The sequence below is a fragment of the Alnus glutinosa genome, chromosome 2, assembly GCF_958979055.1.
Source record: "Alnus glutinosa chromosome 2, dhAlnGlut1.1, whole genome shotgun sequence".
Classification (NCBI taxonomy): Eukaryota; Viridiplantae; Streptophyta; class Magnoliopsida; order Fagales; family Betulaceae; genus Alnus; species Alnus glutinosa.
This window is the reverse complement of record NC_084887.1, coordinates 21,882,489-21,954,577: the sequence shown is the minus strand read 5'-3', so window position 1 is coordinate 21,954,577 and position 72,089 is coordinate 21,882,489. Positions and strand designations below refer to the sequence as shown.

General features: G+C 37.4%; 3 protein-coding genes across 5 annotated transcripts; all 3 read left to right on the top strand.

The window, feature by feature from the left end:
* Window positions 1-176: 176 nt before the first annotated feature.
* LOC133861707 (signal peptide peptidase-like 1) lies at window positions 177-14,435 on the top strand. Of its 2 annotated transcripts, none has more exons than XM_062297502.1 (4): window positions 177-332; window positions 1,395-2,339; window positions 13,379-13,579; window positions 14,126-14,435. In XM_062297502.1, the coding sequence occupies exons 2-4, from the start codon at window positions 1,542-1,544 to the stop codon at window positions 14,240-14,242; spliced, it is 1,116 nt and encodes a 371-aa protein (XP_062153486.1). In that variant the 5' UTR covers window positions 177-332; window positions 1,395-1,541; the 3' UTR covers window positions 14,243-14,435. The 2 variants fall into 2 exon arrangements, with proteins under 2 accessions (XP_062153486.1, XP_062153487.1); XM_062297503.1 differs by having other exon boundaries at window positions 215-332; window positions 1,503-2,339.
* A 5,369-nt stretch (window positions 14,436-19,804) lies between these two features.
* On the top strand, window positions 19,805-34,667 carry LOC133861705 (cleavage and polyadenylation specificity factor subunit 2). Its single transcript, XM_062297500.1, has 18 exons — window positions 19,805-20,051; window positions 20,212-20,380; window positions 21,528-21,624; window positions 22,189-22,315; window positions 22,712-22,830; window positions 24,297-24,391; window positions 24,503-24,654; window positions 24,835-24,892; window positions 24,965-25,072; window positions 27,444-27,693; window positions 28,663-28,847; window positions 29,745-29,837; window positions 32,724-32,822; window positions 33,363-33,494; window positions 33,581-33,625; window positions 33,712-33,879; window positions 34,129-34,203; window positions 34,445-34,667. Exons 1-18 carry the CDS (start codon window positions 19,903-19,905, stop codon window positions 34,547-34,549), a joined length of 2,226 nt encoding a protein of 741 aa, XP_062153484.1. The 5' UTR covers window positions 19,805-19,902; the 3' UTR covers window positions 34,550-34,667.
* Window positions 34,668-52,026: 17,359 nt separating this feature from the next.
* On the top strand, window positions 52,027-70,316 carry LOC133861704 (uncharacterized). 2 transcript variants are annotated; one of them, XM_062297498.1, is made up of 10 exons: window positions 52,027-52,473; window positions 58,364-58,450; window positions 58,686-59,743; window positions 60,001-60,089; window positions 60,216-60,319; window positions 60,428-60,527; window positions 68,369-68,444; window positions 68,539-68,653; window positions 68,740-69,271; window positions 69,572-70,316. In XM_062297498.1, exons 1-10 carry the CDS (start codon window positions 52,218-52,220, stop codon window positions 70,062-70,064), a joined length of 2,910 nt encoding a protein of 969 aa, XP_062153482.1. In that variant the 5' UTR covers window positions 52,027-52,217; the 3' UTR covers window positions 70,065-70,316. The 2 variants fall into 2 exon arrangements, with proteins under 2 accessions (XP_062153482.1, XP_062153483.1); XM_062297499.1 differs by having other exon boundaries at window positions 52,331-52,473; window positions 58,353-58,450.
* The last annotated feature ends 1,773 nt before the right edge of the window (window positions 70,317-72,089 follow it).

Genomic DNA, 72,089 nt, shown 5'->3' with positions numbered 1-72,089 from the left:
TGTTTCTCATATGCTTTTTTAATAATATTAATAAAAAGAAATGTGATTCTCACTTATTTAGAAAACATATTTCACTCTTCTACGTAGATCGTATGAAATTTCTTACAAATTAATTTGTATGAAATTTTTATCATTTTTTTTAATAGCTCAAAGACGGACGTCGGTTTTATAAGTTAGTTTGTATTACTTTTTTACGGAAATTTGTGTCCAAAAATTATATACTGGCCCGAAAAAAGAAGAGAGGCCGAGTTGATCAGACAGGCAGAGAGAGAGAGAGAGAGCAAGCAGCGGCGGCAGCAGATTGGTTTTTCAAGCTCTTCAAAAAGTCCAAGGTTAGTCTTCCCATAATCCTTCCCAGTAATCAACTCCGAAACCCCTGATTTCTTAACTCCGACACCTTCCTTCTTCAGATCGTAAGCTATATATACGTATGTATGTATCTATTTATGTGTTCTTTCATCTGTATGCATGTACCCACACACATACTTCAATTTTGTTTGTCTATTTCGCAAGTCCTAGATGTTTTTATGTTTTGGGGGATTTACTCTGTTTGTTATGGGGAAAGGGAGTGAAATGAGAAGTTTATTTTGGGTCTTATTCCTTTGTTTAGTTGCTGGGAGAACAAAGGAAAAGGAAAAAAATGAGAAAATTTCACTCTTTTGTGTGTGTTTGGTTTAAGAATTATTGAAATTTCGTTGGGAAAGAATTCAGATTTGAAACTTTGTATAAAAATTTCTGTTATTTTTGAAAAAATGGAAGGTAGAAATTTTAGGCTTAATTTAGTTTTAGACTAGTAGGATTTCTTATTGCTTGAGGTTTTGAGTTGTTGGGCTGCTGAAATAAAAAAAGCATTAAAGATTTACTTATTCCATGCTTAACGTATGCATGTGATTTTGATTTTCTTTGGGATCCAAAAGATACATGTTTGGGTGCTTTTAGTGAATTGGCTTTCTGCTTCTGAAACGAAGAAAAGAAAGAACATGTAAAAGGAAATTCGGGAAATATGTTTGGGAAAACATGTTCACGTGAAATGCTCTGACGCACAACCCCCTCTGTGCAAGTGCCAAGTGTTGTGTTTCACATTTTTCGTATTCTCGTTTCATCTCAAAGATGAAATAATAGGAAATGCCCAAATGGAATTCTCACTGCATTTGCTTCTCCAATTCTTCTAAAGTTTGTCTGTTTTCCATAACTACTGGTTGTAATGTAACCCAGTAGACCCATGATGTTTGAAGTCTTATGTCTCTTTCATTTCCTGCAGTTTGTCAGCAACCATCAGAGTATTAATCTATGAGTTAGGGCCTGCTTACTTTTTAGTTGATATAGCATCTAATATATCCAGTTATACTATTTTCATGCACTCTTCATCTTCCGTTAAAATGATTGTTTTGCAGTTTGCATGGATTTCTTTGGTCAAGTGTTTATCAGAGAGTCAATGCTACTTTGGTTGCAGATGTTGTAATTGTTTATTTCCTCTATTGATGTTTATTTATGCAAGACAGAAAAGTTTAAGATAATAAATTGGAAGGAACTAGTAAGTTATGGAGCCCCTGTGGAAGCTTTCATATTTGCTGGAGCCAGCACCCATTACGCTCATTGTGACAGCAGTGGCTGTGACATTTGGATCTGCATTTCGGGCTCTAAATTATGGGAAGGAAATGGAGCGAAACCGTGACTTTTCTGAAGCATCCATTACATTAGATAGGTCACAAGCACTAATGATCCCAATTATGAGCTCTTGCAGTTTGCTTTTGATGTTCTACCTGTTCTCGTCTGTCTCACAACTCCTTACTGCATTTACAGCCATTGCCTCCGTTTCCTCCCTTTTCTTCTGTCTGTCTCCTTATGTTGCCTATATGAAGTCACAGTTTGGTTTGACTGACCCATTTGTGTCACGGTGCTGCTCAAAGTCGTTCACGCGAATTCAAGGGTTATTATTGTTGGCCTGCTCTGGTATTGTTGCAGCTTGGCTTGTTTCTGGCCATTGGATATTAAACAATTTGTTGGGCATCTCCATATGTATTGCATTTGTGAGCCATGTGCGTTTGCCAAACATCAAAATATGTGCAATGCTCCTTGTTTGTCTGTTCGTATATGACATATTCTGGGTTTTCTTCTCTGAGAGGTTTTTTGGGGCGAATGTCATGGTATCAGTGGCCACACAACAAGCCTCGAATCCTGTTCACACAGTTGCTAATAGTTTGAATCTTCCGGGGTTGCAATTGATAACGAAGAAGCTGGAGTTGCCCGTGAAGATTGTTTTCCCTAGGAATTTGTTGGGCGGAGTGGTTCCTGGAGAAAATGCTAGAGACTTCATGATGCTGGGTCTAGGCGACATGGTACGACATCCGTTTCTCTTTAGTGGAATACTGTAATTTTTACCAAATTTGGAAGTATTTGATCACTATCACATTTCAGTCAGTATCTTGATGCAATTGATTTTTGTTCTCCCAGTCATCACAGTATGTTCACCACCTGTTATTCTATTAGGGAAGTACACATTAGGGCATATCCTTAAGTTTTAATATTTTTAATTTCTTTATTTTTTTTTAATGCAATGATTTCATTAGATCCAACAATGTGTTTATCATGCTCTTTTGGTAGATTGAAAGTTTGTGTTCCAATGTTAAAAATTATTGAGTGACCTTGCCTGTTTATAAACTGCTTCAGGCATTGATATATTTTGCATGGCTTTATTTTTCCATGATTTCCTGGTTGTGTGTACCAAATTATTGTGCATTACACTTTCTACTCTATGATCAGGTTGGTTTTTTTTTTTTTTTGTTGGATAAGTAGGGTTTAGGCTCGTCTCTTTGGTCACTTATTTGTGTCTACTCATGGATATGCCACTATATTGAGTTATTGTTTAGAATTTCATCATTCGAGTTATTGTTTAGAATTTCCTTATTCTTTTCTTTTCTTTTTTAATAAATAATTCAATCTTATTATATAGTGCAGAGGGTGCATCCCAAGTTATACATAAGGGACACCCAACTAGGGAGAAGAACACAGATCCAATAACTCTATTAAATTAGAAAATATAAGACTTGTGAGTAGCCGCCCAAACATAGAGGGATTTGAACTTGAAAACGTTTAACTCTACCACTAAGCTCTCACAATCTCCAAAGTTCCGCGAATTGCGTTCCCACCAAATACACCACATTAAGCACAAGGCAACCTAAGTATACATGTAGTATACATGAGAGACACCCAACTAGGGAGAAGGACACAAATCCAAAAACTCAAGGAAATTAGAAATAGAAGACTATTGTGGGTAGACACCCAAACATAGAGGGATTTGAACATGAAAGCTTTTAACTCTACCACTAAGCTCTCACAATCTTCAAAGTTCTAGGCTTGCGGTCCTGTCAAATACACCACATTAAGCAGAAGGGAACCATCCTCCAGGCTTATATAACAATGGCTTCCAAACTAATTTCTCTAACTAGTCAACAACTTCACCATCTATCCCAAAAAGACGAAAGACCGAAAGCCACAAGACTTTGCCACCTCGCAATGGAGCAGAAGGCGATCATGGATTCTCTTTTCTTCTTGCACATCCAACACCAGTCCATCACAAAGATATGCCTCTTCCTCAGGTTATCCAAAGTCAATATCTTCCCTAATTTAATGGTCTAAACAAAGGACGTCACTCTCATAGGGGCCTTATTTCTCCAAATGCTCTCCCATGGAAAGGGAAAGCCAATGAGAGAGCTAAGCACCTTATAAAACGATATGACCTCGAACCTCCGTCTTTTGAAAGGGATTCAACACATTCTATCCTTGCCACCTCAACTCAACTTGAGAGAATACGAAAGATTAAAAAATGAAGTGACCAACTCTACCTCACAATTAGTCGTTGCTTTGATAAAGGGGACATCCCACTGTAGAGAGTCGTTAGAAAGCTGTACATGATCCGCCACCAAAGCATCCTTATGGTGAGCAATAGAAAACATCGGGAAAGCTTCCTTTAAAGTTTGATCTTCCCACCACACATCGTGCCAAAACCGCATCCTAGACCAATCTCCCACCTCAAACCTCACAAATTTGGTAAACTGCCCCCATCCCCTCCTAATGTTTTCCCACATCCCAACCCCATAAGACCTGACAGCCGCATTGGAGCTTTACCCGCCCCACAAGCTATCATATTTACCTTCCACCATTGATCTCCACAGAGCCTCCCTCTTTGTGGCATAGCGCCATGACCTTTTCCCCAAGAGAGCTCAATTTGGAACCCCCAAACCACATGAGAAAATCGGGGTACAAATCTTGGGCCAATTGACTTGATGAAATTTAAGCTCCTCTCCAATTCAGCCTTACAAGAAATCCCGCTAAAGTTTCTCAATACAGTTTGAAACTCCAATAGCGATGGGGAGGAGGGATAACAAATAAGTAGGCAAGTTAGAAAGAGAACTTTTAATCAAAGTAACCCTACCACCCTTAGACAAATACAACCTCTTTCAACTAGCTAGGCGACATTTCATCTTTTTAATAATATCGTCCCAAATCGATTTGGCCATAAATGGAGCCCCCAACGGAAGACCTAGGTACTTCATGGGAAGAGAAGACACCCTACAACCCAAGATACTAGCCAATTCCCTAACATCATCCACGATGCCAACGGGAACTAACTATGATTTAGCCAAGTTAATTTTCAGTCCCAAGACAGCTTCAAAGCATAAGAAAAGACAACGCAAATTACAGAGATTTTTTCAGGTTTGCCTCGCAAAGAGTTAATGTATCATCTGCAAATAATAAATGGGACACTGGGAGCTCGCCATTATTCCTGGATTCCACTGAAAAACTTGATAACAAACCCCTGTCCATATTGGCAGACAATATATGGAAGTTCATGGGTAGGGTGTTTTCTAGTGAGCCTGTGGGGGCGTATGGGGTGTGTTTATGGAAAAATATTCTGAGGGGTTGGGGAAAATTTTGTAGTCACACCAAATTTGAAGTGGGAGATGGCTCTAAGGTTAGATTTTGGCATGATCTTTGGTCTGGGGACAGGGCCCTTAAAGGATGCTATCCAGTTTTATTTGGTATTGCTCGTGCAAAGGATGCTCATGTTGAGGCTTACATAGATTTTTCTGGAGGTGCCATTTAGTGGAACGTGAGCTTTGCTAGAGCGGCTCAGGATTGGGAGGTGGATGCTTTTGTCTTGTTTTTTAGGATGTTGTATTTGGTAAGAGTGAGACAGGAATGGAAAGACAAGTTGTGGTGGGTCCCTTCTAAAAGAGGGTTGTTTGGTGTTAAATCTTTCTACAATGTCATGGGTTGTCATGATGGTTTTTGTTTTCCTTGGAAGAGTGTTTGGAGGACTAAGGTTCCGTTGAGGGTTGTCTTTTTTGTGTGGTTGGTGGCCCTAGGAAATATCTTTACCGTGGACAATCTTCGGAAGCATCACATCATTGTGGTTGATTGGTGTTATATGTGCAAAAGGAATGGAGAATCCGTTGACCATCTTCTTTTTCATTGTGAGGTTGCTTGTACCATTTTGAATGTATTCTTCAATCGATTCGGGTTGTCTTGGGTTATGCCTAGACAAGTAGTTGATTTGTTTGCTTGTTGGTGAACTGCAGGCAGCAATCTGAGTGTTGCTGCGTGGAAGATGGTGTCTTCGTGCCTTTTTGTGGTATCTATGGAGGGAAATGAATGATAGGTGTTTTGAAGACCGCGAGAGTACTTTGGAAGAGATGAAGTCTTTATTTTTCAACACTTTGTATATTTGGATAGCTGCTTATATTTCTCCTTTAATGGTTAGTTATCATAATTTTCTTGTTCTTTTTGCCTCTACTATCTAGGTGGCTGTATACTTCTTGTGTACACAGAGGCGTCTTACGCTTTTAATGATATCTAGATTAATTGTGACTAAAATTATAGGGATGGAGGGTTAATAAAACTTGATTGTGAAGAGATATGGTATCTTGGATCAGTAATTAATAAGAATGAGGGAATTGAGGGGGTGTCGATGATGGATAAGGCTTTTTTGGTGGAGTCGAAGGCTTTCTCCTTTTCGGTTTTGGATGGGGCGTCGACGCTGAGGGTGGAGGAGAAGAGGAAAAATTTTCTGGGTGTGATCTTGTTGAATGTCCAGAGCGCCGATTGGCTTGCGTCGACTTTGGAAATGCTGTTGGGTATCCAGGCAGAGCAAGTTTTTGTGAAGTCATTTAGAGAAGGTTCGAAGGTTTTAATTGCTAGGAGAGATGGGAATAAAGCTGGGCGCTATTTAGAGGCGACTATGTTCGGGTTGGGCGGTCGGAAAGGATCCATTGTCATCCCCGAGGGCCGTGGAGGGTGGGGATGGATTAAATTTTCAGAGGAGTTGAGAAAGGTTGTCGCTTCTGTCTCAGGTTCGGTGAGTGGCAGACTCGACTCTTCTACTACACCGGAGAAGAAGGCTTTGGAGGAAGATCAACCGACTATGGGCTTGGCTCCAAAGTGGACGGGGCATTCTTTTGTGGAGGTTGTGAGGGCAGATTCATCCTCCGTTGCAAAGAAGATGCCTTTAGTGGGTGATGGTCAGTCCGGGTTAAGGGATTCGTGGGCGTCTCCTTGCGAATTCGATTTTTCTCCGGCGGTGCGGCATGCAGAGGAGATTCCGAGATTGGCGGTGGATTGCTTCTCTTTGGAGGCCCACCGATTTGTTTTGTCGGGTAAAGACCAAACAGCAGCTCCGCAGGGTAAGGGTTCTCATTTGAAATTTGAATCTTCGAAATTGCGGACGTGGCGAAAGTGGGGGTCCGGTTTTTATTTGGCTTTGGGCCGGGCTGTGGGGAGAGTTCTGAGCCGTTTTACCGGGTCAGGGAATTTTCGAAAACCTGTGGGTTTTCGAGTGACCCGAATCAAGCGGAAACCTAATGTCTCCTGCTCGCCGACAACCTCGCCGGAGACGTTAACTGAGAAGTCCTCTGGGTTGGATCTGTATCGGAATCTTCCTGGGGGTGTGGAGGTGTCAACGGTGGGAGAGAAAGTGGGCGTGAGTCCAGCGTCTTCGGCTGATCCTAGGCCGGAGTCCTTATCGGCGACTGTTACAGGGACAGATTCTAGATCGGTGATTCTTTTCGGGGGTGAGACGAGCAGATCCCAGGTGTATTCGGAGGTTTCTAGTTCGAGGGTGTTTCCAGCCACTATTTGGTTCGGTTTCCCTCCTGCTCCGGCGCCGGAGTTGGGTTTTCCGGTGGGTTCTACTTCTAATTCATTCAAGTCTAGGCCTTTGGGGAAGATTCAGTTTCCTAATCACTCTTTTGCCGCTCCGTCTCTCGCTGGTGCAACTCTTTTAGGAGAGAAGCTGCGTTCTCCCCTCCCTGTGATGGCCTCTAAGCCATTCCAGTGCTACTACAGAAGGGCGAAAATATTGAGGGAAAGGCATTCTGTAAAGTGGGATGAGGGGCTTCTTTCTGACTCTTTGCAAGCTATGAAGATGTCAGTCGGTTTCGTTGATAAGAGGGCCTCAGGTCAAGTGCCGCCAGCGGAGAAGGCGGTTAAAAATCCTGCTATAAAGAAGGCAACGACGTCAGTGAGTCAGGGCCTTTTTAGGAAGGGGTTTCTTAATCTTCCCCCGATTTCAGTCTCAACGGTGGTGCCTCAGGAGGTTAACTATGACGGGGTGGTAGTTCCTTATTCTCCTGCGAGTGGTTGCTCCCAAACTCGGAATTGGCCAGTTGGAGTGGATCATAATGGGGAGATTGTAGTATGGGAGGGAGATGAAGATGATTATTCGGAAGTTTTGCCTTTAGATTGGGCGTTGGATGGGGATTTTGGGGAGGGGGCTTTGGCTGTTCGGGACGCCTTGGAAGAGGAGTTCCAGGTTTTTGCGCGCTAGAAGTCTAAAGGAAAAAGGGAACTTCTTAATTTGCAGAGTTCCATCAACTACGGTGACGCGAAATATCCCTCTAGGCGTAGGAATGCCGGTCGGAGGATTTGTCAGGGTTCGAACATGGGGTCGGACTTGGTTTCGGTGCCGGATCCCGTTCTTGTCACCGATTCTTCTCATTTCCCTCTCCCGGGTTCTTCTTTGGCTTCCTCAGAGGCTGGTCGGAAACATTCTGTTCTTGAGGACTTAGGGAGTGGGTCAGAGAATTCTGCCGTGGGTCCACAAGTTTCCATTGAGATGGGCTCGCCGGTAGGGAGGATTCTTCCTCCCTCCTCCCTGGATGATCCCACCTCCAAGCCGTTATTTCAGGACAAGTGTCAAGGAAGGAAGACAAAGCCGGTGATGGGTCAAGGAAAACAACTCCAGCCTTTAACTCCTATGGAGTTGTCTATGGCATGCTCTATGTATTTCGGGGATAAGGGGGATAGATCTTTGGCTTTCCTCTCTGCCCTTGATGAGGAACATAGGCGATGGGATATGATTGAAGATTGTGAGATTTAGGGGCTTAGGGGATTAGGGTTGGGTGGTTTTTGTGGTTTGTTCCTTGTCGGGTCGGTTGTGAGGCTGTTGCTTCTTGTATACTCCGTGTGTACTAGGGGCGCCTTACGCTGTTTTTAATAAAATTACAATTACTTATCAAAAAATAATAATAATAATAATAATGATAATAATAATAATAAATAAATAAATAACAAAAGCAAAAGGGATAAAGGATCCACTTCCTTAAGCTACAAGAGCTACTAAAGAAGTTGGAGGGAGTTCCATTAATCAAAACAGTGAAACGTACCTTAGAAATACAATGAGCAATCCAATCGCATTTCTCCCCAAAACCACATATGGATATAGCAAAGTGCCCCAGTTAACATGATTATACGCCTTCTCAAGGTCTAATTTGTTGAACACTTGGATCCTCTGATCTAATTTTGTTGTCCAAGCATTCATTTGCAATTATGATTGAATCTAGAATCTATCTCTCACCTAATATAAGCATTCTGAGATCTAGAGATTACGGGCTCGTTTGGCAACACTTTTTAGGACAACTTTTTGATTTTTAGCAAAAAAGCAAAAGCATTAACAAACAACTCAACACACTAAACACACAAAACACTCAAAATTACTTTCACCTTTATATCACATCACAACCGAAAAGCAAGAATCACCCTTTAAAAAGTTATACCAAATGAACCCTACCTTATCCAACACCACTTTCAGCCTATTAGCTAGGATTTTAGAAAGAATTTTATCGACACCCCCTACTAGATTGATGGGGCAAAATTATTTGATATGCACCACCCTAGCCTTCTTGTGTATAAGGGAGATAAAAGTAACATTGAGACTCCTCTCAAACTTCCCTCTAGCATGAAACTCATGAAAAACATTCGTGATATGTTCTTTAAGGATCTCCCAACAAGATTGAAAGAAGGCCAAAGAAAAACCATCAGGGCTCGGGGCCTTATCTCTATTCGTGATATGTTCCATCCACATAGCCTCCTCCGTACTGATAGCATCAAAAGAAAGACCGTCCAATTTAGGCCGCTAACTAAATTGTTTTGAATACAACCAGGTGTAACACTGCGAAATGTGCTCACTAATTTCTAAGAAATAGAACCATTAACAACTAGCATTCCATAGTGTTATTCTATTTGAATTAGCCACAAGGTGTAAAGATTTTGTATACTTGGTCCTCTCCCACAACCAAAGAGTCCTCAATTTCTGTCTCCAGCTTACTTCTTTCAAAAGAGTAAACCTCTCTAGCTTCCTAGTAATCGCATCCTTTCTCATCTTTTCTGCATCAGATAACAGTCTTTCCTCAAGAATCTATAGTTCGTCCAGAAGAACATTTTTTTGCTTCTCAACATTGTCAAACACCTGTTCATTCCATTTTTACACATTGATTTTCAAGGCTCTCAGTTTACGCACCAAGACGAAACGTAGGGAGCCATGAAAACTATATGGCACCCACCATTGTTTTACCCGTTTCACAAAAACCTTCGAATTTAACCACATATTCTCTTCTTCTACATTATGATGTGGCTTTTGCTTTGTTGAGTGTTCTCTTTAACCATTTTGGGATGTCTTGAGTTATGCCTAGACGGGTTATTGACTTATTTGCTTGTTGGTGGTTCTCTAGAAGGCTGAGGAGTGCTGCGGTGTAGAAAATGGTGCTCACTTGCCTATTTTGGACTCTTTGGAGGGAGAGAAACAATAGGATCTTTGAGGATTTGGAGAGGTCCTTGGAGGCTATTCTATCCTCTTTATTCCATAATTTTTTGTACCTTTGGACTGCGGTCTTTGTGTCCCCTCTTTCGATTAGTCATGATGATTTTCTTGTTCGTTTTTCTCTTTCTAATGAGGTGTTTCCTTTTGTATACTCCCGGTGTACTTAGGGGCGCCTTACACTTTTAATAAGATTGGTTTATTACTTATAAAAAAAAAAAAAAATTAACCACATATTCTCATATCCTTATCCTTTCACTCTCCAATTCTGACCCTAGTTAATGCAATCAGCTTTGTTGGCATTGGATTTGGATACATAGACAAACTCATAAAATTTGTTAAGTTTTGAGACCCAATTAGATATTAATTATCTTGTATGTGGATTTGTGATTTTCTTTACAGGTGGACAACTGTTTTTCCATAATGTCATGGTTTGAATTGTTTAACCCACTCACCTGGCAATTTTTCATCCTATAATGTGTAACATGCAATTAACCTCTTCACCAGTAGAGCATGATATGTGCATCCCTTTTGTGCTAGCCTCGAGCTCGTCTATGGTCAGAGTCATGGATTGAGTTCACTTGACTGGCAAACAGCTTGTGCTTAGCTCATGGAAGTTGTTCTAAATCTCAAAAGCTTAACCTTTTCGGGACAAATGCCAAGCTGTCTTGTGCTAGTCAAATGAAAATGAGAAAGAAGTTGGATGTAATACAACAATCAATGACGTCCGTGAGTCATGCTTACTACTTATGAGGAAATAACTTCTTTTTTATTGTGTTCTTTATACTTTTGCATGTGAAAAATGTGGTCAAGACTTGCAACGTCTAGTGAGGAGGGAGGTTCCCATCCAGTCTAGGTCCTCTAGTGGTTTTTCTTCTTCTTTTGGGTCTTTTAGTGTTGGGTTTCTCTGCATCTTGGGAGTAGATCTACTCTGGTTCAGCCATCTTCTGTGCACATGTGCCCGCTCGAGGTTTTGCCGGCTTGTTCCGGTCTTAACCGACGACGTCGATTCTGTGGATGGCCGCCGCGTTGGTGTGCGTGGCTGATTGGTTTTTTTTGCATCTTGGGATGTAGATCTACAGTGTTTGGGACCTCTTCCTCGTGCACGTGCCTCACCGGGGGACTCTCCGTCGTGTTCTGGCTCTACCCCTCTGTTGGCACAGCTGCGGGTGGCCACCACGCGCCGTTTCGGCATCCGTGGCCGAGGGAGCTTCTGAAGCTTGAGAGTTAGATCTACCTCACGTGGGGGTTTGGGGTTTGTGGGTGTTTTTTTGGGAGGGTTGTTTGGGTTTCTTGTGGGTTTTGGGGGGTTTCTTGGGTTGGGGTGCTTTCGGGGGAGGTTTGGGTGTTTGACGGGAACTTTAACTGTTTTTTGGGATTTGGGTTTCACGTGACTGTTGGGTGTTGTGGGTGCTTTCTGGCCAGAGGGTTTGACAGATCGTTTTGCTGTTTTTGAGTTAATAAGAGCTCTATTGTATACTGCCTGTATACGTAGGAGCGCCTTACGCTTTTTCAATAAAGTTGCATTATTCTCAAAAAAAAAAAAAAAAGCTCTGGCAAAGTCACATATTATAGCTGGGAGAATCATCAAATGACTTCAATGTCACTTGATGGTGATTGAGAATCCTCAAATGAGTTGATGGTTAATTTTATCCTTTCATGGGAAGAGGCTGCAACGAACAATTAGCATATTTTGCTGATTCCAAGGAGGGACAAAGCAAAACGAAAAATGGTTTTCCATTGGCAGTTTAAGGATCCTTTTTGCAGAGCACAGCCCATAGATAGTTGTGGATTTCCTAACTAGTACTGGGCACTCTTTTAAATATGATATTCACTAGGCTATTTTACTTAATATGCACCCTTATCTGGCTGGGTTTTGTTACCCGACTCCTCTACTCCAAAATAGAGGATGGCAACAGTTTGGATTTGGTATGGCGAACCCATTCCCCATCCCTGCCTCACCTAAACCTACCCTCACCCCATCCCCACTTCTTGCCTGTCCCCACCCTATTTATGTATATGGAAACTCATCCTGTCCTACCCCACCATCCCTCCCCTTCTACTTCCCACTCAGCCACTGATCCAATTATGCACAAGCATCCATCTAAATGTTCATGTTAATGTTTTTTTTTTTTTATCCAAAATAACTTATCAAAATCTCTCTATAATCTTCAACCCCAAGATCAAAGGCTACAATTACTCATAAATGCAGAAACCAAACAGAACCCCAAGATAAAAAACTGGAACCTCTCTTCACGCCCTCTGCAGTGACTTGACTTCAGGGCACTCGTGGGCTAAGGCTGCCTTAACCTCCACAACCATGTCCAGTCCCTCATTAGAGTCAACGACCTTGATGCCACCTCTGCCATTGGATTGCCACCTGGTCTTCTCCAATGCTCACCCCCCATCTTGACCTGCAATGCCATCATCACTACCATGTGCGTCAAGAGGTCTCCCATTGCCACCATTGCGAGGACTAGGGTTGGGATTTTGAATATGGTGATTTGTGCATTGAGAAGGGTGAACTTGTGGAGGAGGCGCTGAAAAAGAGAGGCATGGTAGAGAACACTAAAAAAGTAAACACATGCATGCACATGTATATGTATTTATGTATATATTATACTTGGGTCAGGTTTTAATAAAAAGCCCCATGCCTACCCCCATACCTTTAACAGTGTGTGGGAAACCTTCCCCATTAGGGCAGGGCAGGGCAGGGCCCTGGCGAGGCTAGCAAAATTGTCATCCCTATTCCCAAAATGATCCTGCACCTGCTTGGGTTTTATCAATCTTTTCTTGAATGCTATCAAGCGCCATAAAACCTGTCTGTTCTGGTTGTGATGGGTGGTCATATTGCCAACAAAAGCTGACCAATTGCTACCCCTAAGGTAGAGCTATCCTCAAGAGTGACATTAAGGCCCGACTGAGAATATGTTTTCTAAATTTTCCTTGAGTACTGAAGTTATCATATGGAATGAATATAATGAACATTTTGACAAAAGTTTTACTTTCAATGGAGTTATTGTCTTTCAGAGAGCACGGGATTGCTCAATATATAACATCTTTTAGATGTTTCAGTTTTTGTCTCTCAGATGCGTCACTATCTAGTATCTCTGAGATATACTGTATCAAAATGCTTATGCCAAGAAAGAAATGCTCTTTTACATATTTTGCTTCACTTTTCTTTTGAGAATTTCAGAATGTTATTGCCTTTTTTGAGCTAATTGCGTCTTCTGCTATATCTAAGAAAATCTTAAAAGAAAACTTTTGTTCATGTTGTTATTGCAGGCTATTCCTTCCATGCTTTTGGCTTTAGTCCTCTGCTTTGATCATCGAAAGAGCAGGGATTCAGTGAATCTCTTAGACATACATTCTGCTAAGGGGCACAAATACATATGGTATGCCCTTGCTGGGTATGCCATTGGACTGGTAACTGCTTTATCTGCCGGTATTTTGACGCACTCACCTCAACCTGCACTTCTTTATCTGGTACTTTCTCTCTTTTAAATTTTTATGTTGCTATCTTTGTCAAGTTTGATGGTATCTTCTGCTAATATTTGTGCACTGATGAAATTTGAATGCAAATTCATTTTTCTCTGTTCTTGGTAGCTGTTTATTGCATACATGACTCCATATAAGATTAATAAATTATAAGTACAAAGCTCAGTCACCATTCACAAGCTTCTTTTGCGGTGTGAGCTTTGATTGTTCAAGTTGTCCAAGTCAATGTAATTTATTATCTCCGATTGGATGGCACTAAGGATTGGTTTTTTGGTGTTAAAACTCTGTAAAATCCACCCACCGCCTACTCCCCCCAAGAGTGGAGAAAAAAATGCTTTGGATTGGATTAATTTCAGGGAGAAAGCTGGTTATACTCGCTTTATGCATCTTTTTCATGAAAATATCTTGAAGCAGCATGGCTGCATCACAATTAAACGGGCCCTGCCCTGTGCAATAGGTGCAGTAGTTTTATGTCAAGGAAGAATCATTGCACCTCTCTACCTCTTAACCTTTATGCTATTTTGGTGAATGTAGGTGCCTTCCACACTGGGACCAATTGTTGTGGTCTCTTACATTAGGAAGGAGCTAATGGAGTTATGGGAAGGGAACATACCGAACCTAAACGATAAAGCTCACCAAACAGAAGTTTGAGATGTTTTATGATCCAACACATCGTCACTACTTGAAGTGCCAAATTGAAAGTTGTAGATTCATTTGAAATCTCTATCCTTGTTAAACTTCAATAGAAAATCAACAATTATATGTTTATTTAGGGCATTTAACATTTGGCACAAAATGTTTCCCTTTAATCGCCCAGAAATGAAAATAGGGAAATTTATGTGAACCCTGCCTATAACCCTATTACGAGTTATCTTTTGAGACGAGATAAATATCCATTTCCCCTACTAAAATCGTGACATATGGCCTTGAGGCTTTTTTGAGAAAAAGGTTATACAGGGCTTTTGGCAGTAATTAACTTTCTTGGTATAAGAACATTTTGTGTATTGCATGGGGAGGAGGGGAGACCTAATTTATATATATATATATATATATATGTAACTGAATAGAGTTTATCCAACCGTAATATGGTTATGGTGAATAAATCCCAATAACTCAAGGATCTCTTAACAATATTTGGGCCTATTATTCTAGGTTATAAATATTTGGGTATGTTTGATAACCTATACAACAATTATTCTCTTATTTTCACTTCTTCTTAAAAAAGTAACTTCAACGCGTTATAACTTTTTTTAACTTTTTATATTACATCAATAATTTTTTTATTATTATTCAAATAAAAAAAAAATCTACTACAAAACAATTTTTTTTTTTTCATATAATTTTTTTTTTTTAGTTTATATCACATCAATCATTTTTTATTACTATTCAAAAAAAAAATTTACCACAACACTTTTATCAAACACACTCATGTGGAGTATGTAGTATGAAACTAGCATGCAAATGAGTGATTAATAATTGTGCTAATTTCTTTATAAAAAAAAAAAAAAAAAACAAAAACAAAAATTGTGCTAATTAATCTCAGCCCTCTTTCTATTTTTCAACAGAAACAATGCATTCTCAATGTTTTGAAAGAGACAAATTTTACGTCTTTGAGTGATATTACATGTCACACAAAAACTTTACAAAGTCGACAGCTGATATGGCAATGTCTAGCGGTCATTATTGTCACGTTTGTATTGTGAAATATTTGTGGAATCTTTGTGTGATATATGCCATTATCTATGTATTTTATTCTTTATATCTTGATGTATTTATTAGTCATACAAAAATGAGTATCCAATATGCTGAGAATACATTATATATAAATGCACATTTTTTTTCTTTTTTGAAGAAATAAATGCACATCTAATATACTATAAAAATACATAAAATCAAAATGTATATCCAATGTCACGCCCGACGATTGTTGTAGCTTCAAGGTGTTCTTTTCACCCGTATGTATCTGATTCCACTGTGGCAGAGGCCATGGGCGCTCGACAGGGAGCTGAGTTCGGAAGATTTTTGTGTCTTCAATCAGTGTTATTGGAAGGGGATTCTCTGGAGGTGGTTCTTGCTCTTCAACATGAAAGTGTGGTTGATGGATATTATAGCAATCTGGTTCTGGAGACCAAAGCTATTCTTCAAGATTTTATGTCGGCTACTGTTCATCATGTGGGTCGTATGGGAAATCAAGCTGCCCATTCTCTTGCACAGCATGCTGTCTCTAATGCTTTCAACCATGTTTGGTTCTCATCTGTTCCTTTATGTCTTTCTACTATTGTATCTGATGATTTATTGTTATCTGATCATATATGAAATGAAATTTCTTATCAAAAAAAAAAATGTCACGCCCGACTCCTCCCACCTCTGTCCTTGTTGCTAGAAAGCCTAGAAAGCCTAGAATTCTTTCACATTAGCATCTTACGCACAGCATCACCGGTATAAAAACCAATTCCTTGGATTTCTTAAAGAGTATCCATTGCCTCCCCTGGAAGCTACAATTTGTAATTTTTTTACATGTAGATTAATACATAAATATTTTTACATGGCCTAGTTCGACATTCTTCATATTATGATGGTCAATACAAAATCAATGATGTGTGTACTTTTCATGTTCTTTTCTAGTTTTTCAAGTATGAACCATAAACTAAAGCTCTACTACTGTAGCACTATAATCACTTATCTGAACCGAGAAGAAATGTCGGCCTGATAGAGAAAAGTGGAATTTAAATAGAATAGTGATAGTGAATAAAGAAATCTACAAAAAAATTATTTAAATAGAATAATGATAGTGAATGGTTAAAATAGTGAGGTTGCTGAAAGTGCTTTAAAAAAGTGGCTCACAAAAATAGAAAAAATTAATTTTTAGCTATTTTGGCTAGTAAAATTTGGTGAGGTTACTAAGAATGCTCTAAGTAGCTAATAACAACTAAAACTTTGATATGCCTAATTAGTAATCAGAGAGAATGGGGGCTTGGGCCATTCAGCCTTTTGTGCTTAATTAGAGAGATTAAAAATTTAAATATAATTAAGTACATTTTAGCTTAGTTATTTTATTTTAAGTATATAATAATCAAGGGTATTTTGGTAATGTTTTAGGTTGAAAATTCAAGATGAAATTTCTTAGGAATACGATTTATAATCAAATAATTCTAAGGTGTTAGAAAGTAACAATTTTGGATATTTGATGTTATTGAATTATTTAAATTGGTTTTAATCATTATGGTTTAAATGAAAAATTTAATAAAGTCACTTAGTGCATTAACTGAGCAAGTAAAGGGGGTTAATTTTTTAAGGGATTGGAGGATTATAGTTTGATGAAGTGAGGCAATAAGTAATTGAGAGCAAGGAAAACAAAATCAAGAAGATTATGGTAAATCATTGAGCCTAACCCTAATTTTTGAAATAAGTGAGAAATTTTACATAAGGATAAAAATGAGAATGATGAGTTAACAGAGTTGGTTTAGTTGCTAACCGTTCAATCATTAGGTTGATGTTGGGTAGGGTCTTGACAAATGTGAGAAATTTAGCTAAAAAGGGTAAGGAATTAGGGTTTCTTATCTAGGAAAGGAAATTAGGGTTTTGATTAAACATTCTTGCTAATTAAAGAATTATGTGATATAATTGTAGATTTTGAGAAGAGTAGTGATTCACTACCACCTAAATATACAACTTTTCACCACCTTGTCTATGTGGCAAAGTGGTCCCCCACTTTAATTTATTTTTAAAAAATAAAAAAACTCAAAAAGTAGTGGGGGACCACCTTGCCACATAGGCAAGGTGGTGAAAAGTTGTATATTTAGATGGTATTAAATCATTATTCTTTTGAGAAATGGCTTCTAGAAAGCATCCAAGGGAACTAATTCGCAAACGGTAGGACAAAACGCTATAGTGAAGTATAAAAAATGAATGAAAGCACGTGAGGTAAGTAAAATCCCTTGGGTATAGTAAAAATGTAACGGCCCGTTTGGCAACCCACTATTTTTTTTCTTTTTTCTTGACTCATTTTTATCTAAAAAAAAGTCAAATTCATTTCTTCACATTAATAAACAAATTTCTTTACTTTTCACCCACAAAAAATTCAAAACTTATTTTACCCTTATGTCACGTCAACCAATTTCTTTCTCTTTTATCATCTCACAAACATTTTCTAAACACACCCTCCTTTTCACACGTTTTAAAATTTCCACCTTTAATGTTTTTTTTTATTATTATTAAAAAAAAAATACTTTCTAAGTTTTTATCGTTTTTAAAAGAAAAAGAAAAAAACACGAAATCAGTCTATGTGATTAGTTTAATTTACAAATCGTTCACTATGATATAAAAACTAATTTAGAAATCTTTTTGTGGTAAGTGAAAATAACAACTTACTTTTTAAATTCAATTTTTGTCTACTAACTTAATAGAATTCATTTGGTTGCCACATCAGGTCCAATAAAAGCAGGACATGTGTCACTATTTAATAAAATATATATATATATATATATATATATATAAAACTAAAAAATAACCTTTTTTTTAAAGAAAAAAAAAAGAAAAAAAAATGTGTGGTTCACAGGCTACCTAGAGGTGGTGGTGGCCTCCTCAAATTTGGCTGAAGGTGACCCAAACAACCACCCCCAGATCTGGCTGGGGGTGGCCAACAGCCACCCTTTTTTTTTTTTTTTTTTTTTAATTATGATTTTCGTTTTATATATTTATATTCTTTTTATTAAAGAGTGACACATGTCACGTTTTTATTTGACCTAATGTGTCAACCAAACGGGTTGTCTTCAGTTAGTGGACAGAAATTGACTTCAGGGAGTAAGTTGTTATTTTCGCGAATCATAGGAACCTCTGAATTAATTTTTATACCACATAGAGCAATTTGTAAATTAAGCCAATCACATGGACTGATTTAACATTTTTCGATTTTAAAAATTATTTTCTTTCTCAGCTTTTCTATCTAAATTGCTGATAAAACTTCTACTATGTTAACCAATTACACGTTAATTTATTCTATTTTCCGTTTAATGCTCTATTTGTTTCGACGTGAAATGTTTTTCGTTGTAAAATATTTTCAATGAAATGATTTTCCTGAAAATAATTTTCAGTGTTTGACTCATACGAAAAAATCACAAACAGCAAAAAACCACCGGCAATGAGATTCCAGCCAAGGTGGCTAGAATCCGGCAGCATTGGCCAGATTTCGTCACATGCCGGCTAGATTCCAACTAGTTTCGCGCGGAATCTAGGTCTCCGAAATCCTGCCAGTGGTGCAGGATTCTAGTGACCAAATCTCAAAATTCAAGGACTTTTGGTGGCAGATTTGGGCTACCAACAAACTCCAATGTCTGCTGGTGGTGAATTCTCATAACCGTATGTGCAAAAATAGAGAGTTTAAATTCAGAAAATGATTTACGATTTTTAAAACCGTAAATTATTTTTCAAAAATTAAAGAGCTTTTTTCGGTCAAATTGAAATTAATTTCTGTTAACCATTAGTTTTACCAAACACCAAAAAAATATAAAAAATATTTTCCAAAAAATAATTTACGCTTAAAAAATGAAGGGCAAATTATTTGCTCTCTCTTTTGGGTTAAATACCTTATTAGTACTTGAGTTTTGACAACTTTATTTTTTGGTACATGAGTTTCAATTTGCACCACAGATGGTACCTCATTTTTAGGAAAAGATTGAATTGATACCTCAGTTAAGTTTTCCGTCTAAAAACTAACGACCCGCCACGTCACTGCCACTTAGCACCACTAGAAACAAGACACATGTTCCTTGCGACATGTCAGTACCCACATAATTGCCAAATCACTCAAAAAAAAGTTAAAAAAAAAAATTATAGAATTACAAATTGTTTGGTTGATTTTACAATTATGTGGATACTGACATGTCACAAGAGACGTGTGTCGTGTTCCTAGTGATGTTAATTGACAATGACATAATGGGTTGCTAGTTTTTGGACAGAAAATTTGACTGAGGTACCAATTCAATATTTTTTCAAAACTGAAGTACCATCTGTGATGCAAATTAAAATTCGGATATCTAACATAAAATTGCCAAAATTTAAGTACAATAAGGTATTTAAGCCCCCTCTTTTTGGGTTTTCTTTGTCGGCAAAGTGTTTATTGTGACTTTGCGAGGCCCAACCGTGGTTCCTACTTCCTAAGCACGAATGAACTCAAAACGACACCGTACAAAAAGGAACATGGTCTTACACTCTTACGAGTATAACACAATACTGCTTTCAAATTACACTTGAAACGAGGCCGCCTAATTGCTTGCCCGCCGACCGCCTTTGCCGGAGAGAGAGAGAGAGACATGGGGACGTCGGTGCAGGTGACCCCGCTGTGCGGAGTGTACAACGAGAACCCGCTGTCGTACTTAGTCTCCATCGACGGCTTCAACTTCCTCATCGACTGTGGCTGGAGCGACCACTTCGACCCTACCATCCTGCAACCCCTCTCCAAGTACTCTCTTGCTTCCTGCTATTTCTTTTCCTTTAACCTAATTTCAAAATGTCTAATGGCAATTGCTCACCAAATAAACGCTTAGGTTTCTCTCTACACTCTCAATACCATTTCTTTCAAATTTGTCCTCCGATATATGAACTTTGGAATGGGTGTGCAGGGTAGCATCAACAATAGATGCTGTGTTGCTGTCCTATCCAGATACGCTTCACCTTGGTGCCTTGCCATATGCCGTGAAACAGCTTGGCCTCTCCGCTCCGGTTTATGCCACGGAGCCTGCCTACAGATTAGGTCTCCTCACAATGTACGATCAGTTTCTCTCACGGAAGGTGAAGCTTTCATCCTGGTCTTCTTTAGCTAAAATTTAGCTAAAAACGCATTTTTTCTATTTCAGTTGTTCACTTTTTCAAATCATCTACGTTCGGCTCAAATTTCATCTATCCACTCTCACTATTTCATTTAAAATATTCTTTCTTTATCTATTTTTAGCTATAGTCAAATCTTTAGCCAAAATGGCTAGCTAATGCAGAGCTTTTCTTGGAATTTTTTTTACTATAAGACTAGCCCAATTTGAGCACTTGCTTTTAATCGTTTTATCTATTTCTTTCACTCGATATTCTCGGTCGTTGGAGTGCATATTCCAAAGAATTCATTAAATTGATCGCACAGTGTTTCTTTGATTTCAAATCTTTTGGAAGTTAATACCCTATCTATGATTGTTTAAGCTGAGTTGTAGTTTTTACTTTCTGTGTTTGTTGATGGTGCTTGATTCATCTCAGACTTATAATTACATCATGAACCTGATTATAAATATCTTAATAAGCATCTTATCTGGAATTTTGTGATTACAGTACTAACTTGATGAGGAAACAACTTTTATTTAGACCTTTTCTGCATATGTTTTGTATGATTGGTGAGTATATCAAGAAACAAAGGAAAATATGTGGTCCATTACTAAGTCTAGGTTGTAGAGAAGTATAATTTAAAACCTAGAATCTGTGCTATTAATCAGGAAAAAGGAGAAAGATAATCTACACCCGACTATGTAATTCATGTTATAATATCATTGGAGCAGAGTAACTTACCTGATTATATTATGTAAATATTGTTCTTATATTGTTGTCCTTTTGAGTTTTGGCCTTTTAATCAACAATCCCTTCAACTGCTTCTTTCTTTCTTTCTTCTTATTATTTTTTTCTTTTTTTTTTTCTTTCTTCTTCTTCTTCTTCTTCTTTTTTTTTTTTTTTTTTTTTTTTGTTTTTTGTTTTTTTTGTTTTTTGTTTTTTTTGTTTTTTTTTTTTTTTGTTTTGTGAAGATCAAACCTTTTCCTTTAGTTCCTGTATTTTGATTGGGATTATTGAGAGGTTCCATTTATTCCTTTTGTCAGTTTGTATTATCTCACTCGTCAATGCAAGTGTTTGTGTTATGTATGCTGATAAGTTAAATTGACGTGTAATTCTATCTCTTCTTTTGCAGCAAGTATCAGATTTTGATCTGTTTACTTTAGATGACATTGACTCTGCTTTCCAAAAGGTGACCAGACTAACCTACTCTCAGAACCATCATCTGTCTGGTATGTGTTCTCAATGTTGCTAATAACTCTTTGGGTAACATGGCTATGTGTGTATTTAGACTTTTCTTTTTCTCTTTAGTTGAGGTTTTCTGCTGTCTGTTCTACAAGGCTTTTGATCTACATGTGGTAGACAATGAGAATTGATGGTCTTTATGCTCCTGTACCTAGTGAGGACAGTGATGGGTTTAAAGTGATTTTTTATTAAGTTAAAAAGAAGAAGATATATTATCTCTCACATAAGGCATGACCTGTTTTTAGCACATACACTTTTGGCATGTTTCCACATTTGGAAGAGCCTCTACCCCACTCATCATTTTTGTCTTTTTGATACCGGTCAAAAGGATCAGATGCTAAATCATATTGACAATATTTACAGTTTTGGTGGAATGTGGTTAAGACATGTAATTTGGTTGCATTGAAATCTTACTGTGTGCTCCCCATCTTTCTTTCTTTCTTCTTCTTCTTCTGTCTTTCTTTTTTTTTTTTTTCGTTTGTTTGTTTGTTTTGTTTTGTATTTGGTTTTTGTTTTTGTTTTGCTTTCGGTAACCTTATGACTAATGTTAGGCAAAGGGGAGGGAATCGTAATTGCTCCTCATGTGGCTGGGCATCTGTTGGGAGGTACTGTATGGAAGATAACAAAGGATGGTGAGGATGTTATATATGCTGTTGACTTAAATCATCGCAAAGAAAGGTAAATCTTCCTTCCAACTACCTTGTTGTAATAGAGTATTACCCTAGAGAACTATGTTTCACACAACTCCATCCAAAACTTGGCACACTTCATTCAAATTTATGGCGATTGAACTTATCAAAAAAAAAATAAAAATTATGGCGATTGAAAATTCCGTCTTTTTCTTTCCTTATTTATATACATTTGAAAGCCGATATTTCAAATAGCACTAAACTATATGTTATAAAGTTTTTAAACCTAATGCAATTAATCCCTGTTTTCGGGAGGAGTGGTTTGCCACATTCCCATATCCCTTCCAAATACGTACTGCAAAATTCGCTTCATAGGATTGATTTTACTTTTATACACTACTATAAAAATAGGAAAAAGACTACTTATTGGTGTGGTTTTTATCAGGCATTTAAATGGTACTGTTCTAGCATCTTTTGTGCGGCCGGCTGTTCTAATAACAGATGCTTATAATGCTCTGAACAATCAGCCTTATAGGCGTGGTGACAAGGAGAATGAATTTGGAGGTACTAAGCTCTTATGATCTTGAAATTTGTTGTCCCCACTTAAATTCATACTTTTGTCTGGTTGTATGTTCAATTTTGATATTTCCTATGGCAAAGACATATGCATGTGTTACTTAGCACATAGTTATAGATAACATACAGGTTTTTTATTTTTTATTTTTATTTATATATATCAACTGAAGTGGTTTTATAATTGTCATGCTACCTTTCATGAATGGAAGGGGTTTAGCATCTTTCTATGCCCGCTGTTATAATACTTTAAACATCAGCCTTATAGATTCAAAAAGAACAACGAATTAGGATAATTTTTTTTTTTTTTATAAGTAATAAAAATATATTAAAATAAAGCGTAAGACATCCTTAAGTACACAGGTAGTATACATAGGAACAACCAAATCAGCCAAAAAAAAGGAGAAACTCAACAAGCCCGCTAGACCCTAAAACCCTAAAACCCAAGACCCACATGAGGCATTCAATATTACATCATGTGAGCCTTCCCTTTCCAACGCCGAGAGGGTGCGCTTGCATCGTCGTAGTTAATGGAGCTTTTCAAGTTCAACAACTTCCTCATACCTTTGGTCTTTTGGCTCGCAATCATAGTTTTCCGATGAAACTCCTCTTTAATGGCATTCAGGATTGCCAAGGACGGATCCTCTCCCTCGTCACCATCTATTGCTCAATTCAAGGGCATGCCAGGATGTAAAACACCCAAAGAGAAGGCTAATATATTCGTGTAAGAAAGTGACAAGTCATTGTGATTGATAGATGTTGTATGTGTAAAAGAATGGGAAATCTGTGGATCATCTACTTCTTCATTGTGATGTCGCTTGTGTTCTATGGAATGCCATTTTTAGTTGCTTCAGTTTGTCTTGGGTTATGCCTTGTCGGGTGGTAGGTCTATTCGCTTATTAGTGGACGGGTGGTCGCTCTCGAAGTGCGGTTGTGTGGAAGATGGTTCCTTGCTGTTTCTTATGGTGCTTGAAGAGGGAACACAATGATAGACAGTTCGAGGATAAAGAAAGAACCATTGAGGAGCTCATTTCTTTTTTCTTTTATTCTTTTACTCTTGGACGGTTGCATTCCTTACCCCTTTAGTGATTAGTTATAACGATTTTCTTGTATTGTTTTCCTCTTCTTCTTAGTTTTCGTTCTTGTATACTCCCTGTATACTTGATTGCTCTTTGTGCTTTTATTGAAATTTTTCTTACTCATCAAAAAAAATATATTCGTGTAAGATAATTCATGTTGTTGCTCCCTAATTTTGTAATATCATTTTTCCCTTTTCAAAATTATACACACATGCATGAAGGCATAGCATACAGGTAGATGACAACCATATTGAATATTTCAAGTTGCCAATGAACCTTTTCTTCTTCTTCTTTTTTCTTTTTCTTTATTTATTTATTTAGTTATTTTTTATTTTTTTAAATCTGAAATTCTTATGCTATCTTTCTTTGTTAATTTAGAAACTATAAAGAAAACGCTAGGTGCTGGTGGAAATGTACTCCTACCTGTAGACACGGCTGGGCGAGTATTTGAACTTATTTTGATATTGGAACAGGTTAGCAGGGAGAACGCTGCTTTTCTCAGTTGAGTTAATTGTGCAAGCATTATGCTTAAGTACAAAAACCATGAAACAACTTTTAACATTGGATCTTTGTGATGGTTGCAGTATTGGACGGATAAAAGTTTGAACTATCCCATCTTCTTTCTCACATATGTTGCATCTAGTACCATAGATTATGTCAAGAGTTTCCTTGAGTGGATGAGTGATTCCATTGCAAAGTCTTTTGAACAAAATCGTGAAAATCCCTTTCTTCTGAAGTAAGTGGCTCTTTCTCAGTGAAAATTTCTCTTCACTTTTTGTGCTACCTTAAGAGTGTTTTTCATCTTCTAGTTTGCTGTGTTATTAAAAAAGATCTAAATATCTGAATCACTGATATCATGCATTATGCAAGTTCATGGTCTTGGGTGATATTACTTACTGGGCATTGTCACTTGCAGGAATGTCACGTTTATAATTAACAAGAGCGAACTTGATAATGCTCCAGATGGTCCAAAGGTTAGATTAATTACGTATACTTAACATCACTTTTGCCACTGTCAATGGAATTGACTTACACATCGTATATAGGTTGTTATAGCATCCATGGCCAGTTTGGAAGTTGGTTTTTCTCATGATATTTTCGTTGAATGGGTGTCCGATGCCAAGAATCTTGTGCTCTTTACGGAAAGAGGCCAGGTATTTTGTAGGACCTTGGTTGACTTTTCCACGATAAGCATTTTAAGCTGCGTTGCACTTGTGAAAAAACTTTTAGCATTGTCTTCTGTTTTCTGTAGTTCAGATATTGTAACTAATCTGATTGATGGCTGATTGTTCCTTGAAGCTAATGTTGTGATTAACTTAGTGTACTTCAATTTGCTATTTAGAGCTGGAATATGAGATGTCACCGTCTGCTGTCATGATAGCTGTGAAAGTTTTGTTTTTGAAAATAATGAAGATTGTGTTTGATTTTATTTCCATTTCATTGTTGCTGTATCCTTTTCAAGGAAATTGATAGGTTCGTGATGGTTCTTCCTTCTTACGGAAATCAACCGTTTTGCTCATGTAGAATTTAACATGCACCCTTGGTCTAAATTGATGCTGCTGCTCATTCTTAAAATGTTAAGGAGAACAGATGCTTTCATAGGAATCTGCTAGGGTGTTATCAGCTTTTTCAACTTTTTGGGTTGGCTGCAGGGGTCCTTGTTAGTCAAATGCCTCTATTAAGGTTGATATCCTTTATAGTGTATTTTGAGTCACTGCCAAAACCACTTATTCTCTTCTTGCTTTGGTGCACCTTTTACACTTTCTTCAAAGGATGGCTGCTTCCAAGCCCACCTTCTGGTTGTCATTGCTCGATCACTTCCTTTTCCACTAATGATTGCTTAGGGACCTTAGCGCACGATCTGGGCTGTTTCCCTTTTGACTTTGGATCTTAGCACCCTAAAGGTCTTTCTGTACAAATGATCTAGGCCCGTATTCAGAGTTTCCCTGGGTTGGTAAGGTGAAATGAGGCCACCCTAGCCCATTGAGTGCTCTACCTCGGGCCATCGACATCATATGCTCTACTGAAATAGATTTCGCGGAAAACCAGCTATATCCGATCTTGGTTGACCTTTCACCCCTAGGCACAAGTCATCCCCGTATTTTGCCACATACGTGGGCTCGGTCCTCCAAGGCCTGTTAGAGCTCTCTTCAACCTGCTCATGGCTAGATCGATCAGTTTTGGGTCAAATAGGAAGAACTAGAAGATTCCATCTCTGGAAAGCGCTTACACCAATGGCTTAAGCCGCTGTTCCCATTTTCTCGCTGACCCATCATGCAAAAGGTACGCCGTTAGAGTGAGTGCGCTTTACTAATATAATAAAGAATAAAGGCTCTAAGCTCCGCTCCTTTGACTGATTGGGTTCTTTTTTCCCTAAATAGGGTTCTTTTTTCCTTTCCCTCACGGTACTTCTGTTTACTACTTGGATGCTGCGGATCGTTAAAACTAGTTCCACATATGGAGCGCATTGATTTCTTGTGACATCTTTATTCGAATTCTTGTTGATAAATCTCTACATCCCATTTCAGCTACACTCTGTAGCATGTTTCTGATTGCCCAGTATCTATACTGTTTACCTTAGAGGTTATAGCTTTTTATGAAAGTTTTAAGATTATTAGCATTGCTAATAATAATGCAACCCACAAACATTTCTCCACTCCATTCATCTTGCCCTAGCATATTGTTTCATCCTTTCCAACTGTCTCTGTTAACTCGTTGTTGATTTGTCCCAGATCCTGAATGCAGTTATTTCTTAGTTTCCCAGCCCTGTGGCCATTAGTTTCAACTGTTGTCTCACTACCAAGTCTAGCTTTTGTTTAGTTACAACCTCCTTTGAAGCATCCTTTCATCGCTCTATCTTATAGCATCCCTGTTCTAGTCTTTCAACTAAAACTATATGTTTAGATAGGCATCATTGGGCATATTCTTAAACAAGTTGTTAAGTTTGTACATGGGCAATGTCCAATTGACCATAAGCTCGGATTTCTTTATATTTAAGTGTTCAGATGTATTATGGACCCTTTCCAGTCAACATGTCACATTTGTTGAGAGCATTCCTCTCCTAAGGATTTGTTTATTGATGGAATTAGATATATATTTTTTCTCTTTATGGCATATAGCTGTAAAATTCCTTCTGTTTGAGGTTTAATGAACTGTTGTGGTTACTGATACTATAAACATGGAAATCAAGGAATCCATGTTATTAAGCTCTATTTGGACTCATCTTTGAATTTCCAGTAAGCATCGTGATAACCATTTAATTTTCCCGTCTTTCTCTATATTTTGTTTTTCTTTTGACTTGATTGCATACGTATATTTTTTTTCCTTTCTTTATCCAAGTGACGTTGCTACGTAGTGCCATTATTTACTTTCAGCCTTATATGATAACATTCAGTACTCAGTACATAACTTTAAAGTATGATGTCACCATTGTTTATTAGCCAATTTTGTTTTAAATTTATGGGGATAATGTCTTTTTCTGTTATAAGATAGGAACGGTGCTGACACCTTACAGTGAATATGTAGTTTGCTACATTAGCTCGTTTACTCCAGGCAGATCCACCTCCAAAAGCTGTTAAAGTCGCCATGTCCAAGAGGGTTCCTTTGGTTGGAGAGGAGCTAATTGCTTATGAAGAAGAGCAAAACCGAATAAAAAAGGAGGAAACTTTAAAAGCTACTCTCATCAAAGAGGAGGCAAAAGCATCTCATGGGGCTGATATTGATGCAAGTGATCCAATGGTTGTTGACGTTAGCAACACTCATGCTTTGCCAGATGGTATGATTGCAAGAATTGCAATTTCCTTCCTGGAACTAATGGCTTGAGGGATTATCCTGAGCATCTTAGATAATCCCCTTGGAAGGGCATGCTCTAGTTGAAAATGAACATCAATGTCCTGTTATTGTTGTTTCTGCTGCTGCTGGTTCTTGTGTGTTTATATAATATGTATATACATGTTTACATACATATATAAATGCATACATACATACACACATATATGTTACTTCTGTAACTTGAATAAATTATGCAAAGTTCAGTTCCATTCTTCTCCTTTAATTTTTTTCATGTATTTGTTAGACTACATTTGCTCTAAATCCCCCTGAAATATCAGCTTTCAGTTTTGACTAATTCTGTTTGTGTAAAACTGAATGATATCTTGTTAATACAAAAATGTGTTTTGCATGGCATTGGAGGATCTACTTTTCTTTAATTTGTGAAATAAAACGCATATGACTTGATCTCCACTAACCTTCTTTGAATCATACTATGAATTCTGCATTTAGCATTGAGTCTTGTTCCACAGCTTGGTAACCAAAATATATTGTCTTTATGTACTCATAAATCACAGTAATAATGGTATTAGTATGACATGTTGACTTCTTGAATTTGTCCATATGTAATTGTGATTTTTGTGTTTTTCATCTTATCAAAAGTTTATCCGTTAATTACCATTGCTGTCATCCAACAACCCTTGTGATTTTTCCATAAAATTTCTTGCATATTTTTTTTTTCCTTGAATGGGATGTGATTTGTTTCTGCTATTTTTTCCTCTTCTGTATGGTGAAGACTGAGGTTTATGTTTTCACAATTGCCCCCCTTTAGTCTTTGTATGCTGAAGCTTGGGGTACTATGGGTCTTGAGGTTAAGGGATAATCCTGTATTCTGTTAACATTTGAGATTCATTGTTCACTAAACTTAAACCATTTTCTGGTGCATATACTGAATTGTTCTCACCGTACCTTGCAGTGGCTGGTCCACATGGTGTTGGATACCGGGACATATTAATCGATGGGTTTCTTCCTTCATCCACCAGTGTTGCCCCGATGTTTCCCTTTTATGAAAATACTTTTGAGTGGGATGATTTTGGTGAAGTCATAAATCCTGATGATTATGTAATCAAGGACGAAGACATGGACCAAACAGGAATGCATGTGAGTTCTATTTGTGAGATATGTTCCCCTTTTGTTGCTGTGAATTTCAATACTTGAGTAGCTTCCTTTGCTTTTAAATGTGCTTTTCCTTTATATGCTGATTTGGTTTATGGTGATACTGTTTCTATTATAGAATTGCCTTATCCTTATATGAAACACTGGAAGTTATCTCTTCTACTTGAGGGAAGAACATTCTTGACTACTTGTGCCCTCTTATATTGGAGTATGTATACAACAATGACTTAACTTTCGTTGAGAAGTGCAAATTTCATTAAATTTGATTTTTGAGGAACAGCTGCTTGATAGTAATGACTGTGTTCAACATTGATTATTATATCTGTTCCCTGGATAAAAATGCTAATGCATAAACCCTGCACCTTTAGCAAGTCAAATGAGATCAAAATTAGCTGCCCAAAAAAAAAAGTGACATTAAAATGTGGAGTTCTGGAATAGTCACAACACAAGATTGACGAGGTGGTGTACCAGTTCTAAATGTGTGGAGAGCTCAGAAAGAAATGAGATGGAACATGGTGAGGTTTGCAAAGTGTAGAGACAAAAAAAAATGGACAGTCGTATTAAAAATAGATAAAGCATTTGAAAACTGTTGGTTCCTAAAGATTTTGGGAGGTTAGGTGAAGGAATCCATAGTTTGACCTGAAAATTGATGCTTTTTGATAATTTTCACAGAAATAGACGGTGGCTTAAACTAACAGTATTTGCTAGGGTTGCGTGCATAATTTTGTGATTTAATTGGAAGATGTTATCACTCATTCTCTCTCTTATGAAAATGCTTGCACTACCATCTCTCTGCTATTACATATTTTAATATAATGGATGGAAAGTTGTGTATTTTATGCTTCAGCTTATGGAGGTCACTGTGTTTCTCATCTATCTCAGGTTGGTGGCTATTTAGATGGAAAATTTGATGAAGGATCTGCCAGTATGATACTTGATACAAAACCTTCAAAAGTCGTGTCTAATGAGTTAACAGTAAGTTGAACTCTGGCTTGGGGTTGTATAAAAGGATTTTTCTTCATTGATCATACTAAGGTTGCTTGGGTTGTAGATTTTACGAATAATTGTCACTGTGTTTCACATTTGACTGGGTGCATATGGCATTATAGTATACTTTGAGTCATTTCTATTTGTGTTGCATTGCAGTATGGTTTCATAGTTAGGAAATGGATATATTATTATGATCAGAAATGTGATTGTCTATTTCACATCCTTTTGCTACTTGCAATAATTATACCTTGGAAAAATGTGTTTCCCTCTAATGTTGTCATTTTTATTTCTAGTAATTCTTGTTTTCTAGATTATCATTATTGGTATTCCATGATGGGTTTTTTGAGTTGGTTTTATGTCGAAGCTAAAGCCTTCGAGCTTTCAGTCGAAGAGGGGCATTTAGTGTTGTGTGTTGTTGAAAGAAGCAGAGGGGTCTCTTGAGGTGTGTACATGGGCAAGGTGAGTGTGTCGTAGCTGTTGGTTATTGTGGAGGCACTTGTCCAAGGGGACGGGTAGAAGGAGTTTATAAAATCTTCTAGGGTCGGTAGCAAAGCTTTCCTCACACAGAAGTGTTCGAATAGTCATGGCCGGTTCTTAGCGATGGCGGAGTATGGGGATGGTGGTTGGAGAGGCTTCATTGCCATCCTGAAGGGTTGTGAAGGAAGGGGATGGAGAAGCTGTGCCACTGAGTTGCGAAAGGTGGCAACTTTTCTCGATGAGTATTTCGGCAATGGAAGGTTGCAGCCTCGTAAGTCCCTTGGTGGCCCTCAATCGCTCGTTTCAGGTGGCTCTTCATTAGTGCTAGCAAGGCTTTGGTGGAGGGTGGTGGTAGGTCTTACGCGGAGGCATTGGTAAGGGTGGGGCAACCTCCAGATTTTGCCAACATTAGAGGGAAACACATAAATCAAGATGTGTGAGCTAAGGGCTGAGAAGGGCAGGGTTGGAGGTGAGTTGCAGGTGAGCCTAGCAAGATGGTGGCATTTCTAGAATCAGCTTTTGGGTAGATGGTGGTTGCAGAGGGCTCTTTGAAGGGGAAGGATTTGCAGAATTCCTCCGGTGGGCATTCTTTTGGAGTTAGCCCAGAGAAGGGTGGGGGTGACTTCGTCTTACACGGAGGTGGTGCGTGGGGCGGCTGGTTCTCTTGTTAAGATCTCAGCTATGTCGGTGCTGAAGGCGGAGATGCGCGAGTTGGGTTTGCTGTCGGTGATGATGTTTAGAGACGAAGAGGATATGAGAGTGGCAGTGAACTGCTTTGACTTGGAGGAGAAGTTATCGGGGTTTATGGAGAAGAAACAGCAGGTTAAAATTCATGGCAGCAGCAAGGTTAGGAAGATGAAGCTGGTGTATCCTAGACTTTGGAAGAAGCTTCTCGGGCTCCTCAGGTCAAACTTGGACCGGGTTTCAGTGATCGTGGCCGAGTTCTTTGTGCTAGGCCTGAAACCCAAACTCTCTGTAGGTGTCAGGAGTGCTTGGGTTGGGTTTAAGCCCATTCTGAAGAAGGCTAGAGGGTTTGTAGCTGCGGGGTGTGAGGCCACGTCTGTAGATTCGGAGTCCGGTTTGGTTCGGGTACGGTTTTAGATCCGAGTATTGTTTTGAATTCGGGTTGAGGTCTGTGGTTTCGGACCCGGGTTTGGGTCTGGGCACCGATTCTCTTCATCATTTTCCGGTTACTTCGTGGCTTCCTCAGTGGCTGTTCAGAAGGAGATTCTCGCTAATTAGACGGTGATTAACCCCCAGGGACACTGTCTTGTGGATTTGGGGCGTGGGCCGGTGACGTCTAAGCCTCTGAAATTCTACTTCTGCAAGTCCAAGGCTAAGAGGTCCGAAGATGGTTGTCAGTGCCGCTGTTGAAGAGTGGTTGTCAGATACTCTTGGCCTTACAAGTTTTCCCCCCCCCCCCCCCCCAAGGCTGTGGCGTTGGAAAATGTTGATGCTGGGTGGAAGAGGAAGGAAGCAGGGGGCTGGTTCTGCTCTGGGTTCTGAGGTGGGCTTGCTAGAAGGTAGGGTTCCTCCAATATTATCTCTGGAAGATTCTGTGCCCAAGACCCTGATTCAGTATAAGCGCAAATGCAAGGACATGAGGAAGCCGAAGTTGGTTGTGGGTCAAGGCGAGCACAGTGATGTCGGCTTTCTCAGGCGGGGGTTTCTCAAGTTGAGCTCGTCCTTTTTTGGCAGATCGCGGTGAATCTAAGTCGTCCCACTTCTCTACTTCGTTGTTTGATGTTCCTTCGGTGCTGGATGGTAGTTTCAGGGAAAGATTGGATGAGTCTGCGGGTGATGTCTAGCCTTTCTCTCCTTTGGAGTGGTCTCTGTTATGTTCCACGTGGTGGGGTTCGGGTCCAAGGGGCAAGAGAATAAGACTGTGGCTTTCCTCTATGCCCTTGATGAGGAGCATGTTTGGGAGGATAAGTTTGTGGGTTGAGAGCTTTAGGGACTTGGGGGTTTGGTTTGTTTTGTGAGATGTTGTTTGGGGCAGGTCGGTGTTGAGGTGTTTCTTTCTCGTATACTTCGTATGTACTAGGGGCGCCTTGCACTGTTATTTATAGAATTTGCATTTACTTATCAAAAAAAAAAATCTTGTGTTTTTGTTTTATGAGCAATAATTGGTTTCGATGAAATTATACTTTATATGGATACATCTTTCTTAAATAGTAGACCCGTTTAAGACTTTATTGATGTGAAACATTGCTATGTATTTTGCCTGTGCTTCTTTTTAATGTGCCTCTAAAAGTTGAACTGATGGACAGGTTTACTTGTAGACATAGAGCCTCTTTTTAAGTTTTTGATGCGATATTGTTTTGTTGTGATTTCCTGAATTGGCTATTCATTGAAGTTATGTCGTACATTGGTCATGCTATTCTCTATTTTCAGGTGCAAGTGAAGTGTTTATTGATTTATATGGACTTTGAGGGCCGTTCTGATGGGCGTTCTATTAAATCCATTCTCTCCCATGTGGCTCCCCTGAAGCTTGTAAGAATGCTTTTTATACTCGTTAATTTACTAATTCTCTAATTGTTATTGAACTTTTGTTAGTTAAGGTCAAGATTTTATAGTCTATTGGCTTGACATCCTGTGTTCCTCCCTATGATGATATCTCTTGCCACTGTTATGCAACCATATAATCATGTGCATACATCTTGTGTCTGCTAATTTTCACATGATTATGTAACAATTCAGACATAAGTACTACTGTCTGCAAGTTGCCATGCTTGCATGAGAGTACAATGCGTCTAGTACTTTTTCCTGAGCAATAAGAAGTTCTAAATGTGGTTAACAGTGTTCCAAAAGGGGACTGGCTAAAGACGTGAAGCTCTAGAATGGTAGGAAACGGAGAGTGTCTTTTTGAAGTGTTATAAGCCGATCCGCTCTTCAGACTCTCACAGTCAGCGGGCTTGAACCTGTTTTATTACTTTTTGAGTTAATAATGTTTTTCCTTTCATGCATGTGGAAGCTTGATCAGTTTTTACTTTTTGCCATATATACATAAACATACTTTCTTTCCCCTTGGAGGTTCTGGTGCATGGATCAGCCGAAGCCACAGAACATTTGAAGCAACACTGCTTGAAACACGTTTGCCCTCACGTGTATGCTCCCCATATCGAGGAAACAATTGATGTTACCTCTGATTTGTCTGCTTATAAGGTATAATTAGAGAATTGTCTGTTGTTTTTATGGACTAGTGATTTTAGAAACTAAAATTCATTTTATTCTTCTTACATGAAATATAGGTACAACTTTCTGAAAAGCTGATGAGTAATGTGCTCTTTAAGAAGGTAAGCATGTAGTATTGTCTCTAAAAAATATCACATCATTTATATGTGATCACCCTCAGCATTTCTAATGTAAGTGCAATTAACAGCTTGGAGACCATGAAATAGCTTGGGTAGATGCTGAAGTAGCGCAGACAGAGAGTGGCATGCTCTCTTTAAATCCCTGTTCAGCTGCAGCTCCAACGCATAAATCTATTCTTGTTGGTGATCTAAAAATGGCGGATTTCAAGCAGTTTCTCGCCAGTAAGGGCATCCAGGTACAGTTGATCGAATCTGCTTAAAAATCTCCATTGGGGTGTCATTTCACCCTGTGTTTTCCATCTGACACGTGGCATAAATTTGAGCGACTTGATGATCAAGACCCGTCAGTCGTTTGGCCGTGTTTGGTCCTGCAATATGGAAATTTGGAAACGAACTTATGTTGTAGAGCTAGACTTGGGAAAAGGTTTAGGCCAGTATTGGATGTGCTTGATAAAGGAAAGATGATAGCTTGTTAACCTCTACAGGTTGAATTTGCTGGTGGAGCCTTGCGATGTGGTGAGTATGTGACGCTACGTAAGGTTGGGGATGCGAGCCAGAAAGTGAGTGATTTTGCTTTACATTTTTGTTTCTAGTTAGAAAAATGATAGAAATCATTCCGTTGTACATCTTCGCACAGCGGATTTCCAAAAAGGATGTGGACCAGAGATGTACACCGGAATGATGCCGAACATCTCTCTTCTAGTTATGCAAGTTAAAAAGGAAATTACTAGTCTGATCCTCTTTTTTGAGTTTGTGGAGGAAAAGCCTCACTAGTAACTCTTCTTTTTTTTTTTCGTCCAGGGTGGTGGTGCTTCTGGCCCTCAGCAAGTTCTCATTGAAGGCCCCTTATGTGAGGATTATTATAAGATCCGTGATTATCTGTATTCACAGTTTTTTTTGCTTTAAGTCTTCATTTAACACCTGTTATCCCATTTGGTTAAAGCCTTTATCGGAAATGGGAGGTACTTCTTGTAAGTGGAGAAACTTAATAATTTCCAAGTATTTAGAAGCCTTTAGTCGCTCATTTCTAGGTGCAATTATTTAGTGAAACTAGCGTTTTTATCCTACTAATTTTCAGATGTTAAAATCTTCCGTCAAGTGATTCCTAATTTTCAATCAAACTTGTCAGTTAGGGTGGTAGATAAATTGAGTTGTTAATGAGAACAGTACAAGTACAAGCCCGGTTTGTTTAATAAATGAATCGACTTTAAACATTAATTTTGGCGTAGCTTGGCTTGGCTTGGCTTGTGAACCAAGCTTATATATAACCTCAACTCGCGTCAAGTTCATTTCAAGCTCGTTTACATGCAAACACTAATACATACATACATATATATATATATATATATATATTCTTAACTCATTTTGACTAAACTTGCATTCTATATATTAGGTTTTAGTTCTACTTAACCCAAAACTTTTAGATTTTAAAGTAACCCTCCAAACTTTGAAGTTGGAGTATACTTCTACACCATACTCATCAATTAACACGAAATCATACACAAAAAGTACATATCAAGGATCACATCTTGAATTGATATAAACGAACAAACAAAGAAATCATTCGCGGAACATATTTATGAAAGACGGAGAACAAGTTGAAAAGGACAAAAGCAATGATGAAGATGATTTTCACGTAACAGTGACAACAAATAATATTGCATCTACAACTTGATATTCAAATACCTAAAATTACGGGTGGGCATGGGGCAGGGTAGATATTGGCCATATTTGCCCCCGACCCGCAACCCTGAGCGTTTAGAAAATCCCACCTACAACTCCCTAAAAATTAGCTGTATTCGTGCGGGGTGGGTTTGTGAGGGGTGGGTTGGTGTGGGGCGGATTGTGCGGGTTGGACAGGGCGGGGCAGGGTTTTTAGAGAGAGAAAGAACAGATCGGCTAGAAATTACTAGAATTTTCAATCGTACTCTCCAACAAAATCGAGAAAGTAAGAGACATATATAAGGGTTCCTAACAAACCAAAAAGAAAAAGAAGAAAAATAGGCTTACCGGCACTTACGCTTTCCCATTGATGACGGCCGCTCCTTTGCTCGGCGTGAGAGGTGAACAAAGTTGACCCGTGAAGCTCTGAACAAAGTGGGCATGAACTGTAACCAAACAAACAAAAGTAAGCCAACCACGAATTCCTGAACCAAAAAGGGAACCGACCACCCAGTAAAGAAAAGAGCTTCACCTAAAGGATTAGATCCGGAGCTGGGAACAAGATCGAAACTCGAAAGCACAACTTCACATTCGATCACTTAGATCTGGATTAGGGAAAGAAGAGAGACGAAGGAGAGACTCGGTAATTGGAAGTTGTGGGATAAGAATTTAAGCGCGGGGGGGGGGGGGGGGGGGGGGGGTTTCTTTAGTTTGTTCTTTTTTAGTGTGAGGCGGTGCGGGGCAGGTATTCGGATTTTAAAAATCCTAAACCCGCAACCTGCCCCGCCCCGCAAAATTTTAACAAAATCTGACCCGTGCTCGCTAATTTTAAGCCAAAAACTGTGATTTTCGAGGAGGAGCGGTGTGGTTGGGCAAGTTTTCGCTCACCCCTACCTAAAATAAAGAGGAATCAGCATAAATTATTACTTTCTTATTTGCTTGCACAATATTCCTTGGAGGATAAGGTATCAATAATTGGGAAAAAAAGAAAAAAGAAAAAGAAAAAGAAGCTCAACCTTCTAGAATATATTTATGTAACCTGATTTTTACATAAAAATAAATAAATAAAAGAAAAAGGAAGTTGTCATAGTAAAATTTAATCAAATAACATATAAGAGAGTCAAATATAGAATATATTGAAATTAGAGCTGTAAATGAATAAAGCTACTCGTAAACTTAATCGGGATCGGCTCGACTAAGCTCGGCTTGAGCTCGGTCCAATTATTAAATGGGCTATTCATGAACACTAAACTAAGCTTGAATATTAAACAATACATACTCGTTTAAAATTCGGCTCAACTTAGTTAATGTTTGTGAGCAAACTCGTATAGGATTCGACTCGCTTGTTAGGCTTGACTCATATATATTTATTAATATTTACATATATATTAATAAAAATAGCTTATATAACATATTACTTATCAAGTAACAATAATGTCAATAATCAATTATATATTAATTACATATATTATAAATATCTAAGCATAAATTAAATAACAATAGTCAATATATATTAAGTAACAATAAATAATTTGTTTTATACACACACACACACACACTATAATCATAGAAGTAAATGATATAAGTATATTCAATAATTTATGTTATATGTTTTAAATATAATATAAGTATACTTATAACATATTATTTATATATAATGATAATGTCATTTATATAATATCAAATTAAATGATTAGCATTGGAATCAACAATATTTTTCTTACAATCACAAATTAATAATTATCATTATAATTTAGATCATATGATTATATGATCATATGTATTATCATTATAATTTAGATCATATGATTATATGTTCATATGTATTATCATTATAATTTTAATCACAAGATCATATGACCATATAATATAACATTGTGCCATATAATCAATAGACTATATTATCTAAGTATTATCATTAGATAAATAAAACCATATGATCATGTAATCACTATATCATATGAATATGATCATACGATCTAAGAATTATCATTAGATCATACTATTCATAAATAATATCACAAGTCATATATATATATATATATATATATATATATATATATATATAAATTAAGATATAAGTATTAATTATAGCAACATAATACTATACAAATTCATATTAATACAATGATAAAGTATCTAGATACTTAGATAATGATTAAGTATAGTTTAAGATTCTAAGTATTTAACAATTCTTAATCGTATTTGGATACAATGATTAGGTATGTAGGTTACATATGCAAGTACGAATTCACATTCATCATAAGATATAATGACAATTTTGAAACTTAATCATATTATTCATATAAAATGACAATGTGATTTATATAATTCCAAATTAAGGATTAGGATTGAAATCAACAACTTGTTTCTTATAATCACAAATTAAGTGACATAATAATGTTATATCATATGATCATAAGATCTAAGTATTATCATTAGATGCTTATAATCATATTACCATATGATTTAAATATTATTATTAGATTTTAGATATATACTAAGGATTATTATTATATTATCATATAATCTAAGTGTTATCATTAGAATTTAGATCATATGATTTATGTATACTTAGGAATCTTTAGATAATTTTTTTTAAAAAAAAAAAAGAAAAAGAAATGAAATCTGGACGCTCCAAGTATTATGATTAAAAACTTAGGATACATATTATTCATAATTATTACACTTATCATAGATAGTATTATCATATTTATATTAAGTATCTAAATATTTAGATACAATTATTTAGTATGCTTTATGTATTTAACAATTTATAATCATACTTAGATACCTACAAAATATGCAGGGGGTGGCCACAACCACCGCCGCCGAATGGCGTCGGGGGTGGTGCGACCACCCTTGGCGCCATTGTGGCTTGCCGACCACCCCAATGGGTGGTCGGCCAACCACTGTTAAGGGGGAGTTGGGGTTTCCTTTTTTTTGTTTTTTTTTTTAAAAAAAAAAAATTGAAAGAAAATAAAAAAAATAAGTGGCTTTTTTTTTTTTGGAAAATCTAGTCAATTCACATTGGAATAGCTATTAAATTAGAGGAATAAGTATTCATCTTCGTAATAGAATAGATATTCCAATGTGAATAACTATTCCAAGAAATAGACCCCTACTAAACATAGGAATGACTATTCAATAGGAATAGTCATTCCATTCTAGAGATCTATTCCACGAATCAAACGAGGTCTAAGTATCTTGTTAGCATAAATACTAATATCTTATAGTTAAGATTGTAATCATGTAGTGTTACTAGTGTATGAGTAATAATAGTTAACTAATATATATTAATCATAGTTAATTGAATAGCTAATTAGTTAATATATACTATTTATTTTTTCATAATGAAGATTGAGTTATTATTTCTTATGGGCCTGTGGTATTCCAATAAATTAGTTTGTATCTTATTATCTTACAGCATCTACCATGAGTTTCAATGTTTCATGTAAACATATCAGAGAGTGGCAATTCATATCATAGAATTTTTAGCAAATTTTAGGGAAAAAAAAAATCAATGAATCTAATGTGATTTATCTAGATACTTAGATACAATGATTAAGTGTAGTTTAAGATTCTAAGTATTCAATAATTCTTAATCGTATTTGGATACAATAATTAGGTATGTAAGTTACATATGCAAGTATGAATTCACGTTCATTCATCATATGATATAATGACAATTTTGAAACTTAATCATATTATTCATATATAATGACAATGTGATTTATATATTTCCAAATTAAGTGATTGGAATTGGAATCAACAACTTGTTTCTTATAATCACAAATCAAGTGACATAACAATGTTATATCACATGATCATAAGATCTAAGTATTAGCATTAGATGCTTATAATCATATTACCATATGATCTAAGTATTATTATTAGATTTTAGATATATATTAAGGATTATATTATTATATTATCATCTAATCTAAGTGCTATCATTAGAATTTAGATCATATGATTTAAGTATACTTAGGAATCTTTAGATAATTTAAAAAAAAAAAGAAAAAAAAGAAAAGAAAATGAATTTCTAAATGATCTAAGTATTATGATTAGAAACCTAGGATAAATATTATTCATAATTATTACACTGATAATAAATAGTATTATCATAATTATATTAAGTATCTAAATACTTAGATACAATGATTAAGTATGCTCTGTGTATCTAACAATTTATAATCATACTTAGATATAATGATTAAGTATCTAGTTAGCATAAATACTAATATCTTATAGTTAAGATTGTAATCATATAGTGTTACTAGTGTATGAGTATTAATAGTTAACTAATGTATATTAATTATAGTTAACTAAATAGCTAATTAGTTAATACATACTATTTATTTTTTCATTATGAGATGGAGTTATTATTTCTTGTGGGCATGTGGTATTCCAATAAATTAGTTTGTATCTTATTATCTTTATAGTATCTATTATGAGTTTCAATATTTCATGTAAACACATTAAAGGGTGGCAATTCATATCATAAATTTTTTATCAAATTTTAGAAAAAAAAAAAAAAAAATCAACAAATCTAATGACTCATCACTCATGCAATGATGCAAATTGAGTGACTCATCACTTATAATCACTTTGAATGATTTTTGAATTGGACAGTTTGGATCGCACAAGTCCATGACTAGTTAAGTAAATAATTAAAAATATTAGTATTTATCAAATTTGTTGACTAAGTAAGGTTCTTTAACGGTTTAACCAATACAATACGAACCGTCCAATAACCTGAAACGCACATAACATTGCGTTTTAGTTAAATCTCAACGTTCTGATTCGAAACACAAATTACTGAGGAGAAAACTTTTCAGTTCTCAATGCCATTTACAATGCATGATGCACATGAACCAAGGTTGCAGGCTGTAGTGCTGAAAAAAAAAAAAAAGAAAAAAAAAAAGGCTCCCTTTAATGAAGTTGCTGACATCTCACATTTTTCAATGCTTAAAAATGCACCCTTCAGTTCTAATCTAGGCCGTGCTATTACTTGTTGAAAAATCCTATGTGTTTGTTTTGAAAAATGGCATACAATTGTAATGTTTCTTAACTGGATTTTGGATGCAAAAGATGAAATGCATAAAAAAAAAAAAAAAAAAAAAAAATCATGTTTTGGTCCTTTCTTCAGCAGACTGTAGGTTTCTTTCGAGATTAAAAAAATTAGATATCAAAGTATCAAACTTCCCTAAATCCAGAATCTCGTTGATCTTACTTCTCACGCGATTATGCTAGGTAGTTCAGGAAATTAATGCTAGCATTCAATGCAACCGTTCTCATCTCAATTACCCGTTTTCTCTTTTTCGAAATCCAGCCTTTGATTTTCATTCAACCATTTGATCGAATAGCTTCTAGCCTTCTACACGATTTGGGTTTGATATGGTTTAGAGTTTCAAAACAAAATTCGTCGATTTCAAACCAGAAGAGACCGATCAACTATCCCATCTCATTACTGGATTCTGAATTTCGTGGCAAACTTTTGTTCTTCTCACACAAGGGCGGAGCCAAGAATCTGTTGGTGGGGGGGGGGGGGGGGGGTGGGGTTGAACCTAAATAAATAAATATGTATATATAGTCTTTCTATATTTGCGCCCACTTGTAAAATAAAAGAATACAAGTCTTCTTAAACAGTTAAACTTAGCTTCATACTAAATCATAAGCTATAACTGTATACAAAAGTTGTATGTCTATAAAATCATATTTAAAAATAAATTTTCTTCCGAATACAAAAGAGTTCTAGTTTGCTATAGACATGTACAAAGAAAATCCAAAAAAGAACTTCATATCTCCTTCGAATTGTGCTCAACATCGACAGTCTTTTATGGAATAAAATTTATCCATTATCATCTATGTCGTGAAATCCTTAGCAATTTCTTTCTCGATATAAACTATCAAATTATCTGCTAGAAACTCATTTTCCATTCTACTACGTAATTTAGTTTTTACAGGTTTCATGGCAGAAAATGCTCGTTCAGTAGTGTCGGTAGAAACAGGGAGAGTCAACACCAGACGAATCAACTTGTCAATCAAATTATAAATCTTCAATTTTCCTGAAATTGCTAATCTTCTGCACAACTCAGATAAAGTGGACATATTCTGAAAATCTGAATTGTTTGGCACATCAAGCTTATAATCTCAAAATGATTTTCTCTTGCTCAGTAAAATCTTGGGGATAGAACTTCTCAACCAAGCTGCATATATCATCGATCTTAAATGATTTGTATGCATCTTAAGGGCTTAAAGCGGCACTAAGACTAAGAAGTTCCACTGCATGCTCACTAAATCTATTATCCAGTTCTTGCAATTTGAAGTCTATTGCACCAATAAATACATCAATTCTAAAATAATGCTCCATTATCATGGAAGATTCTTCATTTTGGTGACATGATCTACCTCGAGCTCTTGTGTAACGAGCATTCATATCAGAAACATCAATTTCATTTTTTTTTTCACAAAATGATTTAACAGTATCAAGGAAAGGCTCTCACTCTTCATTTCTCAAATTCGGATGAAGTGTAGTTGAAACTACACTCATGGCATTTAAAATGTCTTGAGAATTTTGTTGCAAAGCTTGACAAAGACAATTAGTAAATCCCATAATCTTTTTCATCAAATGTAAGATCAAAACAAATTCAAATGATGTTAATACCATATAAGCCGCTTCAGCATCACCTCTTTGAGAATAGTTGGTTCCCTCTTTTGAGATTGTGTCGCAAGTTGCACGAAACATTCTTATTAAGCTACAAACAGAATTAGAAGACCATCGAGTATCTCCAGGTTGTTGCAAAGTACCAATTTGGTTTGCCCCCCTTCCAGTCTCAATTTCATTAGAAGAAATCATACTTTCAATCTCAACAACTTGAGTAGATTGCAATTCATCATTACGTTTTGAAGAACCAACAACAATGTTGATAATAAAATTCAAATTCTCAAAGAACTGATGAACATATTTTGCTTCTCTAGATGCTGCAACCAAAGCTAATTGTAGCTTATGAGCAAAGCAATGCACATAATATGCATAAGGACATTTTCTAAGAAATAAAGCTTGTAGCTCATTTCATTCACCACGCATATTATTACCTCGCATATCCCTGACCTCGAATATTCTGAATTTTGAGGTCGTTACAAGAAATGACATCACATATCTTCTTTTTTAAAGTTAATGCAGTTGTATCTTTGACATGAACAATATGAAAGAATCTCTCTCGAATAAAACCATCTTTATCAACAAATCTCAAAATGATTGCCATTTGCTCCATTTTTTACTCATCCCGAGCTTCATCAACAAGAATGCAAAATTTGACATCCTCAATTTCTCTGCGAATCACATCTTGAACTTTAGTTGCAAAGATATACAAATTTTTTTTTTTTTTTGAAATTGGGGTGATGTATATTTGGCATTCCGTTGAACATTTGTTAACACAACACTATCAACTTTATCATTAAAAGTTACTAAAAACTTTATCAATTCAATGAAGTTACCTTGATTTTTTGAGTCGGCACTTTCATCATGACCTCTAAATGCACATGCTTGGAATGCTAGCCATCGAACATTATCTATTGAGGTTTTGAGCCGCAATCGATTATTCTCTATTCCTTGTGATGTCTGTTTTTCAATCAACTTGCCAATATACCATGAATAATTCTTCAGATCTTCACAACATTTCACAACAATTTTATGTGGTGAATTTGGATTTGTCACTACATTCCCCATTAAAGGACAATTTATTCCATTGTTCACCTTTTTCCAATTCTTAAAACCTTTCACAGTAAATGCATCTGATCCCGGATGGCCTGTTAATTTCTTAGCAAAAATGTAATATGGATGATAAAAGATGGCATTCTTTGATTTCGAATACTCCAACCAAGTTGAGTATGTCTAAAACCAAGAAGCTTGAAATTGACGACGACGATTCTCCGATTCTGAAGCTGGATATCCTGTAGGTTTAAGAATAGGTTGACATGGGCCAGCTCTAAGATAAGTACCTCACATTTCATCTTGTAAGTTTACAGAAAATTTCCATATTTGCCGAAGTTTTCCTAGATCAAGTTGCAAAGAGGTGACATCAATTTCTTCAGGAAGGATTCTTGGACATTTAGAAGGCCGCTCATCAGTCACTGAAGCATTAAGATCCGTTGCTAACAATCTATTTAACGGTGTATCACTATTAACCTCTAAATGACTCGCATATTTTTTCTTAAAGAATGAATCGATTGTTTTTAGTCTGTTCATATTTTTCTAAGCCGTAAGAAAAATTTATAGATTAATAAATTAACCGAAAAGTATCTAGAAATATAAGATCTTTGTTAGAAATTTTTTACTTATAATAATTCTTATTAGCATTAACAACTAAAAAGGCAATAAATAATTAAACAAATCAAAAAACCCATCAAATTAGAAGAAGAAAAAAAATCAATAACCAAAGTAACTATTAAAAATCTTAATCTAGCCAAAATTGCAAACACAACAAAATATAAACTACTTGACAAATAAACTAATCACGGTTAATAGGGTATAAGAAAAATGAGTACCTTTCAGTGAATCAACATTATTTTGAGCTTGAGGGGTTTCTTGAAATCAAATCAAAGACAATAATGTGCTAGCTGAACGCTGCAAACCAATAAAAATAAAAAAAATAAATTAGAAGAATAAATTATGGAACACAATTAAAAAGAAAAAGAAAAAAAAAGGGGCATACTTAATTTCCTTTCTTTGTGTATTTATTTTGTAAGCTTCTTAATAATTTTATCTAGACTAAATACTGAAAAAACAAAATTAAATAATAAAAACAAATATAAAAATTTTATCATTCAAAGACAAATATTAACATAGCATATTTGATTAATTGGTTATTTTCTCACATTAGTCACATAATCACATTTGAAATTTTGAATCATTGGATTCCTAATTAGAAAAAAAAAAGTCTTATATTCCAAACGTTTCAGTGTTCCACCACAACAAATAATGCATTACTCGTCAATTCTCTCCCCACCCATGGTCCCACGCGTCCATGACTAAGTCAAAGTGGTTTCTTAGTGATACATTGATTCACTTTCTAGTTTCTAGACCTTTTGTCTTCCACATGACCACAATATTCCTCATTTCCTTAATTCCATTTCTCTCCCCCACACACCAAGTCTCAGATTTTTTCCACTTTCCTTTGTTTCGGGGGCCTTCCACAGTTCCACGCGGCCACGCCCTCCCACTTTTCATTATTTTTTTTAAGGAAAATCTTTTTTTTCCTCCTTTATTTTTAGAATCTTGAATATTTTGACCATTCTTATCAGATTTTTTCTTTGTTTTCAACCTCACCTCATGCCTCCCTCACTGAAACACAACACTGAAAAGAAAAAACATAGTGTCTTTCAAAGAGAGCAGATAACTCACGGTGACGGTGCCTAGAGGCTAAACGAGTGCTGACTGCTGGACCGTTGGTGGTGGTGCGTCGGGTGCGTGGACGGGCAGGATGGCCGATGGTGGATGCACAGCTAGATCTGATGGTGGACCTCGTGGTGTTGCCAAAGCCGTTCTTCACTTATTTTAATCTTCTCAGATCTTAGTTCTCTCGCCTCTGAGCCTTTTGGTATTTTCACGACTGAAGCTCAACTACAAGCATTTTTTTTTTCTTTTTCTTGAGGTTGGGTGATACTTGACAGAGAGTTATTGAGGGAAATTTGAGAGAGTTGTTGAAAACTAAAAAACAAATTTTGCATTTGCCCCCTTTTCTCTTGTGAAGTGTGAATTTTTTATTGACATTTCACATTTGCCATGTTGGAGAGAATTTGATTGCTGTCTGCCGATATTATTTTTTTTTCCCTATCTGCTGTGTACTGCATAGCCTCTATGTGGGTTTTTTTTTTTAAAAAAAAAAATTTATTTATTATGATTTTTTTTTTTTTTTAAAGATTCAGGTGTGTGAACTACAACACTGAGGCCTGAGGACAATTTTATTTTTTATTTTTAAAGAAAAAAAATATTGTAGTAGTTGAGTAAATTTTTAGGGGGGGTTTTTTTGAATCTCATTTTTACTTATTAAAAAAAAAATATGGGGGGTGAATTCATTTTTTGCAGGGGCCATCAGTACTTTAACCCAAAAAAAAAAAAAAATTAGAAATCAAATTTTTTTTTTTGGCTCTCCAACGTCCCTTCGCCGTTATTCTCACATACAACGATGACAGAGGCAAATATGACTCTTGATATCTTGTACTTGTTCCTTCTTTCCCAAATCTCCTATATTAGTCATACTTCTGCTCTTGATTTTATGAGCAAGAACACTTTGAAGAGAGAACTCTTCCCCCATCTCTTGATTCTTGAAGTAGATTACAAGTTAGTTACATTTCATATACCTTTTGATGTTATGATTTTTCTTTTTCTTTGTAATTAGTAGTTATGTTTTAAGAATCTTTAAGTTCTAACGTTAATTTATGGCTTTTCAAATTTCAGGAGAGGAGATGATGAGAATCAACAAGCACTATTAAAGAATCCATTGCATGTTTCAATTGGGCCTATTACTAGAGCAAGATCCAAGAAGATCAAATAAGCACTTAATGGGCTGATTCAAGAGATTTGAGGTGATTCTAAAACGGTGCATTCCAAGCTTGGCTCAAAGGAAGATGAAGGCATAATAAATTTAATCCAAGCTATGGATAGGCGTAATTTCCTTAGCAATAACATGGATTAATGACTGATTATGGCTTGAGTGAGCGTGTAATTAGAATGAGAAAGTAGCTAATTACTTTATAATTTCAGACTAATTAATTGGTTGATTGACTTTCCAATTCCATACAAATTATTTGGCTGATTGACTTGCCAATTTCATACCAATTAATTAGCTGATTGACTTGCCAATTCTATACCAATTAATTGGTTGATTGACTTGCCTATTATTATTACTAAATTTTATGCTCCTATGTTTTTAGACATTTTTTTTTGTCTATTTTCTTATTTTTGAAATACGTTAGTTTCCTTTTCCTTATAGTAGGCGTGTAGCGCCGAAAAGGTTATAAACCTCACGTTTTCTTCTATACCAATTAAGTTGATAGTAGCCTGCACTCATTGTAATGAAGTATCATTGAATGAAAATAAAAGAAAACGTGAGGTTTGTTCCCTCTATTGGTTCTTCAGAAAATTTGTAAACTTATCAAGGATTATTTCTTGTGGCATTCAAATTTTATACCTTCGATTCGTGATTCAATTATAATCATTGGGTTGAGATTTGTTACTTTATACCTTCGGTTCACATTTCATTTATAAAAGTTGGGTCGGGGTTTTCTATCAAAAATATGAATTTTAGCTTTCTTAGGGGCAAATATTCCAATATTATTTGTTGGGTCTCAAAACGTGTCGATTAATGTTTGCATTAGGAGAAGAATGTTCGGCCTTTACCACTTTGGTTTTGTTTCTTGATACTCCAAGCTACAAACCTGTATACAACAAACGAATTGAGCAAGCTGAGTATCGAGTACTCGGCTTGTGTAATGGTTGAGCTTGGGCCTAAGCTCGCTCATGGAATTTCCCTTGGCGAGCCAAGCCGAGCTCCAAAATTAATACTGGCTCGAGCTCGTAACAATTGTAAACAAGCCGAGCTTGGACAGGTACTACTTGCCTGAGCTCGGCCTATTTATAGTCGTAGGAAAGCTATTGACAAATGATGAACAAATAGTTCATTTTCTAAACATTGTAGAAGTTTACCAACGTAATAGTGTTCACATCTATGTTGAACATAGGATTGATGAGCCATAAATTGTTGAGGAAGTACTCTTATTGCCACTTTCGGTCCACATCCTGATGAGCCATATGGTGATGATAACAATGGACATGGGAATGATACAAAACATGTTGAAAATGTTGGACATGGGGATGACACATAAAATGTTGAGGGGAATGTTGGATATTGGGATGAAACAGAAATTGTTGAGGATATTGAAGGGGATGAGGCTGCTGTAACAAATAATTCACAAAAGAATGTTGTTGCATGGGAAAAAGAAACAAAACATAAGGGTGTGATGAAAAAAAAAGGGTTGATGTGAAGTCCAATGCCGATGGTACTGCCACTGTTAGAAGAAGGAAAAATGGGGTTGCTAGTAAAGTGCCACTTGAAGAAGGTGCATGTGGTAGAAAAAGAAAGGCCATTGTTACTGCTAGAAGGGGTGTAGGGTCTAGTAGTAGGGGTGTTAGGGGTGGCCGAGGGTCTGCTAGAAGAGGTAGTGGTCAAGGTAGTGGTGTACCAAATGTAACAGATGAAGAAGAATTACAGTTGAGTGACTTCAGTATAACTAATGATGATGAATATTTGTTCACAACTGATGTTCTACTTAAAAAGGACTATAAGGATAATTGGTGGGGAAAGTTTGTAGGTGCTGAGCATCATGCAAACATTGCACATGAAGAGGGTGAAGAGTATGCCGACATTGAAGAGTTAATAAGTTTGGATGGGTCTGATGATGATGGGACAAGTCGAAGAAGCAAGAGCTATTGCGAGTTCAATGAGAATCATGACACAAGAATACCAATTGAGTTGGAGAAGGGTTTGATGTTTGCTAATACTCGTGTCTTTAAAAGGGCAATAAAATGGTATGATGTGCAACATGTGTTTGATTTCAAATACAAATACAATGATAGGATGAGGGTCAGTGTGGTTTTTAAGGAACAAGATTGTGATTGGAGGAATCATGCATCTTTTGATATGAAGAAAGAATCAATATAGACAAAAGCATTCAAACAGACTATCAATGTGAGAATCAATATGAGAACACAAGGGCTGATGTGGAGTATATTGCCACAGAGTATATGTCAAGCTTCAAAGATGATCCCACATTGACCCATATGCATTGCAACAAAGGGTCAAGAGGGATCACAATATTGATGTTTTCCTAGGCTAATGCTTGAGAGTAAAAAAGATGGCACTGAAGGCAATCTTTGGTAAGGCAATCTTTGGTAGTCATTTGGACTGAAGGCAATCTTTGGTAGTCATTTGGGGCAATATCGCCATGTAAGGAAGTATTGTGAGGCTATATTGAGGTCAAATCTCAACAATAGTGCATACGTGCAAATGGAGAGAGACCTTGCTTCCAGAAGATGTATATATGGTTGGATGCATGTAAGAAAATATTAAGTATGGTTATAGACCAATCATAAGTTTGGATGCTTGCAACCTTAAAGGGCAAAATGGGGGACAGTTGTTGTATGTCATTGGGAATGATGTGAATGATAATATGTTCACCATTGAGTATGCAGTTGCATAGGCTGAGACTAGGGCATCTTGGGAGTGGTTTATACGTATTCTTATTGATGATATTTATGTGAAAAAGTGGCGAAGATAGCAGTTGGACTATTATGTCTGACTGCCAAAAGGTAATGAGAAAGTCATGTTTACTCTTTTTTTTGTGGTTTTTTGAACTTTATTGATAGAAGTTTTTGCATATGTGCAAGGGCTTGGCGACACAGCAGATAATTTGTTGCCACATATTGAGCATCGATTTTGTGTGCGTCACTTACATGCAAACTTCAAGTCAAAGGGATACAAGGGAAACCATTCAAGGATGAGTTGTGGGGAGCTGCAAGAGCAACAAATACAAGGATTTTTCAGCATCATATGAAAGTCATACAAAGTATGAATGCTGGTGCCTATCGGTATTTTAATCTTGTATTCTGGTCTAGACATGGTTTTTCTACACAGTCCAAGAGTGATATGTTTTTAAATAATCTTGCGGAGACATTCAATGCTTGGATCAAAGAATCAAAGGACAAGCCCCTCCAAACTATATTGGAAATGATTCAGCGGCAATTGATAACAAGATTCTAGCAGAAAAGAGATAGAATCCAAGCCTCTACTCATAAAATATGTCCCAAAATTTAGAAGAAGTTGGAAAGATCCAAAGATGAAGCAAGAAACTATGTATGTAGATGGCAAAATGAGTTGGAGTTTCAAATTGATCACACGTATGACGCACGTTGAATAGTTAATTTGGTTGAAGTTACATGCACATGTGGGAGATGGTAGATCAATGGTATCCCTTGTGCACATGCTTGTATTGTCATTTACATGCACAAACCCTAAGCAACATTTAGATGGTTATTGCATGATGGAAAAGTAAATGCAGGCATACAGACCACAAGTACGTGTTATGCTAAGGCCTGAAGAGTGGTCAGATGTTGATTTGCTGTCATGAAATTTTGCCTACAATTGCGAGAGTTCAGCCTGGACATCCAAGAAAAGCTAGGAGAATGGCATCCGATGAGCCCATTAACCATACAAGATAAGCTGTAGTGAGCATGTTGTCACATGTGAGAATTGTGGGGGTCAGGGTCATAATTACAAGAGATGTCATTTATCCTTAAATCCTAATCGAAAGAGATGGAACCCAAAGAAGAGGAAGACTGCCGAAACTTCTTCAAACATAAGTGTAATATATTTATATTCTTATATTACCAAATTTAATACTAACAAAGTTCTTACTCTTTGCTATGTTGTAGGTATCCCAAGCTGAAGCCATGTCACCCCAACCTGTGAATACCCATGTTCGAAGAGGCAGGGCCAAGACAAGGGCTACTCAATGAGAATATCGTTGTTTTTACACTTTGGATGCATCTTTGGTGTTCATGCAATGTTAGTGGATACATTTTTTTGTGATGTTCATGTAATGTTGGTGGAATATATTTTTTTGTAACGATCTAAACACTCATGGAAATGGTTTGTAGTTTGATGAACAATAGATGTATTTCGTTAATGTTACTACTTTGGAAGTACATGTTCTATTAAGATGAATGTTACTATTTTGGATGGGCAATAGATCTATTAAGTTGGTGGAGAACAATATTTTGTGAATAAATTGGAATTATAATACAAATTTAGTATTGTTCTTGTAGTATTCATGCAATGTTGTGCACAAATATATTAAGTTAGTGCACTAACATTACATTAGCTAGTAGGTTTAATAGATGTTGGGTTTGAAGTAATATTTACTACACTGTCTTAGGAAGATATCTCTAAGCAGGTTCTTTGTTTGACCATGTAATGTGCTTATGTTGGCATCTGATCAAGAAAAGTACATTCGTTCCATTGTACCAACGATTAGCCATATGGAAATTACTAAACCAAATGTAAGAATAACAAGCATGAAAAAGTCATTCATTCCATTGCTAAATTTACAAAATGGGAGTACCAAATTATACAATAATCCAAATTGACAAAATGATATGCCAAATTCCATAAGACATCCAAAAATTCTTTCATTCCATTACAAACACACTAGAATAGTCTTGTTGAGAATTACAAATATTTAATACAAACATACACTACAACATACCGTGTCAATGCATGGCCTTACGCCCCATCAACCATACTCCCACCAAAATAATAATTACAACTGACAAAGACACCAACATATGAGTAAGTTGCCTATTCCGTGTTCTAAGTTGTATTACTTCATCCTTCAAGCACTTCAATTCATTATGCAACAAAGGCAATAATTCATTTCTGCGAGGACATGTCTCTTTATCAAACCAATGGAAAAAACGATATTGCCCATATTTCTAGAATGATAAAAAAAAGGAAAACATTAACAACACTGATTTGGGTATATCATCAAACATATGTGGTACGTTTCACTTATCCTTTGTGTGTCATACATGGCACACCCAAAGAAGCACCTCTCAGGATTTGTTGTCGTCCAAAAAGTTCTTAGGGAGATCAAAAGCCACATTTGCACATCCGTGCATCCATATCCACATCACTTCTCACCGACGATATTGAGGACGACGATAGTGGCGGTGATTATAAACCCTAAACAGTCACATCGGAGAACATTTAGCAAGAAACCCTAACTGAAACTACCAGAAAAATAACTTACCGATACCCAACCTTATTTGCCTTCCCTACGGAAATGTTTTACATTCCACCTTATTCTTCTTCCAACCTTTTTTTCTTTTTTAATCAGCATTCTTCAATAGCTTAAGTCTTCAAGCCTTAGGAACATATACATCTAAAATTTCGCACGATTGGGGGCTAACGTGTAAAGCCAAAATCTTGCAAATAAATTTGTATCCTAAAACAACGTCGTGTTACCTGATGTGTCAATGTCTATGTAGATAAACGGTGACTCACCTTAACAGATATAGAGAAAATGGACGGAAAAATCACCGAAGGACTGATTTCTAATTCGCAACAAACTTAAGCAACAAAATTTGATTTTTAAACAGTGTGGAATTGATTTCAAATCGCGCGTTGATTAAGAAATTTATTAGATATTTACCCTTATTTTTTTAAGGATGAAAATATAATTTTTCCCACCGTTCGGCAATTATAATTTATATCTATGTAGCTAAAAAATAACAGGAAGTCATAAGCCATTCTTAACCCATCTAAATATTAACATTTATTTTATGTGAATCACGGGTGATATTTTAATATAAAAATCATAAAAAGAATTATTTATAAATAAATATCATTAGTTTATGGATTAGTTTGTACAAAAATGACTCTTTTTTCTTTTTTACATGTTCGTACAAGAAAGGGGGTTTCGAATTAGTGACCTCCGTTTTATAAAACATGGTCTCCAGCTGATTGAACTACCATTTGGAGACCTGTTTGTACTAAAATGTCCTTTAAATTATATTGAAGGGCTTTTGGTTTTATATATATATATATTTGCTTATATGTGATATATTTTTAATTAAATTTCAAGATTTATTTTGAAAGTACGGTCAGAAGTTTACATATTTCTTTTCTGGTGGGTAAGCATATTTTCCTCAGTTGAAAACAAACAAAAACCCTAGAAATTCCCCCTCCCAACTCCTACAATTCACCTCTCAGTGATTCTATCTCCTTTGGAACCTTGTTCAAAATTCCTCTCTCAAACTGACTCCGTCGTTTAAAGCTGCGATTTTCCAATGGCTTCTACGACTGCCACCTGGTCCCCAAGTTCTCTCCAGCTCCGACTGGTTCTCAATTGCCGGAAATCCCCCGCAATTCTCGTACGGACGCGCCTGGGGAGGGTGGATCGTCGGGTTCGGGTGCTCTGTGTAGCTCATGGCGCAGCCAGAAATGGGAATGTGTCGGATTCAACTCTTGATGGGTTCTCCGGATGGTCCGAGTCTTATGATGGGGAAGAGTCTGTCGAGTCGCAAAGGAAGAAATGGTTTGGAGGTAATGAAAGTTCTGGATATATTTTCTCTTCTCTGTTTGTCTGCTCAGAAAATGAGGAACTGAGTAAATGTAATTCAGGTTGTTTTTACAGGCACAGTTGAGTTGTGGGTTTTGCTTTGTTAGATTACAAATAATGAAAAGTTTTAGAGTTTTAATTTTTATTATTTCCTATGATTTCTGAGCTACTAAACACAGCATTTGTACAAGTAGTGAATGTAGGAGACGTGGGGTTTTAGCATGAATGAGAAATTTTTTGACTGACATGATAATTGTTACTATTGTAATAAATTATTTGCCTTCTACTGATTAAGTCAACAGAACTGATATTATTATTATTATTATTATTTTTTTTTTATTTTTTATTTTTTTGAAGTAATTCAATCCCACAAAGAAGGGTGAAGGGGCGCAACCCATGTATATGGGAAATATATAAGAGAAACACCCAATTGATAAAAAGGACACATACCAAGAAATTCTAAGAAATTAGAGAAACAAGAACAACGGTAGCCAGCCATCCAAACATTAAGATATTTGAGCAAGGCGGCTTTTAGTCCTGTCACCGTCCTCTCACAATCTTCAAAATTTCAAAAACTGTGTTTTTTGTTTAAATGCACCACATTAAGCACAGATGAATAATCTTCCAAACTGCTAAATTGCAGTGTCTTTTAAACTTTCCTCTTCAACAAATCAATAGCTCCACCACCTGTTGGGGTATGACCTTCTCTAACTCGAAAAGACGGAATATTGATTCCCACAAGTCTTTGGTTACTTCGCAATGGAGCAATAGATGATCTTTGGTTTTCCCGTTCTTTTTTACACATACAACACCAATCCACCGCTATAATGTGTCTCTTTCTTCAGTTATTCATAGTTAGAACTTAGAATCTTCACTAAAGCTGCTGTCCAAATAAAGAACGCCACTTTTGAGGGAACCTTATTCCTTCAAATGCTCTTCCAAGAAAAGGGAGAGCAATTAGCGGCTTGTGAAAAGATCTGACCTTAAAAACCCTCATTTTGGAAGGAATCCAAAAAAACTTATCTGCGCCACCTCGTCTCAAATTGAGAGAATACAAAAGGTTAAAGAACAAGATAATCCAATCCATACCCAATCATACACAAATTTGATAAAGGAGATGTTCCATTGTAATGTGTCGTCGGAGAAATGCAAATGATCAGCAACAGAAGCCTCCTTAAAGCGAGATTACTAAACAACTCCGGGAAAGCTGCCTTCAAATACTGATCCCCATACCACACATTATGTCAAAATCTGATCTTAGTACCATAACCCGCCTTAAATCGAATAAATCTAGAGAATTCCTCCTACCCCCTCCTAATATAATTCCACACCCCAACCCTACAAGACCCACTACCCTCATTAGAACACCATCCTCCTAACCTGCAATCATATTTAACATCTACAACCAATCTCCACAGAGCTTCTATCTCTCTCTTTGGGGCATAATGCCATAACCACTTCCCCAAAAGAGCTCAGTTAAAAAGAAGCAAATTCCTAACCCCAAACCACACGAGGATATCGGGGTGTAAACCTTTGACCAACTTACTAGATAGAATATGAATTCATCATCAACTCTGCTCCATAAGAAAACCTGCTGAATTTTCTCTATACCATTAGCAACACCAAGGATAGGGAAAAGAGACAAAAAATAAGTGGGAAAATTAGATAGAGTGCTTATAATCAAAGTGATCTTGCCACCCTTAGACAAATAAAGTTGCTTCCCACCAGCCAAAACAACGTTCAATTTTCTCAATAATACTTTCCCAAATTGTTTTTTTTTTCTTTTTTTCCTTGAAAGGAGCTCCTAACGGAAAACTTATATACTTTATAGGCAGAAAATAAACATTTCAACCAAGGATATAGGCCAAGCCTTCAACATCTTCTATGACGCCTATAGGGACTAACTCTATTTAACCAAGTTAATTTTCAAACCTGAGATACTTCAAAGCATAAGAAAAGACAACGCAAATAACGTAGGTGATCTGGGTTTGTCTTACAAAAGATAAAGGTGTCATATAATAGATGAGACAAATTGAGCTTGACAATATTCCTCGACCCCACCAGAAAATTTGATAAGAGTCCCCTATTCACTGTAGCAAACAACATTCTACTCAAATCCTCTTTAACAACAACAACAAGCAATGGGGATGAAGGATCCCCTCTCTTAGGCCACAAGAACTGTTAAAGAAGTTAGAGGGGGATCCATTAATCAAAACAGAGAAGTGCACCGTGGAAATACAATGGGCTATTCAGTTACACCATTTCTCCCTAAAACTACATCTCCTCGACATGCACAACAAGAAACCCCAACTAACATGATCATAAACCTTCTCTAGGGCTAATTTAAAGATTCCACATGGTTCCCTGATCTAATTCTATTGTCAATGCGTTCATTGACAATAAGGATTGAGTCTAAAATTTGTCTCTTCCTGATGAAAGAATTATGTGTACCACCTCGGTCCCACATTGAGAATATTAGTAGCCCACATAGAGTGGGTGGTTTATAAAAATAGTCATTGTCCCACATTGCTTAGTTACTAGGTGAAACTGAGCTTTATAATTGATTCTAGGGAAGCTTCAAATTGACTAGTCCTTTCGGGGTGATAACGATGATTTGGCTAGCGTTTTCTTCTGGATCGTTACAAATGGTATTAGAGCCACCTAGTAACGCCAGGCCATGTGGTACTAGAGCATCGCATGACGTGGCCTTGGTGAGGATGTCAGGGGTTTAAGGGCGGAGATTTTGTAATGCCCCGGTCACACATTGAGAAGATGATGAGTAGCTCACATAGAGTGTGCGGTTTATAAAGATAATTGTGAGTGGTAAATCCCACATTACTTAGTTAGTAGATGAAATTGGGTTTTTTAAAGGATTGTAGGAAAGCACTAAATTGACTAGCCATTTTGGAGTGATAGCGCAGATGTGGCTAGCGCTTTTCTCTTGATCGTTACATTATGAGTCTTGGAAATAACCCTCTTCAAAACCAATTTCAGCTTGTTAGCTAGAATTTTGAAAATAATTTTGTAGATGCCACCCACCTTACCAGAAGAACGAAAATCCTTAATTTCTACAACCTCTGCTTTCTTAGGAATAAGGGAAATAAAAGTTGTATTGAAGCTTCTTTCAAACTTACCCCGAGCACGGAACTCATGGAAAACATTCATATTATCTTCTTTGAGAACCTCTCAACAAGTCTGAAGGAAAGCCAAAGAGAAACCATCAGGGCTCAGGGCCTTATCTTCGTCCAACCAAATAGCCTCCTCATCATCAATTAAATCAAAAGGAAAACCATCCAAGTTAGGCCGCCAACTAAACTGTTCAAAGTAAAGACAATTGTAAAATTGTAGAATATGTTTTCTAATTTCTGTAATATTGGAAAATGATTCATTAACGTCTAAATATTCAACGGTGTTGTTTCGTCTATTCAAATTAGTTGCATAGTGGAAAAATTTAGCATTCTTGGTTATGTGTGGCAAACCACTCCATTTTTTCAAAAAGTCAACTTTAAAACATTCCACTTTTTATATCACATCAATCACTTTTTGACAATTTTCTCACTTTTTATACCACATCAATTACTTTTTAACAACTTTTTTTTTCACTTTTTCATACAAAAATTTCAAAACTTTTCTCTACTTTATATCAAATCAATAACCTCTTATTACTATTTAAAAAAGAATCCACAACCCAAATGTTTACCAAACAAAACCCTTATCTCCATTTCTAAACCAAAGTGCCCTCAATTTCTGTCTCCTCACTTCTTCCATTAGATTAGTCCTCTCCAAATCACTAATAATATTAGCTTTTGTCAAATTCTCATCATCAAATAAGGTTCTTTTTTCTGCAATAACATCGAGACCTTGGAGTTCATCTAGAAGAAACTTTTTCAAATCTCGTAGTTTACACACCAAGATAAAACTAGGAGACCCTTGAAAACTGTATCATAACAACCAATGCTTCACCTTTTCCTTAAAGCCCTTTGAGTTTAACCACATACTTTCGAACTTGAAATCAGTCTACTCCTATGAACAATTCCAAAATCAAGCATAACTGGAAAGTGATTTGATAAAAATCTAGGTAGCGTCCTTTGAGAAACATTTGGAAACTGGGCTTTCCAATAAGGAGAAAATAGAAACTTGTCAATTTTGGACCACGAAGGAGGGTCTTGATTATTAGACCACGTGAAATTACCACTGGCCAAAGGGATATCCATAAGACCGTTTTCAAAATGAATTCAGAGAACTCCGTAATAGTTGGGGAGGATTGGGAATCACTCGATCTCCACCCGGAAAGTAGATAATATTGAAATAACCCCTAATGCACTTCAAAATATTCCACCAACTAAGAAATCTTGCCAATTCATTCCATAACAACCTTCTTTCATAGTCGACATTAGGACCATAAACACATCTGCGAAGGCCCATACAAAATTATCATCCCCATTTCTAAAGAAGCAAGCAACAATAAATTCCCGCCCCCCCCCACACTCAATTTTTCCACCACTCTCATATGCCACATCAACAAGATCCCTCTAGAAGCCCCTCTTGAACCCAAGTAACACCAATCCACATGTTGACAATCCCTCAAATTACCGACAACAACCCTTGATAATTGCTCCAGTTTAGTTTCTTGTAAACATACAATGTCAGCCTTCCATTTTTTGAGCTTGACCCTCAAACATTTATCCCCCTCATTCAACTCTCTAAGATTGAAAGACAAGATTTTTGGCTTCATAAAGAACAGGAAGAACCCCTACCCTTACCTCTGTCTGTGCTAGAGTAACCTCCCTTGAGATCATATTTAATAGAATATGATAATCTTTTTAATTCGTGGCTGCTTCTCACTGACTTAGAATGAGAAATAGGGGATCTAACCTGTTCCTTCTAGTTCCGACTGGCGTAGATGGCGGTTAATAAAGTCATTAGCTCTTTTTCAAACCCTTCATAGGAGAACCCCACAAAATAACTAAATCCTTTGACTTTCTGCAACACCCAATCTGATGTTTCTGGAGTGGCAGAATCTGTCTCTACATTTCCATCAGAGACAAAAATTCAATGGCTCACAATAACAAGGCTCTTCCTGCGTAAACATCCAAATCTGGATGTGAAGGCATCTCATCACCATAGCAGCTAGTCCCTTCTTCATGCCCAACCAAGAGGGGACTTCATTAGAGCCCATGTTATCAATCACACTGATTTCATACCAGCTAAGAAGAGGCTGGTTTAGATTAACATGAGCAACGCCACGGAGCAGGCCTTTCCTTGCATTGCATATAGGCTTCAGCACTGACAGGAGACTTTTGGGAAGAATGGACCCTCCCTGCTGAGTTGGGCTTTGGTTCAGCAACAACGGCACACTCTGGGCCAACTCTGCTCTCAGAAAACAAAAAGGACACAGACCCTTGTCAATCCTATCAATTAAATGGTCTATTTACCCTTTATGAAACTACAACTCATTCCTCAGTTTTTGAAAATCAAAGCTAATGCCCTTATCACCCTTATCACCACTTACGCAGTCTGCACCAGTGGCAAATATGGGATTCTCTGAGCTCTATCCCTTGACACTTCCCTAGAGTTGACCCTCTGTACCTTTGGCCCTGTAGCATCGGAATAACCGGAAGAACCTATGAACTTTTGTGTTGACTGTATGTTGAATACAATGCTTTCATTGTCTTGATTAGTTAACACTTCGATGAGAACCAACATTTGCGTGAGACGGTGGTGTGTTTTTCAATATCCATGTCCTGAATACTAAAAGTAGGGTTTGAATTACATGGGCAATTGAATTTTTGGTTTTTTCATGATTGCTGCTATTGGAGCTCTGCAGTATCTTTTTATTGGCTAATTAACATTTTTAAAGTAGTTTGCTTTCAGGGTTTGTGGGAGCAGGAGTAGCTGGAGTCATTCTTGTCTCAGGCCTTACATTTGCAGCATTGTCTATGAGCAAAAGAAACAATTTGAGTGAGTTGTCATTTTCTCTCTTGTAGTCTTTAGTCACATTGCTGGCTATATTTTGTTACACATGTGCTCATTTTATAATATTTTTGGTTATATGTCAATCTGCGTTTTGAATAATCTTTTCATACATTTTAATGTTTTCTAGGTCCTGTGTCTGTTAGAACAAATTTAGCTGACTTGTGTCTGCTATCTCACTAGTCTTTTCTGTATATGTGAATTCATGTACGTCTCTACGTAGGATCAAGCCAACAGATGGAGCCCTTGACTACTCAGCAGGAAGTGTCATTGGCCTCTGATGACCAAAATGACAGCATTAAAGAAGATGAAATTGCAGCTGTCAAGCTAGAAGATAATAGTCTGGAAGGCAGGACAGGTACATATAAGGATTCTTCTTCATCTCCAGAATCTGATGAAACTCCCAGTGAAAGTAGAGTTGGTGATGATTCTGATGGCCTGACCTCATCAGTACAAGATGTTCAATACATATCTAATGGTACTGATGCCATTAACAATGCTTCTATTCAAGAAGATTTGCAACACGAATCAAGTTTTGATAACAATTCAATTTCCCCTGAGACAGGCTCATTGTCACTTAATTTGCCTGAATCTGAGAATGTTTCTTTTGTTGCCTCTGGATTTAAGGATGTTGACAACTCTTCTATGGGTATGGCAGAATTAAGTCATGAACTTACAGAGAACCCGGTGAATGTTAAACCAACCATTTTCTTAGGCTTTGATGGTAATCCATTAGAACTCAACACGGACCCCCAGTATGAAATGCATGGTTCAGGCGGACATCGAAATTCCGATCTTTCATTAAATTCTTCTTCTAGTACTATTGCCCACATAGTCAATGAGCCTGTGTCTCTGAATGTTGATGTCAATTCACAATCAAATGCAACTTTAGAAAATCAATATTTGCCCAAAAACGATATAGAGACTGTAGTCCCGCCTTCAACCCAAGAAAATCTTGACCTAAGCAAAACCCCACAGGTCTCAGCTGAGAACAATAGCTCATCCCTGGAAGTTCATAACTATAGTGACAGTGGGTCATCTGAAATTTCTCTGTCAGCATCAACCTATCCGTTCGGGAATGAAAAAGACGCAGATCATCATAATCAGATGAATAGAAGCAGATCAGAATTACCAAATCCTGGGAATTCCTTCTCCTCTGCTGGTATTCCTGCTCCATCTGTAGTTTCTGCAGCACGACTGGTGCTTCCTGGGAAGGTTTTGATTCCTGCAGTTGTTGATCAGGTTCAGGGTCAGGCACTGGCTGCACTACAAGTTTTAAAGGTACTCTTTTGCCCTCATTGAGTATTCCTTCTATTATTTAATGTATTTGAAATGAAACAGCCTGGAGGATTAGACTTAAGCATATAGCCAGATGCAGTGGGTTCAATTTGGACCTTACTTCTGTCGGCCAATAACTGAATTGAAAATCTTTCACTGAAGTTGTCATGTTGTCCTCAGGATATGTAATGTAAGCTTCACAGGTATAAGGGTATAAGAAGGCCTGCCATAAAAAGTTTTAACATCTGAATGCTTTTCAGGTCATTGAGGCTGATGTTCAACATAGTGACCTATGTACACGTCGTGAATATGCTCGGTGGTTACTGTCTGCAAGCAGTGCTCTTTCGAGGTATATATGTCACTCTTATTACTGTGACCGTGCTATGTAGATAGTGGGAAATCAGCATCTCACTGGCAATTATAATGCATACGTTGTCTAAAATTGTAAAAGGAATGACTTTTCATTTACTTGTAGGAACACAATTTCAAAAGTATATCCTGCAATGTATATAGAGAGTGTTTCTGAACTTGCATTTGATGATATCACACCCGATGACCCCGATTTTGCATCCATTCAAGGTGAGAATTGGATATTAAATTTTTGGGATATAATACTTTTAGAACTGCTCCTCCCAGTGTTTTAAGCGTTCTTTGGTTCATAATTTGCAATGGATTTGGATATTGCAGGCTTGGCAGAAGCTGGACTTATCGCAAGCAAGCTTTCAAGACGGGATATGCTTTCTTCTTTAGATGAAGACCATAGTCCATTCTACTTCTCTCCAGAAAGGTGCTTACACAATTACCATGCAATATAAACTGTCCTTGTTTTTCTCGGTTATTGTTTTGTTTGAATACTATTGCCTTCTTGAATTCTACCATTTGCTGGTGGAATTAAAATAAGAGTAATTTTTTTGATAAACAATAATAATGTATTAAAGGAAAAGACAAAGTCCTGTGCACCCTAAAGGTGTGTGAAATCTAAAAAGTTTACAAGATGTAAGAGATTTAAAGTGGAAAAATTAGGCGCATAGACTACATGCCATTCTAGAAGGGATCTCAAAAAAGAGGATTTAAACATAGTATATTGGACTCACACTTCTCAAAGAAGCGTTGATTTCTCTCTCTAAATGCTCCGCATTAACAATGTATGAATAACTTTCTTGATAGCCTCTTTGGGGTGTCCTTGTCCTTGAGTCTTCCAACAATGTAGCATCTCTAATATATTGCTACGCATAACCCAAGAAAAGCCGAACAAGTTGAGAACCAGGTGTCAAAGATCACTAGTGTACTCACAGTGGATGGATAGATGATTTATGGTCTTACTTATAAGAAAAAAAGGATAGATGATTTATGGTCTCCTCATTTTTTTAACATAGGTAGCACCAATTTACAAGAGTAAGACCCCCGCCTTCTAAGATTATCAATTGTGAAGATTCTGCCCAAAGCTATCGTCCAATTGAAGAATGTGATGCAGCGGCAAGTTCTTTATATTCCAAACACTTTTTTAGGGGAATAGACAAGTCTCTCTAGCTAGTGAAGTGTTATAGTAGTTCTTCACTTTAAAGCCTTGATTGGGTTCTACAAGATTCTATCCGCATCCCTTAGATGGGTTTTCGAGGCATATATTAGGTTAAGGAAAGATACCAGAGACTCTAGCTCCCAATCCTGGATTGCCTTGATGAAACTCGGATTGCAATGGATATATGTGCCGGAGGAGTCCAAATAATCCGACACCAAGGCCTCTTTGTCACAAGTTATAGAATAAAGTTCTAGGAATGAAGACTTGAGAGCCACCTCTTCGCACCAAACATCATGCCAAAAACGAATACGAGCTCCATCCCCAACCTTGAAGGAGACAAAGTTGGAGAAATCCCCCAACCAGTTCGAATATTCTTCCAAAGGCACACCTTGTAGGGCCTTCGCGTTTTCTCTTAGCACCAACTGCCTCTTTGTATCCCATACTTCTCTCAACAATTGCCTATCTCCATAAATAATTCTCCTCTTGCACGAATCTCCACAACCATTTACCAGGTAGCGCTTTATTGAACTACATGAAATTTTTAACTCCCAACCCTCAACTAGGAACTCAGGAACAAATAGCTTCTTGCAAAAGAGTAATGTAACACCTTTGTCCCATATTCAGAAGATAAGGAGTAGCCCACATTGGAATTCTTATATCCTCATATTTCTGATTGATTAATTTTTTAATATTGTCTTCTTACGGGAAGGGGGTGTTACAATGTAACACCTTTGCCCCACATTAGGAAGATAATGAGTATTTCACATAGAGCAGATAGTTTATAAAGATAGTCATGCGTGTTAAGTCCCACATTGCCTAGTTACTAGGTGAAACTGAAGTTTATAAGAGATTCTAAAGAAGTTCCAAATTGAGTAGTCATTTGGGTGATAGCGCAGATGTGACTAGCGCTTTTGGGTTGTTACAAATGGTATTAGAGCAACCTAGTAACGTTAGACCATGTGGTACTAGAGCATCGCATGACGTGATCCTGATAAAGACATCAGGGGTTTAAGGGGTGAAAAAGGGCGACCAGACATTGATGCCGATTTGGCGAATGACTCTGTTGTGTTTGATGTGGTATTTATGGAGGGAACAGAATGCACGCAGTTTTGAAGATTGTGAGATTGGTTTGATTAACTTGAAAAAGTTGGTGATACAAACCTTGTTTATGTGGAGAGTGAAGATACAATCTATGTTTGAGTATTCTTAATTCTAATTTTCTAGATATGTGCTCTCTTTTCTCTTTAAATTAGGGAAATCATACATCCTGTGTACTATGGGTTGCGCCTCTCTGCGCCTTTTGAAATATGCTTTACCTATCAAAACGAGGGGGGAGTTTGTAACACCCGTCTCACATTGAGAAGATAAGGAGTAGCCCACATAGAGTGGATAGTTTATAAAGATTGTCATGAGTGCTAAATCCTACATTGCCTAGTTACTAGGTGAAATTGAGGTTTATATGAGATTCTAAAGAATCTTCAAATTGACTAGTAATTTTGGGGTGATAGCGCAGATGTGGCTAGCGCTTTTCCTAAGTCGTTAGAGTCAACCTTCTCAAAATTTGCTTTCACCTTAGCCCTCTTAACTCTCCTCTTCAACAAGAGATCTCTCTTCTAAAATAATCAAGACATTGGATCTCCTCCGTTGAAGACTTCCTCTCATCTAAATTCTCGAAAACCTCCTTATTCTAGTGTTTTAAATCAATTTTCAGCCGTTTTAGTTTATTAGCAAAAACGAAGTTGGGAGTACTGAGCATTTGATATGAATCCGACCACTGTTTCACCATGTCTACAAAACCTTTTGCCCTTAGCCACATGATCTCAAATTTGAATGAGCATAATCATTTTTTTTTTTTGATAAGTAATCGAAATATCATTAAAAGCGTAAAGCGTCCCCCGGTACACATGAAGTATACAAAGAGAAGCCACCTAACTAGTAGAGGCAAAAATAATAAGAAAATCATGATAACTAATCACCAAAAGAGAAAAAGAAGCAGCTGTCCAAAGAGACAGTGTGTTGAAAAATAGAGACTTAATCTCTTTCAAAGTCATCTCATGGTCCTCAAAATTTCTATCATTCATTTTCCTTCATAAACATTACAAAAGGCACGAAGGCACCATCTTCCACACAACAACACTCCGAGGGTTGCTAGCAGTCCACTAACAAGCATACAAATCAATTACTCGTCTAGTCATGACCCATGATAACCCAAATCGACTGAAGAGCACTTTCCAAATTGCACAAGCAACCTCACAATAAAGTAGAAGATGGTCCAATGACTCTCTATCGCTTTTACGTAGACAAAACCAATCAACCACAATGACGTGCCGCTTACAAAGATTGTTCATGGTAAGGATCTTTTCTAGTACTGCCGACCAACCAAAAAGTGCCACTCTCAATGGAAGCTTTTCGCCAAACACTTTTTGAAGGGAAACATACACCATTATGACATTGTAGAAGGATTTAACACAAAACAACACCGTTTTGGTAGGGACCCACCACAGCTTGTCCTCCCCTTTGCGTTTCACTCGCTAAATACAACACCCTGTAGAACGAGGCGAAGTCTTCAACCTTCAAATCATGAGCTGCTCTAGTAAGCTCACGTTCTACTGAATGACACCTACAGAAAATTCCATGGGAGTCAGAAGAGAAGCATCCTTTATGCAAGCAATACCAAATAAATCTTGAAAGGATTCCTTAAGGGCTGTATCCCCACACCAATGATCATGCCAGAATCTAACCTTGGAGCCATCTCCTACCTCAAATCTAGTATGACTACAAAACTTCTCCCAACCTCTCGTAATATTCGTCCATAAACCCACCCCATACGCGCGGAGGGGCTCACTAGAACATTACCCTCCCCATGCACTTTCAAATTTGGAGTCCACCACTACCCTCCACCAAGCCTCTCTCTTGAGCCCATAGCACCAAATTCATTTACCTAATAGAGCATGATTGAACCTCAGCAAGTTTCTAATCCCCAACCCTCCCTCAGAGATTGGAGTACAAATTTTGGGCCATCTCACCAAGTGATATTTGAACTCATCACCTATCCTTCCCACATAAGAAATCACGTTAGAGGTTCTCTAGATAGACATCCATTGTCGAGGAAGACGGTGTTGGATCAAGCATGGGAAATTCTCTTCCCAATCTAGAGAAGCTAGGAATCTGTCTATCCTATAAATAGAGGATGGGTCTTGGTTATTAGACCAAGTGAAAGACCTTCCGGCCCACAGAATATCCATGAACCCTAATCTGAAATGGAATCTAAAAATTCCCTCATGACGGAGGTTAGCCGAGTTGCCCCTACCCTTTCGTTCAGGAAGCGAGTAACATTGAAATCACCACCAATGCACCTATCTGAAGTGGATTCTCTATTTTCTAGTAGATGCCAAACATTGATCCACAAGAAGCTCAACAAACTCTTGAAATAGCAGAAGTGAACTTGAAGGAATTTCCCGCCAACTGAAAACCCCTGATAGCTCCTTCCCAAAAGAAATGCCTACTGGAATTTGCGTTGGGACCATGCACTCCCGAAAAAGCCCAGACAAATTGGTCTAGAATAGATTTGAATTTGTATGAGATAGAGAAAAAACCCTTCGCCTCTTCCATGTATTCTACTACACGTTTATCCCACATTAAAAGATTACCCCCCCGAGGCTTCTGAGGTAGGCAAAGCATACCATTCCGTGGAAGGTCCTCCCTGCAAGCCTTGAACAAGACTGACTGAAATTTGCTTAAGGCTTCCAAGTTTTCAAAAAGATGCCATTGTTGAGCCTTTTCCCTACATCATTAAGTTCTCGAACATTCCAACTTTATGATTTTCAAATTCATAATATAAGCCTTACTCCTAGCTTCATTAGAGCAGCTCATGATTAGAAACTTGAAATTTTGAACTCTTTTCTTAGTCTTTTTTACTCCATGAATCCTCATCTGGGAGAAGTGGATAGTATGGCATGGACTCCTTCTAGTCGCAATGGTTTTGAGGTGAAGAGCTACTATTCTATGTTACAATCAGGTGAGCATAGTTCTTTCCCTTGGAAAGGTATTTGAAAGGTGAAGGCCCTTCCTCGCATGGCTTTCTTCTTATTGGGAACGGCATTGGGTAGAATCCTCACAGTGGATAATCTCAGAAGGCGGGGGTTCCAACTAGTTAACCAATGTTGTCTTTGTAAAAAGGATAAGGAAACTATTGATCATCTTCTCATCCATTGTGAGTATACTGCTGATATCTGTCACTTAGTTCTTAATAGTTTTGGGGTCTCTTGGGTCATGCCTAGTAACATCCTTCAACTTCTACATTGTTGGAAATATCTAGAGCGGGAACATCCCAAAGTGGCTATCTGGAAAGTTATTCCTGCTCTTTTGATGTGGAGCATTTGGAGAGAATGAAATCGTCGACTCTTTGAGGATAGTGAGACCAATGTGTTTTTCCTTAAATCCTCATTTTTGATATCTCTTTTGGATTGGATTATTGTATATGTTCCCAATTTCCTTTTTGGAATATGGTAGATGTGATTTGTTTTCTAGATTGTAATAGAAGCTAAAGGCCTCAACTCTTGTATACTCTTCGTGTACGAGGGATTTGCCTTTTTCTAATAAAATTATTATTCATAAGAAAAATAATAGAAGGCTTGCCACAAAACCAAAAGGATACAAGGTTTGGATGGATTCCTCTTGGAGTCATAATTCATTGAGCAAGATAGGTTGAGAAGTTCCCTAACAACTTTAACCCCTCTCCCTCTCTCTTTTTTGAAGGAGCCCGACGTTCCCTTATAACCCTTACGGCTGGATTCAATTGCAGAGAATAAATCTGAAATTTCATGTTTGAAGCCTTCATAAGAAACCCCCAAGAATTTGTCTATCCTATACATGAGCCTCTTGACCCGATCGGAGCTCTCAAGATGTTGCACCCTTGAGGTAGAGGAATTGACAGGAAAACTCGGGAGCAATACACAAGGCTTCTTTTTGCGAGACGAGGGAGCCACAAAAATTAGGCTGGAGTGCTTGGTGTCTGCTAAACCAATTCCCACAGAAAGATAACCACATCCCTACCGGAACCATGCTCGGACCCATTCGGGTCCTCTGGTTATAGCGAGCTTTTACTCAGCTTAATTGGGGCCCCTGCTAGAAGAAGCAAGAGAAGGGAGAGTCCTACGGTGGTTTTCCGCGAGCAAGATTAAATCTGAAGCGGAAGAGAGGGAGGAGCTGCACTGGAAGTAAGAAACCTCGGTTTCCATTGCGAAAGGAGAGGGCCTATCCACTGGGGATATTTCAGCCATGCTCGTCGTTGTTTTCTAATACCCTATTGCCAACATTGCTCCAGATTTCAACTGCAATTCTGCAACCAATGAGAGCTCATGCTACACAATGAAGAAGCTTGTTGGCCCGCAAATGGTCTGAATGGACCACTTGCCTGAAAACGAAAGTTGACCTGAGATTCGCAACTCAGGCCACAAGTCTGTTAGTGGCTGCAGGCTGAAGCCCACAGCAGTTCCGGCCTTTGGGTGACACATAATTGAAGCCCAGTGGAGAAATAAATTATGGATAAACGCCCATTGAAAGCGAGATTGCTTAAATGGGCTGAGAGATTCTGAAGAAGGCCCCGATGCTGACAGTATCCATAGGTTCAAGTAATTCTTAAATGACATGGGCCTGTAATTTCTGCTGAGCCCAAACCACCACCATTACTCTCACATACGATTCCCACTGGCCCAGCCTGCATTGGGCCTGCATATTTAACTGGGCCCAAACCATCAACATTACTCTCGTGTTCGATTCCCACAGGCCCAGCCTGCACTGGGGACTTATGAAGATTCTTTACGCTTTGTACCCACACAGAAGCTAGCCGAATATGTTTTCTTACCCAAGTGACGTCGTGCTTTCCTTTAACATCCACGCTAACACACAGAAAAATCTTTGCCAGCACCCGAATGCCTTGAGTACTGGAAAGGTACTCTTTTGACTTTTTGTAGCAAGAAAAGCCAGAGCTCCCACCTTCCTTCCCTTATTGTCCTGTTTTGTCATTATTTGGGCTTTAGGTGGGGCACCGGCATTGGCAGCACTGGACGGCTGCTTTGCTGCACTCTGAGCTTGGCCAAGGGCTGAGTGCCCCCGTAAGCCGCGACAGAAGCCCCTCCGGCCTCTGCCGCCAGAAGTGGACGTGTCACCCTGCTCGGCTACAACCTGAGCAAATGATTGATTCATGGTAATCAGGTGAGACTGCAATGAGGGTAACCCAATGGCCGGTGGTATGCGTTTCACTGGAATGAATGGAGACTGCAAAAACTGCAATACCTGCATGAACCCACACCAACACCATTTCTTCTTGCCCTCATGGATTAGAATAGATTTCCTCCGTCCACAGCCGATGAACTCCTCGATGGCTATGTAGCTCCCATGGTGATTACTGCTGCGCTGACCCAAGAATGCCTTATGTGAATCTCTGAATTTACGGACAAAACCCACACTGTTTTCCACTCCGGCCACCATCGAAAGCAACCAAAAAGCTCTCATCTCTTCCTAGAATGATAGACTGGAGAGAAACTCCTCTCTCTTTCCACTATTCTAAGCTTGAAAGAGTTTCCCCCCGGCTCGATGATACTCAAACGAAAAATCTCCCCATGGATTCTACATTCAGCTAACAGACGCAACTCAACAAGAGCCACTCACCAAGCTCTTCAGACATCATCGACACGTTCAACCCATTAGACACAGGTAACCAAGCAAGACCCAGCGAATCAAAAAGACGAAAAAAAACAAACACACTAACATAGAGAATGAGCGTGACACCCTCTCACGTGCTGCTGAGGGGAGGGAGGAAGAGAAAGAGAGAGAGAGGACCTAGGGGAGCGTGATGGGCCCTCAGCAGGAGTATGCTTTACACTTCACTTCCAAAAAGTCATTCAACATAAATAAGAGTAATTTTGATGATCCTAAATAAGAGGGATATTGTTTCCTTGCAGTTCTTGTAAACCATTTTCCATAGTAATTGCTTAGCATAATGTTTGATAACTTAGATGAATATGCTTGGTGTCAGATTTGTGGGTAAGATAATGTTTGAATTATTATATATTTACCTTCTTTTTCTTCTATTTTCTTTACTGCAGCCCTCTATCACGTCAAGATCTTATCAGCTGGAAGATGGCCTTAGAAAGAAGACAGCTGCCAGAAGCTGACAGAAAGGTTGCTTGATTTGAAATTTCGGTTAATATTATTATTTTAGCTACTCTGGTGCTAGTATTTAATATATTTGTATTACTTTTTTGCACATGGACAGACGCTGTACCGAATTGCTGGTTTCATTGACATTGATAAGATACACCCAGATGCATGTCCTGCACTTGTAGCTGACATATCGGCTGGAGAACAGGGAATCATAGCTCTTGCATTTGGTAAGTTCTTGTTCCTTGTAACTGCTTTTGCAAAAAAAAATGATCTTTAGTTTGATAATCAATGTCTTTTTCTTTTTTGGGGATAGGTTACACACGACTCTTCCAGCCTGATAAACCGGTCACAAAAGCCCAGGCTGCTATTGCCCTTGCAACTGGTGAGGCTTCTGACATTGTAAGTGAGGAGCTGGCACGGATTGAAGCGGAATCAATGGCAGAAAATGCTGTTGCTGCGCATAGTGCTTTAGTAGCTGAAGTTGAGAAAGATATCAATGCCAGTTTTGAAAAGGAGCTTTCCTTAGAGAGGGAAAAGATTGATGCTGTGGAGAAAATGGCGGAAGAGGCAAGACATGAATTGGAAAGGTTAAGAGCTCAGAGAGAGGAAGATAACATTGCATTAACGAAGGATCGTGCTGCTGTTGAATCAGAAATGGAGATTCTCTCAAGGTTAAGGCGGGATGCGGAGGAGCAGTTGCAGAGCCTAATGAGTAGCAAGGCAGAGATATCGTATGAAAAGGAAAGGACCAGCCAACTTCGGAAAGAGGCAGAAAATGAAACCCAGGAGATTGCCCGCTTACAGTATGAACTAGAGGTCGAGCGAAAAGCCTTGTCTATGGCCAGGTAAGAGAGTAAAATTCTATTTCTAGGAGCCAATTATGTTTCGTAGCATTCTGATATTGATGTCATATTGAGAAAAATAGTTTGGAGTAGGTTTGGCAAATATTTGACGTCTATAATCATGTCTGGAGTATATGTTCCATGGATTAACTTAATATGATGATCAACACATAATTTGAAGTCTTTAATGCAGCATCAACCTCTGTAAACATATCTGTTGTGTCTGGGCTTTCAAACCATGGGTGGTAATGCATTATCAATTTTGTTTAGCTTCTTTATGAATTTGTAACTTTTGTCGTCCAGGGCTTGGGCTGAGGATGAGGCAAAAAGAGCAAGAGAACAAGCGAAAGTCCTGGAAGAGGCTAGATTTCGCTGGGAGAGGCAGGGCATCAAAGTAGTTGTTGACGCTGACCTTGAGGAAGAAACCACTGCTGGAGTTTCGTGGCTCAATGCTGGGAAGCAATTCTCAGTTGAAGGTACTGTTAGCAGGGCCGAGAACCTGATGGACAAGCTCAAGGCAATGGCAGTGGATTTAAGAGGGAAATCCAGAGATATAATTGATAAGATCATCCAGAAGATAGCCTTATTAGTATCAAATTTGAGAGAATGGACCGCGAGGGCTGGAAAACGAGCTGAAGAAGTACGACATGCTGCCATTTCAAAGGCAAGTAGATCAGCACAAGAGTTGCAGCAAAGCACCGCACAATTAAGCTTGGCCCTCGGGGAAGGTGCAAAGAGAGTTGCCGGAGATTGTAGGGAAGGAGTCGAGAAACTCACCCAGAGGTTCAAGACATGATCTCTCTATCTCTCCAATAATTTTTTTTAGCAGTGATTGGCTGCTGAGAAATTGGAAATGTAATTTTGTTGTAATTTTCCTCTCCTTTCCCATGTATTGATAAATCGGGGATTTGGCCTGTACTAGAATACTGAGATGCTGAATAAACACCTGTGCGAGGAACTGATAGTGTCCAATTAAACACAAAGAGAAAAGAAGAAAGGATTGTGGAATAATAATACGATTTCATTTGTTGAGATCACTTTTGTGTCATTGATGATTTGCTAGTATCAGTTCTTCCTTTCATTTTAGTACTATATTTGTTCCCGTTTGCTGAGGTGAACAAGAAACAACCAAGCAGAGGTAGATGCTTAGAAAAGAGTTGGACGGTAAAAAACCTTTGTTTAGCAATCAAAAAGCAGACACATGCTTACAAACGTTCCCTAGGCTTCATAAACCTTAAGTCTCGTTTGGTTCGCAAAATACACCGTTGAAATAGAATGACTATTCCATAGGAAGAGTCATTGCTTTGTTTGGTAGGGATCTATTATTTGGAATAGTTATTCTTGTTTCCTTACGAAGAGGAATATCTATTCCTTTAAGAAATGAGAGGAATAATTATTCTTAAAAGAATAGATTAGATTTTCTAGATAAAACCACTTAATACTTTCTATTTTTTCTCAATTTTTTAATTTTAATTTTATTTTTAAAAAAAAGAAAAGAAAAGAAAAACCAAAACCCATGTTATACCCCAATGGGTGGTTGCGCGGCTGGCCACATATATGGAGCCACCACCCTCAGAACGTCTTGTGGTGGACCCCCGAGGCCTTTTGGGGGTGGTGCGAGAGTCCCCGGGGGTGGCCAGGCCACCCATTAGTTTTCAATTATTTATTTATTATTTTTTTTAAAACATAATGTGGAGTTTTTTTTTTAGTAATTTTGATTCGATTCTAATTAAAGTATATGTATTGTTACCAAACTAAAGAGTAAGAATAACCATTCCATTCCATTCTATTTTATTTCAGGTAATAACTATTCCATTTTCCAATAGAATACTCATTCCGTAAACCAAACGATGTGTTATTTTGAACTATCACCTTGATGTGGTCTTTTTAAAGCAAAAATACATCAATAATAAATTAAACCACTCACAATAGAATGAATCTTTGTAGGATATAGTCTATGTGAGGGTGTCGAACCTCAAGGGTTGTGGGCTGTTAAGTTATTGAAATTAACTCTAATCTAATTCAGATAAGATATTTGATTTTTGGTTTTATAATTGAAACTAAATAAAAACATAAAAGTAAAGATTAGATAGTATGAAGAAGATATAGGAAATTGATTTCACCACTAACCTTATAATAATGGTAAATTACATTTAACATGGAAATTCACTTACATGAATGATATGACTCATGTGTGTTTGCCAAGCACCCAACGATGTCGTTAAGAAATTTCTTTTATTAAGAAATAAGAATAGCCATCTTTAGTTGGCACAGATCGTCCACCTAACCACTAAGACGCGTTACGATCTATCTTCCCTAGGTATGAACTATCAAATCTCTTAATTAGCATACACGTAATCAATGGAATAGTATAACTCATCTTTGGTTGGCACATACCGTCTATCTAAATTACACTAAACTAAGGTGCAGTAGGATCTGTTTTCCCTAAGTATGGCTTATCTAACCCTCTTGATCATATGTCAATTAATACTGTTGTAAAACCATCATTCATACAATCATAGAAAATATGAAGGTTGAGTTCTTAGAAATAACAACTTTCTAAGACAAGATAAGAGGTTTATCAAAATTGAATATAAACATTAAAGCACAATTTTCAAGATTAAACAACCATCATTCATGTTCATAGAATTTTCAAAGAAAAACATAATTACACCATAATTACTTGAAAATGACTACATCAATAATCTACGGATGAATTAGCCGCTCATGGAGTTGTTGGAAATCGTCTTTGTCAGAGAGAAATCAATCCAAAGAAGCTGCTGAAATTTTGAAGCACTTTTCTCATAAAACTAGCCACTAA

Bases quoted from the DNA above. Each gene is read 5' to 3' on its own strand.
- LOC133861705 (XM_062297500.1), top strand. From the start codon at position 19,903: ATGGGGACGTCGGTGCAGGTGACCCCGCTGTGCGGAGTGTACAACGAG. The intron at 25,073-27,443 runs GTATTTTGTAGG...GTGAATATGTAG, and splicing joins TCTTTACGGAAAGAGGCCAG to TTTGCTACATTAGCTCGTTT. The intron at 33,495-33,580 runs GTATAATTAGAG...CATGAAATATAG, and splicing joins CTGATTTGTCTGCTTATAAG to GTACAACTTTCTGAAAAGCT.
- LOC133861704 (XM_062297498.1), top strand. From the start codon at position 52,218: ATGGCTTCTACGACTGCCACCTGGTCCCCAAGTTCTCTCCAGCTCCGA. The intron at 60,528-68,368 runs GTGCTTACACAA...TCTTTACTGCAG, and splicing joins TTCTACTTCTCTCCAGAAAG to CCCTCTATCACGTCAAGATC. The intron at 68,445-68,538 runs GTTGCTTGATTT...GCACATGGACAG, and splicing joins TGCCAGAAGCTGACAGAAAG to ACGCTGTACCGAATTGCTGG.
- LOC133861707 (XM_062297502.1), top strand. From the start codon at position 1,542: ATGGAGCCCCTGTGGAAGCTTTCATATTTGCTGGAGCCAGCACCCATT. The intron at 2,340-13,378 runs GTACGACATCCG...TTGTTATTGCAG, and splicing joins TGCTGGGTCTAGGCGACATG to GCTATTCCTTCCATGCTTTT. The intron at 13,580-14,125 runs GTACTTTCTCTC...TGGTGAATGTAG, and splicing joins AACCTGCACTTCTTTATCTG to GTGCCTTCCACACTGGGACC.